Raw genomic sequence first — 72089 nt, forward strand, 5'->3', positions numbered from 1 at the left:
CTGAAAGCAGCCTGGTATTGGCATAAGAACAGACAGGAGGACCAATGGAACTGAATAGAAGACCCAGATATCAATCTACACAGCTTTGAACACCTGATCTTTGACAAAGAACCAAAATATATCAAATGGACAAAAGAAAGCATATTTATCAAGTGGTGCTGGCATAACTGGATATAAAAATGTAGAAGAATGAAAATAGACACATATCTATTACCATGCACAAAACTCAAGTCCAAATGTATCAAAGATCTCCCTCAACATAAAGCCAGCCACACTGAACCTTATAGAAGAGAAAGTGGGAAGTATGCTTTAATGCATTGGCACAAGGGACCACTTCCTAAATAAAACCCCAGAGCACAGACACTGAGAGAAACAATAAATGGGACCTCCTGAAACTGAAAAGCTTCTCTAAAGCAAAGGATATTGTCAACAAGACAAAATGACAGTCTACAGAAAGGAAAAAGATCTTTACTAACCCCACATCAGACAGAGGTCTGATTTCCAAAATATACAAAGAACTCAAGAAATTGGACACCAAAAGATCATATAATCCAGTAAAAAAAAATAGGAGTACAGACGTAAACATGGAACTCTCAACAGAGGAATCTGAAATGGCTGAAAGACACTTAAGAAAATGTTTACCATCCTTAGTCATCAGAGAAATGCAAATCAAAACAACTCTGAGAATCTATCTTACACCTATAAGAATGGCCAAAATCAAAAACACCGATGACAGCTTATGCTGGAGAAATGTGGGAAAAGGGAACACTTCTGCATTGCTGGTGGAAATGCAAGCTGGTACAACCCCTTTGGATGTCAGTGTAGTGATTTCTCAGAAAATTAGGAAACAACCTTACTCAAGACCCAGTAATACCACTTTTGGGTGTATATCCAAAAGATGGTAAATCGTGCCACAAGGACATGTTCTCAACTATGTTCATAGCAGCTTTGTTTGTCATAACCAGAACCTGGAAACAACCTAAATGTCCCTCAGCCAAAGAATGAATAAGGAAAATATGGTACATTTACACAATGGAGTACCACACAGCAGAAAAAAAAATAATGACAGCTTGAATTTTGCTGGAAAATGGATGGAAATAGAAAACATTATTTTGACTAAGGTAACCCAGACACAGAAAGACAATTATATGTACTCACTCATACATGGTTTTTAAACATAAAGCAAGGAAAGCCAGCCTACAAACCACAATCCCAGAGAACTTAGACAACAGTGAGGACATTAAGAAAGACTTACATAGATATAATCTACATGGGAAGTAGAAAGTAGAAAAAGACAAGCTCTCCTGAGTAATTTGGGAGCATGGAGGCATTGGGGGAGGAATGAAGGGTGAGATGAGAGGCAGGGAGGGGAGCAGAGAAAAATGTAGTGCTCAATAAATATTAATAAAAATGTGTAAAAAATTTAAAAACATCTTAGTGTAGTGATGAGGCTGTGGGCCAGGTCTGCTTTTTGTCCTGCCTGGCTCCCACGCGGCTAGCTTAAAACCCGAAATAATTATGCGGAAACTGTATTCATTTAAAACACTGCCTGGCCCATTAGTTTCAGCCTCTTATTAACTAATTCTCACATATCTTGCTTTAACCCATATCTAATAATCTGTGTAGCACCACAAAGTGGTGTCTTACCGGGAAAGATTTAGCATGTCTGACCTGGTGGCTGACTTCATGGCGACTGTCTCAGAGAGGCGAGGCAGGGCGATTGCCTGAGGCATCTGCCTGAGCCATCTACCTCACTTCCTTCTTCCTGTTCTGTCTACTCCACCCACCTAAGGGCTGGCCTATTAAATGGGCCAAGGCAGTTTCTTTATTAACGAATGAAATCAACAGATAGATAGAAGACACACCTACATCACTTAAGTGCCTTATTCTGTAGAAATTCAAAGAGTCTGAAGGTGATCTGTCTATCTAAAATATATCTTTGTTTAACTTTGAAAACATACCTAATGTGACTACATATTTGATTATACTAGGTAATTACTAATCTATATTTCCTTATTATCCTAAATATTTGGTAATAATAATTTTCAAGGATTAGGAATTTACATCACATTATTAAATGGGTTATACAGATACAAAACACTGAACAAGAGTAGAAATATATGTACAGTATGTTCTAACAAAATTAATCTCAAATTTGTATCAACATACAAAATTTGTATATAATATACAAAAGTCCAATCCAATGTAAAACATTAAAAACTAACAGCTGTTTTTAAAAATTGGATTCAATAATCTGTCCTTTTGTCTTTCATATCTATATTCCTCTTTTTTCTTTTTAAAAGAAGATTATATCTCCCTTTTTTATTTTCAGAGTAGATTAAATAGTATACCCTTATCTTATCATATCCATATTCCCTGTTGACAGAGGTTTTCCCACCTGTTCGGTCCCAAAGAGACACACAGAGGTCTACATTATTTATAAACTGTTTGGTCTATTAGCTCAGGCTTCTTACTAACTCTTATAACTTATATTAACTCATAATTCATGTCTGTGTTAACCATGTGAATTGTAGTCTGGTTATCCCTTGCTCTACCACTAGCATCCACTTATGAGTGAGTACTTACAAAGTTTGTCACTTTGAGTCTGGGTTTCTTTGCTGAGGATTTTTTTCTAGTTCCATCCAATTGTCTGTAAATTTATCATGTCATTGATTTTTGCAGCTGAGCAATAATCGATTGTGTAAATGTAGCACATTTTCTTTATCTATTCTTCAGTTGAGTGACATCAAGATTGTTTCCAGGTTCCAAATTACAGATACCGCTATGAACATTGTTGGGCAAGTGCTTTTGTGGCATGACTGATCATCTTTTGTGTATATGCCAAAGAGTAGTATAGTGGATCTTGGGGTACATTGATTCCCAAGTTTCTGAAAAACTGCCATATTGATTTCCAAAGTGGCTATACAAGTTCATGATCCCACCAACTGGGGAGGAGTATTCCCCTTGATCCACATCCTCTCCAATATAAACCATCCTCAGTATTTTTAATCTTAGCCATTCTGACAGGTATAAGCTGGTATTTCAGAATCATTTTTGTTTGCATTTTCCTGATGGTTAAGGATGTTGAGTAATTCCTTAAAGGTTTTTTTGGCTATTTGAGATTCTTCTGTTGAAAATTCTCTGCCTAGACTGTACTCCATATCAAGGACCAAAGTTAAGAGTGTGTATAAATGGCATAGCTTATGGGTTTGATAAACATGGGTGCAGACGTATCATTACTCCAGAATCTTGACATTCAAATTTGACTCTTCAAGAAGCAGAGGTTCAATTACTAGGAATTTAAACCCTATCTCAAGTAAAACAAAGCATGAGATAGCTTAAATTCATAGGCCCAGAAGGACAGTGAGGAAGGCTGAATCCATATGTGACGATTATTGCAGTAAATTTATGGGGTTGTAACATGCTGCAGCAATATAATAGCCAGATTAACACTTCTGCTGTCCCAGAAACTCATAATTCTGAGAAGTATATTATAAAGTACTATACACAAAGGTCATGAGACATTTAGGCTGTACAAGAACACAAAGCATCTAGAAAACTTTAGAGGTACCAACAGCACTACCTTAAAAATAGTTAACTGAGAAACCAATATGGGTTAAACAGTGGCTGTTAACAGAAGACAAACTGCAGGCTTTAGAACATCTAGTATAAGAGCATCTAGATGCTCACCATTTTGAAGAATCAACTATTCCTTGGAATTCTCCTGAATTTGTTGTTAAAAGGAATCTGGTAAATGGAGAATGGTGACAGATCTAAGAGCTGTCAACAAGTTATTTCAACCTATAGGACCTCTACAATCCGGGATTTCTCTGCCTTCTATGTTACCAAAAGGATGGCCTCTTATAATTATTGATTTAAAAGATTGTTTCTTCACTATACCTTTACAAGAAAAGTATAGAGAAAAATTTGCATTCATACTGACTGCTTATAATAATTCTCAACCTACTAAAAGTCATCAATGGAACATTCTTACACAGGGAATGCTCAATATCCCCACCCTATGTGAATAAGTCAGCCATTGGAATAATACATAAAAATTTCTAAATCTCTGATTTAACATTATATGGATGGTGTAGGAGGTTCTTCTTTCTATGTGTTGCTTTCATTGGTTGAATAAATAAGCTGTCTTGACCTTTTGATAGGGCAGCCCTTAGATGGGTGGAGTAGACAGAACAGAATTGTGGAAGAAGGCAGGCAGAGAACTGCCCGCCATGAAGTGCCAGGTCAGACATGCTGAATCTTTCCTGGCAAGCCACAGCCTCATGGTGACATACAGATTATTAGAAATGGGTTGAATCAAGATGTGAGAGTTAACCTATAGGAGGGTAGAGCTAATGGGCCAGGCAGCAAGTTAATTAATACAGATCTCCGTGATTATTTTGGGCAAAAGCTAGCTGGGTAGCTTGGATGACAAGCAGCCTGCCAGCCCGGGCGTAAGCCAGCTGGGTAGCAGGACGCAGCCCATCACTCCATCTGCAACAGAGTGGTGCCCAACGTGGTAACAAACTCCACATGAAACCTGAGAGGGCTTGAAAAGGAATTCTACACACACACACACAGAGAGAGGGGGGGGAGGGAAAGAGTTTAATACAGCTTTTTGCTATTTTCTAGGGTGTGCTGCAGAGAGACTCAGCAGCTGTAAAAAAAAAAAAGGCCACCTGGTTTTAAAACGCAGCTTCCTGGGCCCTGCCGCTGGTGCAAACTCTGGCTATGGTGCATTTGTGGACCTGGGTGTTTGTGTGCTCACTCGGGATCGGTAGAAAAGTAGCTGAGACCATGCCCATGGCTCACCTCTTCCTGCCTGGGCAGATGGCAGAATCAGGATGGGAAGACAGGAGAGCATGGCAGATTCCAACCACCATACACAGAGATGTTTCCAGGCTGTGCACTGGTCTGCCTAGCAGATTAGGCTGTAACTCAGATAAAAGGCTCATTCTCAGAGTTCAACTGCTGAGTGTGGCTCCTACCTGGAGGCGAGGGAAAAAAGCCACACACTTTTAAAATGCCAGCTTTCTGGGCTATGCTCCTACTGCAACCTCTGTCTTTTGCAGGAGACAGAGAATTTGGATGGGGGTTTTGTGAGTAAAGTGATACAGCTTGCTTGATCACAATGGGGACTATTGTGTGCCTGGAATTGTGCGTGGCTCAGGGGCATGAATGGCTCTGAGGCAGGAGTGGCTATCTTCTGCCAAGCTGAACTGTGCTGATCTCAAGCAGTAACTATCATAATTATAATAACAGCACAGTTAAGGTTTAGACTGGGCAGGAAACAGGCAGTACCATATTACCCCTACATGGTGCAACTTAGGTTTTTAAGAAGTGCTTAGCATTTTAAGAAGTGCTCCTGAATAATAAAGAATTACAGACTTACAATAGGACAGATTCAGACACAAAAGACCGCTAAATGGGTCAAGTATTGGATGGGTGTACATAGGCTCGGGAGAGAGAAAAAAAGAATATACAGAATAAAGTTAATGCCTTAAAAAAGGTAAAGTCTTTAAAGAGACAAAGTACAGATAGTTATAGATTAAAAGAAATAAAGAAAAATAAGCCACATAAAAACGGAAAATTCACAGAGAGCCTGGATTCTGTATATTGTGTTTTCTTTGAATTTTTTGACTGTGAAGGAGCTAATTACAGAAAGATATTTCATTGTGTGGTCTGCTAAGCTGAGCCAGCCTATATGTTCTAAAGGTATCATGACTTACAAATTTGGGTCTAAGGATATGGTGCTTTGAAAAAAAAGGTTCTTTTTTTTTCACAGAGGATGAGACCCTTTGGCTTGCATTTCGACCAATATGGTATGATAGACCATGCCCTCCTGAAAGATCACTGTGAACACTTTCAGAAAATTACTTCATTCAACTGCCAACTGAGATGAACCTAGCACACAGGATACACCATAAAAGACCTGATTAACAGTGCCCCCATACAGCAGAAAGCAGTTTGGAGGAAAAAAACTGTGCCCACATTCCCAAATATTGCTTATAAATGTTCTTTTACATTTAAAGAGGGATATGATATAGATATGAATAATTTACATTGGTATAAATTTTACTGATACAAGTTTGAGGTCAATTTTGTTATATGTATATATATATTTCTAATCTTGATTAAGGTATGGTCATTTTGTAGTTCATTTAAAAATGTAGTGTATAATTAGGAAATATAGGTTGTTGCTTTCATTGGTTGAATAAAGAAGCTGCCTTAACCTATTGATAGGGCAGCCTTTAGGTGGGTGGAGTAGACAGAACAGAATTCTGGGAGGAAGAAGGCAGGCAGAGAGCTGCCTGCCATGAAGCTGCTAGGTCAGACATGCTGAATCTTTCCCGGTAAGCCGCAGCCTCTTGGTGACATGCAGATTATTAGAAATGGGTTGAATCAACATGTGAGAGTTAGCCAATAGGAGGGTAGAGCTAATGGGCCAGGCAGCAGCTTAATTAATACAAATCTCCATGTGATTATTTCAGGCATAAGATAGCTAGGTGACCGGGATGACAAGCAGCCTGCCAGCCCGGGTGTAAGCCAGTAGGGCAGCAGGATGCAGCCCACTGCTTCACCTACAACACATGGATGACATTTTGCTATCTGATTCAAACATAGATACTTTAAAAAGAATGTTTGAAGAAGTAAAAAAATGTTTTACCAAATGTGGATTACAAATTGCTCCTGAAAAAATACAGACAGGAGATTCTGTCAATTACCTAGGTTATAAAATATAAAAAAATTTTTCAGAAAATTAGAACACAAAAGGCACAATCGTGGACTCTTAATGACTTTTAAAGATAGTTAGGAGCAATTTCCTGTTTATGACCAGCTGTTGGGATAACACCTGATCTAATAGTTCATTTAAACAAAACCTTAAATGGTGACAAAGACTTAAACAGTCCCAGAGAATTAACAGTTGAAGCAGAGAAGGATATGATTGTCATTGAAGAAAAACTACAGTAGGCACGTGTGGATAGGGTAAATCCAAATCTTAATTGTATTCTAGTCATATTTCCTTCCAGAGGAATTTTAATGCAAGAGGATGATATTATCATAAAATGAATCATTTTACCACATAAACCAAATAAAAAATTTAAAATTTATGTGGAACTATCTCTGAATTAATTATAAAATGAAAACTGAGACTTCATCAACTAGCAGGTATAGACATAGCAGTGATAATAGTCGCTTTTACTACTGATGAAATTTAAAAATTATGGGAAGACAATGAAACTTGGCAAAGAGCTTGTGCTATTTTTTAAGAGAGATTAATAGTGACAGAATTAAATTTTTTTTCTTTTTTTTCCCATTTTTTTATTAAAGAATTCTATCTCCTCCCCTCCTCTTCTCCCTTCCCTCCCCTCCCTTCCATCCATACCCCCACTCCACCCCTCACCAAGAAAAAGAGCCATCAGGGTTCCCTTCACTATGTTAAGTCCAAGGTCCTCCCAGCTCCCCCTAAGTCCAGGAAGGTGAGCAACCAAACTGACAAGGTTCACAGTGAGCCCATCCATGCTGTAGAGTTCCTGCTCATTGCCATTGTCCTTGGTTTCTCAGTCCTCCTCCACCGTCAGCCACATTCAGAGAGTCCGGTTTGGTCCCCTGTTCCATCAGTCCCATTCCAACTGGACTTGGTGGTCTCCCATTAGATCTGTCCCACCGTCTCAATGGGTAAACGCACTCCTCACGGTCCTGACTTCCTTGCTCATGATCTCCCTCCTTTTGCTCCTCATCAGGACCTTGGGAGGTCAGTCCGGTGCTCCTGTGTGGGACTCTGTCATTTTCTCCATCCAATGCCAGGTGAAGGTTCTATGGTGATATGCAAGATATTCATGAGTATGGCAATAGGATCTGGACATTTCTGGGACCCTCTCCTCAGCTGCCCAAGACCTAGCTGGGGGCGTCTTCCTGGACACCTGGGAACCCCTCTAGAGTCAAGTTTCTGCCAACCCTAGAATGGCTCCCTTAAGTAAGATACATAATTCCTTGTTCCCATATCCACCCTTCCTATATCCCAACCTTCCTATTCCCCCAAGCTCTTCCCATCCTCCCCTTCACACTTTTCTCTCCTCATCCCCCCATCTCCCATCCCACCCCACCCCCATGTTCCATTTTTTGTCCGGCAATCTTGTCTACTTCCAGTATCCAGGAGGATAACTATATGTTTTTCTTTGGGTTCACCTTCTTATATAGCTTCTCTAGGATTTTTTTACGAATTATAGGCTCGATGTCCTTTACTTATGGCTAGAAACCAATTATGAGTGAGTACATCCCATGTTCATCTTTTTGGGCCCGGGTTACCTCACTCAGGATGGTGTTTTCTATTTCCCTCCATTTGCATGCAAAATTCAAGATGTCATTGTTTTTTACCGCCGAGTAGTACTCTAATATGTATATATTCCACACTTTCTTCATCCATTCTTCCAATGAAGGGCATCTAGGTTGTTTCCAGGTTCTGGCTATTACAAATAATGCTGCTATAAACATAGTTGAACAAATGCTTTTGTAATATGATTGGGCATCTCTTGGGTAAATTCCCAAGAGTGGGATTGCTGGGTCCTGGGGTAGGTTGATACCAAATTTCCTGAGAAACCTCCACACTGCTTTCCAAAGCGGTTGCACAAGTTTGCATTCCCACCAGCAATGGATGAGTGTACCCCTTACTCCACATCTTCTCCAGTAAAGGCTATCATTGGTGTTTTTGATTTTAGCCATTCTGACAGGTGTAAGATGGTATCTCAACGTTGTTTTGATTTGCATTTCCCTGATTGCTAAGGAGGTTGAGCATGCCCTTAAGTGTCTTTTGGCCATTCGAACTTCTTCTATTGAGAATTCTCTGTTCAGTTCAGTGCCCCATTTTTTAATTGGGTTCATTAGCATTTTAAAGTCTAGTCTCTTGAGTTCCTTATATATTTTGGAGATCAGACCTTTGTCTGTTGCGGGGTTGGTGAAGATCTTTTCCCAGTCAGTAGGCTGCCTTTTTGTCTTAGTGACAGTGTCCTTTGCTTTATAGAAGCTGCTCAGCTTCAGGAGGTCCCATTTATTCAATGTTGCCCTTAATGTCTGTGCTGCTGGGGCTATACGTAGGAAGCAGTCTCCTGTGCCCAAATGTTGTAGAGTACTTCCCACTTTCTACTCTGACGGGTTCAGTGTTTTCAGATTGATATTGAGGTCTTTAATCCATTTGGACTTGAGTTTTGTGCATGGTGATAGACACGGATCTACTTTCATTCTTCTACAGGTTGATATCCAGTTATGCCAGCACCATTTGTTGAAGATGCTTTCTTTCTTCCATTGTGTTATTTTAGCTCCTTTATCAAAAATCAGGTGTTCATAGGTTTATGGGTTAAGATCTGGGTCTTCAATTCGATTCCATTGGTCGACTTTTCTATTTTCATGCCAATACCAAGCTGTTTTCAATATTGTAGCTCTGTAATAGAGTTTGAAGTCAGGGATGGTAATGCCTCCAGAAGTTCCTTTATTGTATAAGATTTTTTTGGCTATCCTGGGTTTCTTGTTTTTCCATATAAAGTTGATTATTGTCCTCTCAAATCTGTGAAGAATTTTGATGGGATCTTTAAGGGGATTGCATTAAATCTATAGATTGCCTTTGGTAGTATTGCCATTTTTACTATGTTGATACTCCCAATCCAGGAGCAAGGGAGATCCTGCCATTTTCTGGTATCCTCTTCAATTTCTTTCTTCAAAGACTTAAAGTTCTTGTCAAATAGTTCTTTCACTTCCTTGGTTAGAGTTACCCCAAGATATTTTATGCTATTTGTGGCTATCGTGAAAGGTGATGCTTCTCTGATTTCTTTCTCTGCTTCCTTATCCTTTGTATATAAGAGGGCGACTGATTTTTTTGGAGTTGATCTTGTATCCTGCCATGATACTAAAGGAGTTTATCAGCTGTAGGAGTTCTTTGGTGGAGTTTTTCGGGTTGCTTATGTACACTATCATATCATCTGTAAATAATGAAAGTTTAACTTCTTCCTTTCCAATTCGAATCCCCTTGATCCCCTTGTTTTGTCTTATTGCTATTGCTAGAACTTCAAGCACTATATTGAAGAGATAAGGAGAGAGTGGACAGCCTTGTCGCGTTGCTGAAGTTAGTGGGATGGCCTTGAGTTTCTCTCCATTTAATTTGATGTTAGCTGTTGGCTTGTTGTAAATAGCCTTTATTATATTTAGGAATGACCCCTGTATCCCTAATCTCTCCAAGCCCTTTATCATAAAGGGGTGCTGAATTTTGTCAAATGCTTTTTCTGCATCTAATGAGATGATCATATGGTTTTTATCCTTCAGTTTATTTATATGATGGATTACATTGATAGATTTTTATATGTTGAACCAGCCCTGCATCTCTGGGATGAAGCCTACTTGATCATAGTGGATAATTTTTCTAATGTGTTCTTGGATTCTGTTTGCCAGTATTTTATTGAGAATTTTTGCATCGATGTTCATGAGTGAGATTGGCCTGTAATTCTCTTTCTTGGTTGAGTCTTTGTATGGTTTAGGTATCAGGGTAATTGTAGCTTCACAAAAGGAATTTGGCAATGACTGCTCTGTTTCTATATTATGAAATATCTTAAGGAGTATAGTTATTAGGTCTTCTTGGAAGTTCTGGTAGAATTCTGCATTGAACCCATCAGGTCCTGGGCTTTTTTTGGTAGAGAGGTTTCTGATAACAGTTTCTAATTCTTCGCGACTAACAGGACGATTTAGAGCATTTACCTGGTCCTGGTTTAACTTTGGTATATGGTACTTATCTAAAAAAATGTCCATTTCTTTTATATTTTCCAATTTTGTGGCATACAGGCTTTTGTAGTAAGATCTAATGATTCTCTGAATTTCCTCTGTGTCTGTGGTTATGTCCCCTTTTTCTTTTCTGATCTTATTAATTTGTGTGTTTTCTCTCTGCCGTTTGATTAGTTTGGCTAGGGGTTTGTCAATCTTGTTGATTTTCTCCAAGAACCAGCTTTTTGTTTCATTGATTCTTTGGATTGTTTTCTGTGTTTCTATTTTGTTGATTTCTGCCCTCAGTTTGATAATTTCCAGTCTTCTACTCCTCCTAGGTGGGTCTGCTTCTTTCTTTTTTAAAGCTTTCAGGTGTGCTGTTAAGTCTCCAATGTGTGCTTTCTCCATTTTTTTAAGTGGGCTATTAGTTTATGAATTTTCCTCTTAGCACTGCTTTCATAGTGTCCCATAAGTTTGAGTATGTTGTGTCTTTATTTTCATTAAATTCAAGAAAGACTTTAATTTCTTTCTTTATTTCTTCCTTGACCCAGGTGTGGTTCAGAGGTTGACTGTTCAGTTTCCATGAGTTTGTAGGCTTTCTGGGGGTAGCATTGTTGTTGAATTCTAATTTTAATCCATGGTGATCCGATAAGATGCAGGTGGTTACTAATATGTTTTTGTAACTGTGGAAGTTTGCTTTGTTACCGAGTATGTGGTCAATTTTCGAAAAGGTTCCATTAGCCGCAGAGAAGAAGGTATATTCTTTCCTGTTTGAGTGGAATGTTCTATAGATGTCTGTTAAGTCTATTTGGTTCATTACCTCTATTAAGTCTCTTAATTCTCTGTTAGGTTTCTGTCTGATTGACCTGTCCATTGGTGAAATAGGAGTGTTGAAGTCTCCCACTATCAGTGTGTTTGGTTTGATGGCTGCCTTGAGTTCTAGTAATGTTTCTTTTATATAAGTGGGTGCTTTTGTATTAAGGGCATAGATATTTAGGATTGAGACTTCATTCTGATAGGTTTTTCCTGTAATGAGTATAAAGTTTCCCTTTCCATCTCTTCTGATTGATTTTAGTTTGAAGTCAACTTTGTTAGATATTAGTATGGCCACACCAGCTTGTTTCTTAGGTCCATTTGCTTGATAAACCTTTTCCCAACCCTTTACTCTGAGTAGATGTCTGTCTTGTGGTTGAGGTGTGTTTCTTGTACGCAGCAGAATGTTGGATCCTGTTTTCGTATCCAATCTCTTAGCCTGTGCCTTTTTATAGGTGAATTGAGTCTATTGATATTAAGTGATATTAATGACCAGTGGATGTTAACTCCGGTTGTCATTTTTTATTTGGCAGTAGAGATTGTGTGTTTCCTTTCTTTGAGATGTGCTGGTGAAGGGTCACTAGATATCTGAGTTATTTTGGGCAACGCTGGACTCCTTTTTTTGTGAATTTCCTCCTATTACTTTCTGTAAGGCTGGATTTGTGGCTATGTATTGTTTAAATTTGTTTTTATCCTGGAATATTTTGTTTTCTCCATTTATAGTGAATGAAAGCTTGGCTGGGTATAGTAATCTGGGCTTGCATCCATGGTCTCTTAGTTTCTGCAAAACATCTATCCAGGACCTTCTTGCTTTCATGGTTTCCATAGAGAAGTCAGGTGTTAGTCTGATAGGTTTACCTTTATATGTTACTTGACCTTTTTCCTTTGCAGCTCTTAATATTCTTTCTTTATTCTGTATGTTTTGTGTTTTGATTATAAAATGGCGAGGGGATTTTTTTTTTGATCCAGTCTATTTGGTGTTCTGTATGCTTCTTGAACCTTAATAGGAATATCTTTCTTTAGGTTTGGGAAGTTTTCTTCTATAATTTTATTAAATATATTTTCTGGACCATTGAGCTGTAATTCTTCTCCTTCTTCTATGCCTATTATTCTTAGGTTTGGTCTTTTTATTGTGTCCCAGATTTCCTGAATGTTTTGTGATGAGAATTTGTTGGATTTGCTGTTTTCTTTGATCAGTGCATTTATTTTCTCTATGGTATCTCCAGAATCTGAGATTCTTTCTTCTATCTCTTGTATTCTGTTGGTTATGCTTGTGTCTGTAGTCTCTGTTCGTTTACATAGATTTTCCATATCCAGCTGGCCCTCGGGTTTTGTTTTCTTCCTTGCCTCCATTTCAGTTTTCAAGTCTTGCACTGTTTCCATTATCTGTTTGATTGTTTTTTCTTGGTTTCCTAGGATATCATTTACGGATTTACTCAGTTCTTCAAACTTTTTGTTATTCTTCTCATCCATTTCCTTAAGGGAGTTTTTCACCTCCTGTTTAAGGGACTCTATTACTTTCATAAAGTCAATTTTTTCTACTTCTTCTTGATTAGTGTGTTGAAGTCCTCCTGTTATAAGTTCGCTGGGTTCTGGAGCTTTCATGTTGTTTTTCAAATTGTTGGAGGAATTCTTGCATTGGCGCCTACCCATTTCTTCCTCTGAATAATCCCCTTTGGGTCTTCTTTTAGAAGTTCAATTCACCCCAATGAATTCAATTCACTCACCCTAATGAATGATGGATCCTCTGGCAGACTGTCAGGTCTCCTTGCAGGCCTAGCAGCTCGCTGACAAAGGGCCTACCTTTCTTCAGGCAGGCTAATGAAGGAGGGGACCTCCCACCGGCCTAAGTGCACTCAATTCCAGGTCCCAGGTGCCCAAACAGGCTGAGCTGTGGGATTTTGTGGCCCCAAAGACGGGAGGATGGGGGGGAGGTTTCTGGGTGCAAGCTGGGAAGGGACAGGAAGAAAGAGGCAGTATCCGGGGAGAATAACCCCTGCCAGAAGAGCAGGAAGTGTCCAGAATTAAATTTTTAAAGAGAACTGCTTGTCGGGAAGTGGTGGCATATGTCTTTAATCCCAGCACTTGGGAGGCAGAGGCAGGTGGATCTTTGCTAGATCAAAGCCAGCCTGGTCTACAATAGCTAGTTCCAGGACAGTCTCCAAAACTATAGAGAAACTCTGTCTCCAAAAACCAAATAAATAAATAAATAAATAAATAAATAAATAAATAAATAAATAAATAAATATGAAGAGAGCGAACTACTTGGATCCTTTCCCACATTGTATGGCACACACCAATAACTGGAGCCTGTACATTTTATACTGGTACAAATAAATCAGGAAAGAAAGCTTACAAGTCAGAAGATTCACTAAGGTGAAACAAAGCCCTTATGATTCTGTCCAAAAGGCTTAATTATATGTTATTCTAATGGTACTAAGAAATTTTAAAGATTCTCTCAATATAGTGATTGATTTACAATATGCAGAAGAGTTGTTTTACATATTGAAACTGTTGAATTTATACCAGATGATACAGAATTGACTTCATTATTCATTAGGTTAAAATATAATCACAAATAGGCTCTGTCCCATATACATAACACACATCCTATCCCATACAGGTCTGCTTTGTCCTCTAGCACAAGTTAATACAAAAATTAATCAATTATTGATTGGAAATGTGTTGAAGGCATCAGAATTTCATAAGAAATATTATTTCAATAGCAAAGGTTTAAGAAAGAGTTTTTCACTACATGACAACAAGCTAAAGAGATTATAACAAGATGTCTTACTTGCTCATTCTATAACCAAACACTGCTACATCCAGGGACTAACCCAAAAGGAATTCAAAGGAATAAAATCTAGCAAATTGATGTGTTCCACTTTACAGAATTGGAAAATTAAAATATGTACACCATACCATTGATACTCAGGTTTTCAATGGGCAACTAACTGCCTTGAGCTCAAAAAAGCCTGTTTAAGAAATCATACATTTATTAGAAGTCATGGCTATCATGTATATAGCTGCACAAATAAAGACAGACAATTATCCAGCATATGTCTCTAAGAAAATGAAACAGTTTTTTGCTTATTATAATATTAAGCATATTACAGGTATATCACACAATCCTACAGGTTAGGCCATTATATAAAGATCAAAGTAAGCTGTAAAGGATATGTTAAACAAACATACTGAGATGGAAAATACCCACAGAAATAGATTACAAAATGCTTTATTGACCTTGAATTTTCTTAATGCTAATGATAAAGGAACAACTGCAGCAGACAGACATTGGATAATAGAAAAGTCTTCTGAATTAAATCCACTAGTGTATTTCATGGATTTGTTGACCTCACAATGGAAACCAGGAGATGTGCTACTTTAGGGAAGGGTTTTTTCTTGTTTCAACAGGAGAAAAGTTGTAGATACCATCAAAATTAATAAAAATTCAGTTTGTAAAAGAGAAATTTCTTGAGAAAGAGAAATAATGGGTTATCCAAAGAGGTGACAACCAATCAGGTGGTAAGGAAACCTCATAAGGGTTGGAGCAAGGTTCTGTGCTTGTCTTTGTAGGACAAAAATCATCTTCAGAAAGTCAAGAGACCATAGACATCTAGATGTCTAAAGAGGAAAAGATAATTATCCAGATAATATCATCAAACAAAGAGAATTATCACTTGTGAGGACTTGTCATCAGAGGATAAGAATCTCTGAATATTAATTAGAATAGTAGTCATGACTCACTTAAAATCAAAGTTGCCTTTGGAGTTGGATACTCGCTCTGTCGTTCTCTAAATCCAAGTTTGTTGTTAAAAGAAAAATTCAGAGTTTCGGTCTCATATCAGGAGCCATCTGGTATGGTACAAAAAGAAGAAAGAATATAGAAAATTCTTTGCTTTTCTTCATACATATTTTTGTCTCTATCATACCTTTCATTGAATATATGTCTGTATAAATAATGTTTACATTTTCCACAATGAACAATGAATTTTCTCGCAGTAATCATTGAAGTTTCTGGGCAGAAGATGGGGCCTTGCAACAACAACACCACATGGATGGCATGGCATCAAAATGTAGATAGCACTACTATAAGACCTGTTTTGGGTACCAGCTGCTCAAGATGCTTCTAACTTGGTTAGCTAAAATGCTGCACTCTTTTACAATGTTCTGGCCAAAACTCCAAGTGGGAACCTCAGAAAAAACATACTAAATACTCAGACACTATTTGCAATTATAACAGACAGTAATCCTGGAACTTAACCATCATTTTACTTTCACAACCCCATAGAAAGAACTTCACCCCTATGACAGCAGGAAGTAATTCTAGAAAATGACATGCCCTCTCACAACAAAGTTTTTCCTCAAAGTTAGAGAAATTATTTAGGGGTTGATTATAACTGTTTTAGGGATTGGAGTTGAGGGAAAATTTTTATGTATACAATATTCTGTCTGTGTATATGCCTGCAGGCCAGAAGAAGGCACCAGACCTCATTACAGATGGTTGTGAGCCACCATGTGGTTGCTGGGAATTGAACTCAGGACCTTTGGAAGGGCAGGCAATGCTCTTAACCTCTGAGCCATCTCTCCAGCCCCTAGGGAAAATTTTTGTAAGCTTGGGGATCTCTTTGGAAAAAAAGGAAATTAGATGGGATAATAGATTAGTGTGAGCTTATTCACATTAATATAGTGAGTAATGGTGAATACTTGTGAGCTATTATTTATAAGCAATTTACATTGGTATAGATTCTTGTATATTGATACAAACTTAAATTATATTGAACATGTTTTTATTTTCACCTACAATATTTGTATACCTAGGCAAAATTATTTTGTCATATTGTATGAATGCATGCTTCTACTTCTGCTTAAGTGCAGTATACATTTCTACCTCCAATCAAGATACTTATACATTGATTACATATTGAGGTCATTGTCCTCTTTTGTTGCACAGTTGTTTAAAGATTATTTAATATTCTAATATGAAGTCTTAGTCTTTAACTTTTATAGGTATTAAGAATTATACATGTTTGTCATACATGTTTGTCATATTTATAGTTGGACTAATCAGGTTCTTTAAAAACAACAATAGAGACTGTATTTTGCATAGATAGGTAATCTTCAACTACTTCAAAGAGCTGTAGAATATGGCATTTAAATAACTTAAGGTTTTCTTGAAGTGAGACATGATTTCTACTGGCAGCACCTATTTATACCTGAGAGAATGTTAAGCATCAAAGATACTCCACTAGGATTTTGTTTTCTTTTTGGCAAAACTGGTATTTGGGCAAGGAATTGCCCATGCATTGTCCAGTGACAAGATGCATGATGTCTGGACAGGACAAGCAGGATAGAAGAAAAAGCCTGTCAGACTTGCCAAGACAGGGTAAGACGGTTTAGAAAAATTTCCTGCCTCTGAAAATGGTCTGTCAGTTACACTAGGCCTTAGCCAAATTTGGTTGCGCCAATGTTGCCAATGAGACTTTGGGTGATTTCCCAGGTAGCTAGTTGTCTCTGTCATCCGTTGCACATTTTGGAAGTTGCTTGATTACACTCCCTGCTTATTCAAGTAATATTATTTCCCTTCTTGAGTATTCAACAGGGTTGAAGACTAGATAGTTGTAGTTACTTTCCTCTCATAACTTAGCCAAGTTATTTATTATACAAGACATAAACCCCATAGGATAAGAAAATTATTGAAACATTTATTACATGTTTCTTGCTTGATATTTTTTATGCTGGTTGTAATTCTTATTTTTATACCTGATATTTTTCTTATTGTTTATAATTTTGTATTAGGCTTAGAACTCTCTTATTTAAACAAAATGGTGAGTTGCTGTAGGAATTCTTACAGCCAGTAGCCTTTAGTATACTCACTCACTTCGGCATGGCCTCTTATACTATATATGCCAATGTAAATCATGGTCACCCTCTTTTTCAGCTTCGGGATTTGGTTTCTGTTCACTGTTCAAGTAGAGGGTTGTGATATGTGAGTCTAGCCCTAAATAAGTAACCCTTTATTTCACTCAATTCTGAACTAGTATGGGATTTCATTTTAGCCCCCATCTTCATATACTCACATTTATAGACAATGAAAGCCCAAGAGATATTCTTAATATCTCCTACTTCTCTTAATAAATTCTGTCACATATATTCACTTTCCTTCCTTACAGATTTCACCTCTGTTCATTAATTTTCTGTCAGTTATGAGGATGGCCAACTGTCAGCAAGTTTTAGTAATCATTTAATTTATTTATTGTCTGTATGAGCTTTATCAAGACACTTTATCATGATTCAGATTTCCAGTTTTATCAATACCCATTGAATCCAATGTTTTGAGAAAATGATGCTATGTATTATAGAAACTTAATATGCATCATAATATAAACTTTTTTCCCTATCCAACTTACATATAACAATAAGTAAATAATTCACTGGAATCTCATAATGTTTAATGAGTTTATTGCTAATCAATTTTTTACTTTAGTGTCCCTAAACTACTCCAACCAAATAATACATCATTTCATTATATTAATCTCAAATGATAAAGTTATGTGAATCATGTTTTTGGTTTTTTGGTCAATGTTAGTGGCTTCTTATCTTGCTGCTTTCTTTGAATCTACCTAAACTCTATTGATACAATAAATGTCTCCAGAATATATTACTTTTCTTTTTAAATACAAATTAAGTAATATTATTCACTTCTCAAAGGATCCATTTTTCATGTCTTTAAAAAATCTTAAATAGTGTTTTCAAATATATTCCTGTACTGAAAAGAAAATATAGATACCAGTGTTAAAAAATAAGGATGAATAACTTTCTGGGTATGTTGAAATATCTTGTGTTTTTATAAAAGCTACATTTGTGTCTGCTCTCACTTGATTGATAAGACATTTGGAATATAAATGGATTTTTTGGGGGATTTTCCCCATACCATTCTGACCTAGTCTGTAAGTGAACTGTTTTGCAATGGTGTCAATGAGTTATTCTTAAGTATTTCAGGGAAATTCTATGAGTTATTATGTGTACCAGTAAATTAAATATTCTTACAAGATGTTCTGTCTCTCAATTTCTTCACCTAGTCAGAGACATAAAATAAAATCAGACAGTGAAGGGCTCCTTAGAAGAATTTTAGTAGTGATCTTGTAGACTGTTACCTACCCAATACTAGAGATGAGATCTATACTTAACTTTTTTAGTTTGTCGATAATATTATAAGAGTTATGTTGTGTTATGAGGGTAAAAGAGATAAAAGTCTTATTTAAGATCAATCTGAAAATTGATCTTATTTTTTCCTGGCCTGACCACAAATTACTTTTCATATAGCTCATATTCAATGTTGTATTCATAACGTACTTCTCAGGGAGCTAAATTATTTACCTCAATAATTTTTATTTATATCTTTAGAATTAATAGCTAAATCACTTTTACTATTTCAACAACTTTGTTTATTGCATTTTAGGATGTTCAAATTTAGAAAACTGTTTTAAAAATCTTTCAGTGTACAACAGCAAGGAAGGTCTAAGATGCTTACAAAATAGGTGAATTTGTGGCTGAAAGCTTAAGGTGATAGATGATAAATAACCACATAATCCCACATGTGAAGGAATGTTCTGTTCCTTCAGGAAAAGCAAAGGCACCAAGGGCAGACAAGATCTGGCTTTCACAAAGTCTTATGTCTTGAAATTGGAGAGCTACCAAATTCTGAAAACTTTTTTAAGGGATTAAGTCTAAAATCAAGCTGAGGAATAACCACAATGAGCTGGAAGATGGATTGTGCTCAATTGGTATCAGATGTCTGAGGCTAAACCCTAATCTTTCCATCTCACTTTTCATAAGAGTGACAGGCAATCCAGAATCTATTTCAGATGCTCATCTAAGGCAGATGCTGGAGACTCTGTCTTGCCTTTGTATGTTTGGTGTTCATGATGGGTTATATTTTTGAAAGTCTTAGGAACTGACTGTACACTAAGCCAGAAAGTGGTGTAAATGGCCCAATAAAGACATTTCCAGTCCCTAAATTGTGTCTAAGATTTGAAAATAGGCCAGATAAAGTATTAAAATGTCCTTCTGAACAACTACATTTTTACTTGAAAGAAAAACAATTTGACTCATTATAAACATCACAAATATTCATTGTTTAATAAACAGTCAAAATGAACAAAATTGAAAGAAGCCAAAAAACAACAGCATTTGACAGTCTTTCTCCCAGAGAGTTATTCTCATATATATATGAGAATATATATATATATATAAGAATATATATATATATATAAGAATATATATATGAATATATAATATATATATATATTACTACCTCAGGGTATTTATGGGCACATGTAAAAGGGCACAGCTATATTTGTCTGTAGAGGACCATTTTAGGTCATTTCATTCCACAATTTACTGTGAATATTGTCAGCAAATAAAAGTTTACATGACTTTCACATAGTATTAAATGTATGTACATATGTTTGCAAATTTCAATTATTGATTATGCTAATGTTTTTTAACTTTTTCTAGCATAAATAAAATTTTCATGAACAACCTGAAGAATATATCATTAATTGGATATAAACTTTCTTGGACAAAAGACTGTTTACTTTAATGTACTAATTTTTTTGTTTAATATAGGTAGGCATTTATGCCCATATATGTAGATAGAGGTAATGAATGCCTTCTACTTCTACTGCGTGGCTTCTGAAGATTAAACCCAGGCAGTTAGGCTTGAAAGCATTTTTTCCACTGAACCATCTTTCAGGTTTTTTACTTGTTTATTTAAATTCTGATACAGACTAATTAACTATCCTTCAGATGATTTTCATTACTTTTGTCCCAACTAATGGATGATTAGCTCAGTTTACTTTCATAAAATTATGGAAATCAAGTCTCATTAACTTCTGTTGCAAATATGTTTGCTGAAATATTTAATTCTGTGTTTTTATTCATTTATTTTATTAATGGTAGAGTTTTAAATATTAATGAGGCTTTAAAATCTTTTCTGAAATATCACTTGTAACATGAGGGGGCCTGCTTGTTGGGATTTCTGTCCCACCTGGTACCCCATAGCCAGCAAGCCCCAAAGAAATAACACAGAGATCTCTATAAGTTATAAAATTGATTAACCCATTAGCTCTAGCCTCTTACTGGCTAACTCTCACATCTTGATTAACCCATTTTACTGATCTATGTTAGCCATATGGCTCAGTACCTTTTTCAGTGGGGCAGATCACATCCTGCTGCTTTGGTGGTCTGGGCAGGAGTGGAAGGAATCAGCTTCCTCCTTCCCAGAATTCACCTGCATAAATTTATGGGGTCGTGACCTGCTACAACAATGGAATACCCAGATTAACATTCCTGCAGTCTCAGGAACTCATAATTCTGGGATGGATGTAATAAAATACCATGCACAAAGGTCACCAGCCATTCAGGCTGTACAAGAACATAAAGCAACTAACAAATCTTTGGAGTTACCAACAGCCCTACCTTTAAAATGGCTAACTGAGAAGCCAATATGGGTTAAACAATGGCCTTTAGCTGAAGATAAATTGCAGATTTTAGAACAATTGGTACAGGAGCAATTAGATGCTCGACATATTGAGGAGTCAACTAACCCTTGGAATTCTCCTGTGTTTGTTGTAAAAAATAAATATGGCAAATGGAGAATGGTGACAGATCTAAGGGCTGTCAGTAAGATAATTCAACCTATGGGCCTTCTACAGTCTGGACTTCCTCTGCCTTCTCTGTTAACCAAAGGATGGTCTCTTACAGTTATTGACTTGAAGGATTGCTTCTTCACCATACCATTACAAGAAAAGAATAGAGAAAAATTTGCCTTCACAGTGCCTACATATAATAACTTCCAGCCTACTAGGAGATACCAATGGACTATCCTCCCACATGGAATGCTCAATAGCCCCAGCTTGTGTCAATACTTTGTAAGTCAGCCATTGGAATAATATGTAAGCAATTCCCTAAATCTATAATATACCATTATATGGATGACATTTTGCTATCTGATTCAAAAATAGATACTTGAGAAAGAATGTTTGAGGAAGTAAAGATAATTTTGCCTACATGGGGATTACAAATTGCTCCTGAAAAGATTCAAAGAGGAGATTCTGTTAATTACCTAGGTTACAGAATAGGTTTACAAAAAATTAGGACACAAAAGACACAAATTAGGAGAGACCAGTTACAGACTCTTAATGATTTTCAGAGATTGTTAGGAGACATTTCCAGTCTATGACCAGCTGTTGGGATATCACCTGATCTAATAATTCATTTAAACAAAACCTTAGATGGTGACAAAGATTTGAATAGTCCCAGAGAGTTAACAGCTGAAGCAGAGAAGAAACTGACAATGGTTGAGGAAATATTACAGGAGGCACATGTAGATAGGGTGGATCCAAATCTTAGTTGTATTCTAGTCATATTGCCTTCCAGAATTTCTCCCATGGGAATTTTAATGCAGAGGGAAGGTATTATTTTAGAATGGATCTTTTTACCACACAAACCAAGTAAAAAAATGAAAACTTATGTAGAAAAGGTCTCTGAATTAATTATAAAAGGTAAACTGAAACTTCATCAATTAGCAGGTATAGACCCAGCATAAATTATAGTGCCTTTCACTACTGATGAAATAAAAAAAGTTATGGGAAGACAATGTACCATGGCAAAGAGCTTGTCCTAATTTTTTGGGAGAAATTAATAGCAACTATCCAAAAAGCAGTAGACTTAACCTTATAAAGAGAACTTCCTGGATTCTTCCTCGAATTGTACATGATGCTCCAATAACTGGAGTCTGTACATTTTATACTGATGCTAATAAATCAGGGAAGGCTGGTTACAAATCAGATGAATTGAGTAAGATGGAACAAAGCCCTTATATTTCTGTTCAGAAGGCAGAATTATATGCCATTCTTATGGTGCTAAGGGATTTTAAAGAACCTCTTAATATAGTTACAGATTCACAATATGCAGAAAGAGTTATCTTGCATATTGAAACCGCTAAATTTATACCAGATGATACAGAGTTGACTTCATTGTTTATCCAGGTACAAGACATAATCAGGAATAGGCTTTGTCCAATGTACATAACAAACATCCGGTCTCATACGGGTCTGCCAGGTCCTCTAGCACAAGGTAATGATCAATTATTGATTGGAAGCATGTTGCAGGCCTCAGAATCTCATTAAAAAATCACATCAATAGCAAAGGTTTAAAGAAAGAGTTTTCTATTACATGGCAACAAGCTAAGGAGATTGTAAAGAGATGCCCTACTTGCTCTTTATATAACCAAACACCACTACCTGCAGGGACTAACCCGAAGGGTACTCAAAGGAATGAAATCTGGCAGATGGATGCGTTCGCTTTGCTGAATTTTGAAAATTAAAATATGTATATGACACCACTGACACTTATTCAGGCTTTCAGTGGGCAACTGTTTTAAGATCAAAAAAAGATGACTCAGTAATTACACATTTATTAGAAGTTACGGCCAGTATGGGTATACCTGCGCAAATAGAAACAGATAATGGTCCAGCTTAGGTCTCTAGGAAAATGAAACGGTTTTTTGCTTATTATAATATTAAGCATGTTACAGGTATACCATATAATCCTACAGGTCAAGCAGTCATAGAAAGATCAAATCAAACTATAAAGGATATGTTAAATAAACAGAAAGGGGTAGAAAATGCCCCCAGAAATAGATTACATAATGCCTTATTAACCTTGAATTTTCTTAACGCTAATGAGAAAGGAACAACAGCAGCAGAAAGACATTGGATAATGGAAAAGTCTGCTGAACTAAATCAACCAGTTTATTTCAAGGATGTGCTGACCTCTCAATGGAAGCCAGGAGATGTGCTACATTGGGGAAGGGGTTTTGCTCTTGTTTCCACAGGAGAAGAAAAATTGTGGATACCAACAAAATTAATAAAGGTTAGATTTGAAGAGGAGAAACTTCTTAGAAAGGAGAAATGACAGCATCAACAATGATGATAATCATACAGGTGTTAAGAAAAATATAGATCACATATATCCTTCATCATCTGTTTCTCATTGATTCTCAAACACATTTTTATAAACATAATGGGTGGATTAACTATATCTGTCATGTTTATTTCATTATCTTCCTAGATTGTTACTTGTTTCTCAGCTTTGTATAGAGGATAGTTTAATTGTGTAAAAATTGCAATTAATATGGTCAAGTTCTTAATATAGTCAATTTTATATATCATGTTTTCATATTATGCTCAGAAAAATACTCAATTCTAATGTACTGGACAGTTTTATATCAACTTGACACAAGCTAACGTCATCTGAAATGAGATAACTCTATTGAGAAAATGCCTACATAAGGTTTTAAGGCATTCTCTTAATTAGTTATTAATGGAGAGGGCCTAGTCTATGTACATTATGATATCCCTGAGCTGGTCATTCTGAGTCCTATAAGAAAACAGGCTGAACAAACCAATAATCAACACTATTCCATGACCTCTTAATCAGCAGCTCCTGCCTCCAGGCTCCTGCTCTGCTTGAGTTACTGTCCTGACTTTCTTTGATGATGAACATTGTTGTGGGGGGTACACCTTTTCCTCTCAACTTGCCTTTTGGTTGTGTTCTTTTAATCACAGCAATAGAAACCCTAAATAAGACACCTAAAATTTTTATTTTTTTTACTTCCTGTATTCAAATTTTGTGAATTAAGAATGGTTGACTTTTATATAAGAATAGAGATGAAGAATTTTAAAGTTTAAATTGCTAAAAGTTGGTTCCAGTTTACTTTATAAAAATGGTTCTTTTGCACACTATTCTTTTTATATACAAAACTGGGGTATTTCCATGGCTATATGCATTTAGTCTGTCTCTGCCTATGAGTGGAGCATTAGCACTTATTATTATGCTTTTTAAATTCCTTAATAACTTGTGAAGAAAAAAACTTTCCTTAACTACAGTGAATACATACATATTATATATAATATGTATATATAATATATATTCATTTTAGATAAAACATTTTGTCAAGTTTGCTTGACTTTTAAGTAACATAGTACTTAAATTTGAATATAAAATTCTGCTTGTTGTCTTTGCAGTGCGTCAACATGGACATAGAATTAACTTTACTTCTCAGAATCCAGTTTTCTTAATGTTTCCAGTTAGAATGGTAACAGAAAGAATTTTAGATGATGGTGATGATTTGTATGCAGACTAAGCAGCAGCTGTTTTTAGCTCAAATTTCTTGACACAAATCTGCTTGCCTCTTTTGTTAATATGAGGTGGCAGCTGAGCTTACAAATGTGTTCTTATGTCTTTGATCTTACTTCTGGGTCTGTGACTCCTGATCACAATGAAGGTATATAATAAGATACAACACATTGAGATGTGAAATAGAGTCAGTACTAGGGTGAGGAAAGCAATGACATCAATGTAAGAGCATTGAGAGCAGCCTCAGATTCATATAACACAATCTTATTTTTTATAAACCTGAATAGTATAAGCTGATGGCATAAATCACAAACAATCCCACACCAGTTTGGAATTATGATTAATAGAATGGTTATTTATTTAAAGGGGAAAAAACTTACAGATCACCGTCCCAGACAACAGCCCTCTGCGCAATCAGGAAGGGAGCCTAGTCGTCAGAAGCAGAGCTGGAAGCCAGAGAGCAAGCGGAGGGAAGTGGCCGCATTTTTAAAAAGAGAGACCACGCCCCAATGGGCTGGTATCTCAGTGGCTATTGGCTGAAGGAGCAGAAGGAGCTCCCACAACACCTCCCCCTTTTGTTTAAGTAAGAGAGTTCTAAACCTACTATAAAATTATATACAATAAGCACAAATATCCTATTCCAACTAGCTTAAGTCTTGTATAATAAATAACTTGGCCAAGTCATGAGAGGAAAGTAACTACATTTATATAGTCTTCAACCCCATCGAAGATCTGAGAAGGAAAATAATGTTACCTGAGTAATTAGGAAGTGCATTCAAACAACTTCTAAAACATGCAACAAATCACAGAGACAACTAGCTACCTGGACAATCACCCAAAGTCACATTTGCAGCGTTGAAGCAACCAACTTTGGCTAAGGCCTAACATAACTGACATACCATTTTCAAAGGCAAGAAACTTTTCAGAATTATCTTACCCTGTCTTGGCAGGATATGACAGTCCTGTTTTATCCATTTATGGATGCTCTGTATCTGTCAGTGCTTGAGGTATGGGCATTTCTTTGCCCAAAGGCCAGTTCTGCCAAGAAGAAAGGCTCCACGTGGAGTGTCTTTGGTGCTCAACATTCTCTCGGGAATAGATTGGTGTTGCCAGGAGCAATTGTGTCTCACTACCAAATTATTTGTCTACCATGGAACTCTGAGTTAAATTAAAGGCCATTTTCTACAGCTCTTTGAAGAGGTTGAAGATTATCTATCTATTCTGAGTATAATCTCTATTTATCTAACGAACCTGATTAGTCTAATTATAAATGACAGACATAGATGACTACTGATCTATATAATTCTCAATACCTATCTAACTTAAAGACTAAGACAATAAACAACTGTGCAATAAATGAGGACAATATGACCTCCAAATATAAACAATGTACAAATATACAATGCAATATGGTAAATACATACAATATATATATCAACACAATATATATCAATACATAAATGTTTTAAACAGAGGTAGAAACATGCATGCATACAATAGTCAATATAATTTAACTTTTTATCAATATACAAGAATTGATATCAAATTATTTGTCTAAAAACAGTAACTCACAATTACAAATCTATTATCTCATCATCCAATTATCCCTCTTTTTTTTTCAAAAAGATCCCTGAGCTTATAAAATTCCTCCCCCAACCCCCAAACCCTCAACCATATACTAATTATAATCAACCCTTAAATAATGTCCCTAAACCCAAGGACAAACTTTACGGGGAGAGGGGACGTCTCTCTACAGCATGTCCAGGCAAACAGAAAAAAAGCTGTGTTAAACTCTCTCTCTCCTTTATTTAAAGCTTTTTCTGGTTTTTAAGTGGATTTAGTCCATCACGTTGGAGCGCCAATCTGTAGAAGGCTGTGTCCCACCACCCGGCCGCTGGCTAGCTTTACACCCGAAATAATTACACTGAAACTGTATTCTTTTAAACACTGCCTGGCCCATTATCTGTAGCCTCTTATTGGTTAATTCTCACATCTTCCTTTAACCCATATTTAGTAATCCAATCCGTGTAGCACCACGAGGTGTGGCTTACCAGAAGAGATCTTAACCTGCATCCATCTCAGAGAGGAGAATCATGGTGACTCACTATGGCGACTGCCTGAAGTGTCTCCCCAACTCTGCTTCCTTTTTCCCACAATTCTGTTCTGTCTATTCCGCCTACCTAATTTTCTGTCTCTTAAAGGGCCAAGGCAGTTTTCTTTATTAATAATGAAAGTAACACATAGACACTCCTCCATCAATAAGCCTTCAAGGGTTTTCACTAGAGGTACTTAGTTTTGGCACCCTATTATAATGAGAATATAACCAGTCATTTGTCAGAGTTCCAGCTGACTAAATTTTTCTTAAAAGTTTTAGCTTGGTTTTGCTTAATGCCACTTTCTAGTCATCCTTCTGTCCTAACTGTCTGCTCTCAGAACTTCAAGCTCCACTATGAAATACAAGGAAAACATGTTTACAGAAACTGCTTAACTTCACAATTTTCTATAACACATGTCTAAACACAAACATATATACACACAAACACACATACAGTATATAGGAAGTTCATATGGCAGAAAAACATGTACATCCTTATACACAAAATATTCTCTTAAGAATGAGGAAAAGGATCTGCCTCCTGGCTGACATGACATGTCCTTCTATATAAGTGGTGTTTTTATTAGTTGATGAATAAAGCTGTTTTGGCCAATGGCTTTGCAGTGTATAGACATGCTGGAAATTTAGGCAGAGATAGAGAGTGGGCCGAGTCAAGGAGAAGCAATGTAGCTGCTAAAGGAGAAAGAAGCCAGAATATTACCAGTAAGTCGCAGTCTTATGGTGATACATAGATTAATAGAAATATGTTAATTTAAGATATAAGAGCTTACTAGAAATACACCTAAATCATTGACCAAATGGTGCTGTAACTAATTAGTTTCTGTGTGATTATTCAGGTCTGGGCAGCTAAGAAAAGAAAGTACAACTTCCATCTGCAGATGGTATCCAACATGGTGCAAGAATTTCCACATAAAACCTTAGAGAGTTTTAAAAAAAGATTCTAGACAAAGACGAACAGAGTCAAGCTCAGCTTCTTGGTAACTGTCTTGACTCCAATATGCTTTGTTTGCTGGCAGTGAGCAGAGAACACTAACCATTTTGTCTCCAGTAAGCTTTGTTTACTGGTGTTGAGCAGAGGTGCAGCTCCATTAACAGAAGCTCCCTGATTCAGCCTTAGCAGCAAAAACCTTGTAGCTCTTCTGAGAGGCTCTGCACCAAACACTTAAATGGTGTTTATGAGCAGTCAGCATCAGGCTTCTTGGTAGTGGACTGGTATGAGAATACCTTCTGTATATGTGTTACTTTTATTGGCTAAACAATATAGAAACTTATTTGAGCCTATAACTGGACAGAACAGAACTAGGTGGGAAAAGCTAAACTGAATGCTGGGAAAAAGAAGGTGGAGTCATGGAGATGCCATGGGAAGACACAAGCCATGAGCTTGAACCTTGCCAGTAAGCCATTAGCTTCATAGTAAAATATAAAACAATTGAAATAGGTTAATTTAAGAGATAATAGTAAGCTAGAAATATACATAAGCTAATAGGCCAAGCAGTGTTGTAATTAATACAGCTTCTGTCTGATAATTTCAGTTCTGGGCATCCAGGAACAAACAAGTGGTCTTCAAACAACAGTGGGTCTACAAAACTATCCAGAGTTATGGTAATGAACATGTCTCCTGCCAATACCACCACCATGAAGCTAGACTCAGAAAACTAAGGAATGGAGCAGAGCCAACTCCCAAAAAATGCAGTTTTCAGTTTAGGCATGCTGTTTAACAGATTAAAGATATGTGTAGTCAGAAAGAGAGAGAGAGAGAGAAAGAGAGAGAGAGAAAGAGAGAGAGAGAGAGAGAGAGAGAGAGAGAGAGAGAGATCGCAAAGACAGATTCAGACAGAAAAAAATTTCTAAATAGCTTAGTGTGTTTAAAAAGATGCATAGGCTTGAGATAGAAAATAAAAAGGATAGGGAAAAATTTTTTTAAAAAAAACATACCTTTAATTGAAGCACTTGGGAGGCAGAAGCTGGTAGATCTCTGTGAGCTTGAGGCCAGCCTGGTCTACAGAGTGAGATTCAGGACAGCAAAAGATACATGAGAAACCCTGTCTCAAAAAATTATAATTAAAATAAAAGAAATAGAGTAAAAAAAAGCAACATAAAAATGGAATATACACAGAGAATCTTGATACTGTATGTTATTGTGTTGTTTTTGAATTGATTGCTGATGAAGTAGCAACAGCTGCTAAAAGACATTTGATTATAAATGCTATTGAATTAATATAAAATATATATTTTGAAAATACCTTGACTTCAAAGTTAAAGTAAAAAGATAGATTACTTTGGAGAAGAGGTTTGCTTTTGTTTCCATAGGAAATGAAAGTCTGTGAATTTGTTATTGGTTAATAAAAATAAAGTTTGATAAAGGAAGATCTCTTGAAAAATCTCTAGTGGGAACAGATGGCCTAGATGATCCAATGTTTCAGAGCAACTCTGTTGCAGTTTCCTCTGAATTCTACATCCAGAACAGCTTCAAGGCAGCTGACTGAAATGATCAAAGCTCACAGAATACTCCAGTAAGGACTTGACCATAATCATAAATTTTGGGGGGTTTGCATAAGAGTACCAGCACCTCTAGTTAGCAGGAAGTAGCCTAGAAAAGTGAATATGGACATTTTAACATAATTTAACACCAGCTTAGTATTGAATATAATAAAGGGATATTTATTTAGGGGTAATTTCATCAATCACAAACCTCTGCAAGAATGGAAAATAGAAACTGAATCTAGCACCTGGGGGGAGAGAGAGCATATGCAAGCTTTATGGCTACATTTATAATATAAGAGATTATGCCAAGGGGGCTGGTATCTTAATGGCTATTGACTGAATGAGTTCTCACAGCATCTCCCCTTTTTGTCTAAATAAGAGAATTCTAAGCCTAATATAAAACTACATATAATAAGAACAAATATCAAGTACAAATATTAGAATTACAACCAGCATAATATCAGGCTAGAAACATATGCTAAATGTTTCCATTATTATTCTATCCTAAGGAGTCTAAGTCTTATATTAGCAATAGTTTGGTCAAGTAATGAGAGAAAAGTAACTACAGCTATTTAGTCTTAAATACCATCAAAGACTCATGAAGGGAAATAATATTATTTGAATAAACAAGAAGTGCAATCAATCAACTTCCAAAATGTACTATAAGTGGCAGAGACATCTGGCTATGTGGGCAACCACCAAAAGCCTCATTTGCAACACTGAAACAAAGAAATTTGGCTAAGGCCTAGAGTAACTGAGATAATTCTCAAAGGCAGGAAAAATTTCAGAACCATCATACGACTTTCTTGGCAAGGTTTGAAAATCTTTTTTCTTATATCCTCATGATGTCTGAACACCATTCATTTTGTCACTGGTCAATGCATGGGCAGTTCCTTGCCAAAAGACGTTTTGCCAAAAAGAAAACAAGCTCCAAATGGAGTGTCTTTCATGCTCAACATTCTTTCAGGAATAGATAGGTGCTTCCAGGAACAATTGTGTCTCGTATCAACAGAATCCTAAGTTATTTAAATGCCATATTCTACAGCTCTTTAAAGTGGTTGATGATTACCTATCTATGCAAAATACAATCACTATGTATATGTATCTAAAGAACCCTATTAGTCTAGCTATGACAAACCTGTATACTGACCTATAATTCTTAATATCTATGTAGCTTAAAGCTTAAGACTTCATATGTCCAAGGTCTCTCAGATTTTTGAAGATAAGTATTTGTCTGTAAAGATGAGAAGAGAAACCTAGCCCAATACTTATGAGTTTTCCTTACCAGCTGTATGGTTTTTACTTCTGTGAATGAGTTGTCATTTCTCTTTCTCAAGAGATTTTCCCTATCAAATCAAATTTTATTAATTTTGATAGCATCCATAGCTTTTCTTCTCTTGTGGAAGCAAGAGCTAAATTCCTTTCCCACTGAAGCATATCTCCCAGTTTCCATTCTGAGGTAAACACATCATTTATAGAAGTCTTCCAAAACGTACACTTCTTATTTCCTATTTGAATTTTTGATTCATCCTCCATGTTTATTCCATCATCCAGAACAGAATGATTTTTTTTTTACAAAAGGCAATGGATTTTTGAGTTTTGCTTGTGAGACATATCCTCCACAGTGACTGAGAATGACTGGACCACAATTGACTAGAGGGTCTGTGAGAGCCCCCCCCCAGGAGCTTCCCAATGATATCGGGTTGCCTTGTCTGTCTTTTGTTAATCTACATTCATTGGTCCAATGTAGGCCTTTGCCATATTTTCTACATAATTCAGAAGGTTGAGATTTTCTATTTTTGCCATTCCCAGAAGAGACATTATTTCTGGGAATTCCTTTTCTATAATCACTTCTCAGATGTCCTATTCTAACACAATTAAAATATTCCATTTTGATGTCTCCTCATACCTTTGGAAATTGCTTCTCCTACTCAAACCTCAGTATTATAGTCAAATGTCTCAATGTTCATTGTTTGAAGGATCTGTTCATCTATTGGTGCTGATCTAACCTTTAAAGGCCCAAGTATCTTTTTGCATTCTAAGTTGGCATTTTAAAAATCCAGATATTCAATAACTCATATAACTTCTGGGTCTGTTACTCCTATTTGCACAGTCTTAGTTAATCTTTACAAAAAGTCACAAAAGGTTTCTCTTTGGCCTTGTTTAATCCTCAAATATGATTCAATTATTTATTCTGGTTCTTGAATCCTGTGCAAGCATTTAACGTGGCTGTGTGGCATGGGGGCAAGAGGTGTTCATTGTAAGGACTTGATCCTGTGGGTAAGCATATTTGCTTTTGCCAAGAATTTGACCTTAAAAAGTCTCAATTTTTTTCCTCTGTTGATCTAAAATTTTTGCCTCTTCTCACTAATAGCATAACCACAGTAGTTGTGGCCCATTTCCCAGAACTGCTGAAACAGACTGAAGCCAATTATGTGAGGTAGTCTTATTGCTGGAAGCCCATGTCTTTACCTTCTCCCTAACAAATGTTAAATGCAAGCCATAAGATACCATTGCTTGCTTAATTTCTTTGAGATTATTCATACCTATAGGTTTCCATCTACATTCTTTGGAACCTTTTGAGCATTTAGAATTTGATGCTTTTTCAGAGGTGGTTACAGGGTAGGAAGTTAAAACCCTAGGTAAGTCATCTTTGACTCTGACATGTACTGGTGATGTTAAATCCTGTCCTTGTACCTTCTCTCCCTGCTAATCCAATAATTTCCTAAATCATTTCAAATATTTTTACTACTACTTTTATAAAGACTGAATCTCTTGACCTATATGTATTTATAGTAATCTCATTGATGCACCTAGCCTCTGGTCCTCATTCTGCACATGTGATTCCAAGGTATGAAATTTTTCCTTTAAAGATAATATCTCATACTTGGACATTATTTGGATAATGTACAGATTGCCTTCCTGGAGAGAAACTCTATCTGCTAACCTATCATAATTTTTTAATAGATTTTAATTGTCAAATTCAACAGTATGAATTCTTTCAGGTAATTTCCCAGTACCCTTTGACCTGGATTAAATTTTATCTGTCAATTAATGTTATATTTTTCAATGATATTAATTTTCTGCTAACTTTTGATCTTTGATGGTAATATTTCTGCCAGCAATTCATTTTTATTCTGAAAAAACTCTATAATTTCTTAAAAGTTCCTGATTCTTGGCTGTTATCAAACTATTTTCTTAAAGACATAAAATGAAAAAACAAAGCTAACTCCCAATATCCAATAAATTGATGTATCAGAAAAATCATACAAGCCTTGCAGAATACCATCCATAGTATAAGCAAAAAAAGTTATTAAATTCCTGTATGGTAATATTGTCTTCAATTAATTTTTAGGTGTAATAATCTTTATTGGCCAGCAGGTGTTATGCACCATGTAGTGGGGAGAAGTAACCAGCAGCACAACAGTCCTGTGCTGCTTTGGTTCCTTGCATTGGTGCCTGGTTAAGTACTAACAAATATACTTTTCTTGACAAGTTAAGAGCAATGAAGTCAATTCTGTACACAGAGCAAGGAGCCCAGCACTCATAAGCAAGCAACAGAAGCCACAAGTTGCACAAGTCACCATGAACAGTCAGGAAAGAGGCAGCGGGTGAAGAGTGTATGAGCCTGGGAAATTGCCAAGTCATCACATGGTAGCTGTGCTGTGGTGGGTTTTGGAAAAAAAAAACACTTAGTGGGTAAAATTAAGCCAGGTGGGTGGGTGTGAGAGACCTTCTGGGACATGGACCTTTTGGGCCTTTTAGACCAATCCACCGAGTAGGCATGGAGTTGGGATTCACATGGATGCCAGATAAAAAAGAACACTATAAAGTAATCCAACATTAGCTCAGAATTGAGTATCATAAAGGGTTAATTATTTAGGAGTAGACTCTCAAATCACAGTCATCTGCAGGAACAGGAAATAAGAATGGTACCCAGCAACCAGAAGAGAAAGAGTGCATGTGAAAGTTTATGGCTGCATTTATAATATAAGAGACCACACCCAAGTGGGCTGGTTTTTTAAAGACTGTTGACTGAAGGAGTTCCCACAGCAGAAACTACACCTACATTCCCCAAAAAAAGATTATGGATGTTTGTCTTTGTTTAGCATATTGGTTACAAGTTGTCATGGAGAATGGTCAGGGAAAAAACTAAACAAAGCAGATGAGATTCAGGGTCTTGTTTTGAAAAGAAAAAAAATGGGGAAATGCTGTGGAATAATTCTTTTCTACACTGTAGAGATTTGTCACTCATATTGGTTTAATGAAATGCTGACAGCCCAGTATCCAGACAGGAAATATAGGTGGGGAAACCAGACTACGATAATTCTAGGGATAGGAAAGGCCAGATGCAGTCACCAGTCAGATGCAGAAGAAGTAAAATGAAAAGGTCTCACTGATAAAGGTGCTGATCCACATGGCTAAACATAGATAATTATTATGGGCTATTTTAAGTTGTAAGAGCTAGTTTTCAAGAGCAAGTTCACTTTTCAAGTCTTGGACTATTTCTTTCACCTGTTGATGATGTGAAAGTCTCCCCTGTGTGCTGTGATTATCATTAATGAATAAAGAAACTGCTTTGGATTTATTGGATTTATAGCAAGGCAGAACTTAGGTAGGCAGAGAAAGCTGGGCTGAATTCTGGGAGAAAGAAGGGCTGAGTCAGAGAGAAAAGCCATGGATACACTGGATACAGATGTGCTGAAACTTTGCTGGTAGGCCATGACCTTGTGGTGATGCACAAATTACTTGAAATGGGTTAAATTAAGATGTAAGTTAGCCAATAAGAAGTTAGAGCTAATGGGCCAAGCAGTGTTTTATTTAATACAGTTTTTGTGTGATTATTTTGAGGCTAAGTGGCTAGGAACCAACAAGCAGCTCCATCCTCCTACATGTTGATTTTTTTTCTTGGCTTTCTTTGTTTTTTCTAAGGCATTTGTTGATTTCTTCCTTTTTTTGTCTTTTCCTCAATTTCATTTAGGGAGGTATAAGATGAAATCACAAAGTAGATTTGATTTGCAATTTCTTGATGGCTATGAATGTTTAACATTTTTAATATTTTTAAACATTTTAAAGTGTTTCTCAGCCATTTGAGTTTCTGCCTTTGAGGATTCTGCTTAGATCTGTAGCCAGTTTTTAATTGGATTATTTGATATTTTTTGAGTTTTATGTATTTAATATTTGTTCTTTCTTGGATGTGCTGTTGACAATTATTTTTCTCTTCTTTGGCTGCTGCTTTGTCCAAATGACATTTTCCTTTGCTACGCAGATTTTTTTTAATTTTATGAGGTACCATTTATTAATTGTTGGCATTAGCACCCTTGTTAACAGTGTTTTGTTCAGGAAAGCTTTCTGTTCTGTGTCAATGAGTTTGAGGCTATTCTTTACTTTACTATTTTTTTTAGGTTCAGTGTATCTGGCTTTCTTTTGAGGTCTTTGATCTATTTGGAGTTGAGTTTGTGCAGCATGATGAATGTGGATCTATGATTCTTCTACAAGTGACTGCCCAGTTTGACAAAGTTTGGTGTTTCCATGTATCATTAATGCTGTGTCTAAGCACTTCCTTTAGGGGGGGCTTTTTAATTTTGTTTTTCATTGCATTTCATTTTCATTCTATTTTATGTATATTTTTTCCTTTTTTGCCCTACAAATCCTTTACACACACACATGGACATACACACACATTGCAGTATATATATTATATATATATATATGTGTGTGTGTGTGTGTATGTATATATATATATGTATGTATATATGTATGTATAATCCTCATGTCTTGCTGTTCATTGGAAATTACTCTCCTCAAATGCATTGATTTTTACAAATTCTTTTTTTTTTTTTTTTTTTTTTTTTTTTTTTTTTTTTTTTTTTTTTTTTTTTTTAGTTTTCATCATGCTGTTTAATCTAGCACGTTGCCTAGAAAGGCTTGTTAGCAAGAGTAGAAATACGTCTCCAGCATGTCTCTTAGAGACCGTTTCACCCACTGCTCTGTTTGGCCGCTAGCCTCTTGTCTCTCTCTTCAGCAATTGTGAGGCGGATTCCTTTTCCTCGGGGAAGAGAAATCCATGGTTTGTTGCCCTTGCCAATAACAAAAATGTTGGAAAGCCGGGTGGCAAAGCTGTTGCCATTGGCATCTTTCACATGGACCACATCAAAAGAGCCGGGATGTCTCTCTCTGTTGGTGATCACACCAATTCTTCCCAAGTTAGCACCCCCAGTCACCATACACAGGTTACCAGTGTCAAACTTGATGAAGTCAGTTATTTTGCCCGTATCCAAATCAATCTGAATGGTGTCATTCACCTTGATGAGGGGATCAGGGTAGCGAATAGTGCGAGCATCGTGGGTCACCAGATGTGGGATTCCTTTTGTGCCCACAAAGATCTTTCTCACTTTGCACAACTTGTACTTGGCCTCCTCAGGTGTAATACGATGAACGGCAAAGCGACCCTTGGTGTCATAAATCAGACGGAAGTTCTCTCCAGTCTTGTCAATGCTGATGACATCCATAAACCCAGCAGGGTAGGTTATATCGGTCCTGACTTTGCCATCAATCTTAATGAAGCGCTGCATGCAGATCTTTTTCACTTCATCGCCAGTCAGGGCATACTTAAGCCTGTTCCTCAGGAAAATGATCAGAGGCAGACATTCCCTCAGCTTGTGAGGGCCAGTGGACGGACGAGGCGCAAACACGCCGGTTAGTTTATCCAGCATCCAATGTTTTGGAGCTGCTACACGCTTCAGATGTTTCTTGGGACCACGAGCCATGGCTGCGCTGGGAACGGAAAGAGCTTTTACAAATTCTTTACATCTTCCTCCTTCCCCTCCTTCTCCTCCTTCCCTTCCTTCCCCTCCTCCCCCTCCTTCCCCTCCTTCTTTATATGATGGCTTTCCATTTGGTTGTTTTGTTTGCTTGTTTGTCTTGTTTTAAAAACATGGTTTCTCTGCTGAACAGTCACAAATGTCTTGAAACCCACTTTGTAGATCAAGCTACCCTCAAATTTATGGATATCTGCTTGCATCTGCCTCTCAAGTGCTGGGATTAAAGGCATTTGTTACCACACATAAGAACACAACTAGTGTTTTTATGACATTGCTAAGTGTATTAAGGAATGAGTCTCTGTGTCTGTATCTGTTTCTTTTAGCTTCTCTTTCTCTCTTTTCCTTTGGTTTATTTTGTCCTATTTATTTTATTTTATTATTGCTCCTTAGAAGCCAGTTTTGGTTTCTGAAGAGAGACAAGAAGGACATATATCTGTGTGGGAGGAGAAGAGGGGAGGAGCTAAAAGGAGAACTAAATAGGGAGATAAGAAACAATCATCAGGATTGTTAGATGAGAAAAACATCTATTTTCAATAGAAGAAAAAGAGCTTTGATGGTCTCTAATGAATATCATATGGTAAAAGTTAAAGTCAATACTGGAAAATTTGTTGAAGGTGGGAAGAACAGGACATGATTACTTTTCAAATTTAATTTTTAGTAAATGTGAGGTTATCTCTATATTTAGAAAGTTTGTTGTTAAAACATAAATTTGACAGTATTTGACTAACTTGATGTACAAAATGGCAAAATCATAGGTTATAATCAATAAATATATTTGTCAATATGTAAGAAACAAATATTTAATTGAGTGACTATTGAAACTACAAATACTAGATACTATAAAAAAGAACTCTGAGGTTGCTGAAAAATACCTCAAATAGCCAGTGAAAAAGCAGATGAAGAATCAGAAGCTAATTAATGGTTTAACCCCATGTTATCAGAGGAAATCTCATCACACTTGACCGCCTTATTTTTGGACACAGCTCCACAACATATAATGAAAGTGAGACTGACCAATGTGAAAAGAGTGAATGAAGATAAACATCAATAAGGAACAGCTGATGTAAGTGAACAGAGGTGTATCATCAAATGTGAAGAAAATACCTATCTTATCATCTCCTTCACATAGTAAATGACAGTAAGTAATAACCTGTCCTTAAACAAATGACGTCATCGGAACACCTTGGAGACCTCACATTTCTCCACATAAATCACATAGATAAGGCTTGTCTGAAGTCATGCTTATCTTGGGTAAATATTCTGAATCTCTACTCTTTACAGATAAAAGGTGAATAAACCTGGTAAGGAACTGCCTGGGTGGTTTTTTTTATTCTATCATGTATGAGACAGCACAAAGGGTATTTCTCATCTGGTACCTTACTTCAAGTTGTGAATAAGACTTTGATTTTACCCTCCCAGAAGACACAGTTGCAGTTTCTGTTTAAATCTAAAGAATTACTTGACTAAAGTTTAGAATTGAGTCCTAACAGTGACTATTCCTCACAACATATGTCACACATCCTCTTTGGTTTAGTGTCACTTTGTGGTATAAGGAATACAGGGAGCTTACACCATGAAGCTTGATTTTGGTGTATAAAACCATTTGGGTTTATTGTTTTTGTTTATTTGTTTTTGATTTTGCTGTTTGAAACTATGGAGGCATGAGTCAATCAATACAGCTAACAAATGTTTAGTCACCCAGTATGTAGCCATTTTGGAAATGCTGATCAGTCCTCTAATCCAACTTATGATCAAGTGAGGGCAAGCAGACAAAAAGCACTTTTCTTCTTTAGGGGCATTTTATTCAGGCTGCCAGTATATATGTATATAAGCTGCTTCTTCCTGTTTCAAATAAAGAATCCATCACAAGAGTGACTATTATCTTGCATTGCAATTGGTTCTAGATCCAGTTGATTTGACAATACATTTCCAGTCTTTTTTTCTGGCAAGCTAACCTACAATAGAGCCCATGTGATTGATGCTCAATTATATCATATATTCTTGACTGTGGCAAGATTATGAGTACAGTTCCAATTTCTGGTAGTCTAGTGAGTCTGTGATTGTAAGAGTAAATCTTCCACATTTAGGTACTAACATTTGGAAAGATCAGTATCCCATAATATACATAATCTACCCCAATGACAGTTGTGTCACTTATAAAGGTAGCTGTAGTTTGTGCTGAGATTTCCTGGCCTTGATCTGTCTTTTGAATTAAAACAATTTCAAAATCATATGGAAAAAAAGGTTACCATATGCTGGGCTGGCTTAAACTAGTTATAAGTACAAAGGCCATGTCTTAAGTACATTCATGTCTAAATATACTTGGAAGCATGACATTTCTATTTTCATTACCTTTACATTTGTCCTGAAAGTTTACATATATTTAGCCTTTTGGAAACTACTATGAAATATTTAATATTCATCCAGCAATAGTAGGCTACAAACAAGACAAAATTACCAAAGGTTGTAGAATCAAAGGTATTCTTACTTATTTTCATAATTCCTAATAAACATCAGTCTGTTTCATTATACACATTTGAAATTTTCTTATCATTACTAGTTTTCTATTTACCCGGAAGAGCATACAATCTAATTAGGATTACAATCTAAGCAAGGTTGGAATTTTTTAATATTCTAAGGCAAAAATGAGGTAAAATTAGTGATTTCTGTCATCTCAGACAAGCCAACAAAAATGAAAGAGCTGCCCAATGATTGTTTTCTAATATTTTTTCAATAATTAATGCCAAATGGTACCCAGAACAGAAAATTCTGTTTTCACTAAGTGGATATCTCATACCAAACAATGTCAATGGAAGGGTCATGAAGAAAACTTCTTTGCATCATTCCTTCTAGTAGAAATAATTAAATAATGACAGTTATGAAAAATATGCATAAGCAGAACTACTTATAAATGCTTTCAAAATATGACTTACTGAAAAAATCTATAACTAAGAAATAATAATATTGATTTATTATCATCTAATACTTGTCACAAAATACAAAATGGAAGCTTCACACAGCATTATTATGTTGTTTCAATAGCTTTTCTTTGTTCATGAATCTTACAAATTTCCTATGGAATATTTCATGAGACACAGAAATTTTCATTATGTTTTAAATATAAGCCATAAATTTAAGTATATCAGTTAGCTGTCATATCAAGAAATAGTAAACCAATTGTCTTAATTTGCTTTATTTTATCATGTAATAAACAGCATGACAGAAAGTAATGTATAAAAGTAAAGAAGCCTTATTTGGCTTACAGAATGAGGGAAGCTTACATCATTAAAAGAGACCAAGCACAAACTCAAGCAGTAGTGGACCAGAATTATGGAAAAACACTGCTTACTGACTTGCTTCAAGGTTCACATTCCTTCCTTCCTTCCTTCCTTCCTTCCTTCCTTCCTTCCTTCCTTCCTTCCTTCCTTCCTTCCTTCTTTCCTTCCTTTATTATGATTTGGTTTTTCAAGAAAGTGTTTCCCTTTGTAGATTTAGAGCCTGTCCTGGATCTTGCTTTTTAGATGAGGCTCTTCCCAAAGTCACAGAGATATGTTTGCCTTTGTCAACTTAGTGCTGGGATTAAAGCAATGCACCACCAACTCCTGGCTCAGATATCTTTCTTATACAGCTTAGATCCACCTATTCTAAGATGAGCTGGTCCTTCCTACATCAATTAGCAATCAAATAAATGCTCTAAAGATATGCCCAAATGCTAATCTGAGGAAACCACTCTTCAAATGAGGTTCCCTCTTCCCTGATGTGTCAAGATGACAACAATGACACACCTTTACACTTTTTAAAAAAAGACAAATTGTATCTTTCCATGCTACTTATATCAATCATTAATGTGAATGAATTTGACATTAAATAGACATTCATTAATTTCATCACATATCTAATGTGGGAATGGAAGTTTACTCTATTGAAAACTCTAGATAAATGAACAAAATAGTCAACCTATCAAAAATATCATCCAATTTTCAGCTGAGAATAACTGCCTTTAATTTCAAAGTAACACCGATATTCATTTATTTGAACTGAAAATGAAACAACATAGTTTTTTGCTTTTTTTTTTTTTAGAGAGCGTTTCTTTGTGTATCTTTGTGGCCTATCCTGAAACTAGCTCTTGTAGATCAAACTAATAGAGATCTGCCTGACTCTGCCTCATTAGTGCTGGGATTAAAGGCTTATGGCACCACCGACTGGTCAATATAATTGTTTTTTAAGTAACTACCATATATTGTAATTTTTATAAGTGAAGACATAAAAAGATACACTCAATTTTGTGTAATTTGATCTGTATAAGATTGGTGTCATTAGCATTGTCCCAGTTTTACAGATGTGAAATCTGAGGCTAAGTGAAGATAAGAATCTTAATATAATCCATATACAACTTCTAGAATTAGAGCTGAAATTTACATTTAGGGACAAATGTTTTATACCTATCTACTGAAATATGTTTCAGATATGGATCCCTTTAAGCTAAACATCATTTGTGAATTATAGTAAGTGTGGCAAGTCTTTGGAGGTGTTTAGAGCATGGCCAACCACTCAATATCAGGAGGACTTTAAGTTCATGTCCTTCATTAATATCGCAAGCTTAGAAGTTGGATTAAGTTGCAAAGATATTCCTAATGTCAAAGTGAATTTGCCATGCACTCATAAACTCAAATTTTATTTCTACAAGTATCTTGAACTTCTAAAGCATTTGTGGCCATTTATCAATACATTCAGCTGTCTATTCAAACTTCACAGTTTGATAATTTTATATAAATATTGTTTTATATATCCAGAGAAAAATTAAGTTATAAGAAGAGAATTAGTCCATAATTTCTAAGTCAAAAGTCCCTTCAAATAGAATTTCAAGTTAATAAAAATTACTTTATTTCCTATTTCCTCATATAACTAAACTTTTGAACATTTGTAGTTGTTAATTAAGTCATAGATATAATTTAAGGCTTCTAATAAATGTTGATTTATTCAATTAAAAACAAATGTGTTTGAAATAGAATTGTTTTATTAAAAATAAAAGAAAAAGTACTGATGATTATTATAAACCAGAGTACTTTAGGAAAATAGAATATTTAAACGTGACCAGATTTTAACACCAAGAAAAGTGGGGGATTTCAGTGAGAAGCAAATTTGAGACTGTGCACATACTGTTTTAATGCAATTTTATCATTACTCTTTCATCTGGTTGTCCACCTATCCTAGGAGCTGAGTGGTAGTGGATTTGGTTTACAAATTTCTGGGTTTGACAGATACTAAGTATGGTGAATTTTCATCTCGGACTTGTGCAATCCATCTCCATTAGGAGAGTCATAGACACTAACAGGAACAACAAATGCCATTAATCTGCCCACGAACTGAGTCCAGAGTACTCAATGAAGCTAATTGTGCCAAATCCTTCAACATTGAGAGCATGCACCTTCTGTGCCTTGGTGGCTCCACTTCTAGGAAATTACCTCATGTACTATTTATACTTGATTTTATATACAAGAATATTGATTGTAATGTCACCTGCAAAAGTGACATATACTAAGATTTTTTTTTTTTTTTACTATTCTATCCTGCTGTCCCAGATCTCTCAGCATTACATGCCTGTATTTTTATTGCTGGGTTTTAATCTTTTCTCCATGGTCACTCACCTCAAAGGCAATTATGTGGTTTTTGCTTTTGTTCTTCTTTTCTCTCCCAAGAGGGACATGAAGTATAGACATCTCTGAAAGGCCATTTGAGAATCTTAGAACTAAGTTATTGGTATTCTTGAGAGCTTTTAAAAAAATTTTTCACAATTTGATTTTTTTCCTTTTATTGAAAATAGATTATTTTCTCATATAATATATCCTGATTATAGTTTCCCCTCCATTTAGCACTCCCATCTCCTTCTTACCTCATTGCCCTTCTGAATCCCTTCCCTTTTTGTCTCTCCTTAGTAAAGAACAGGCTCCTAAGAGATAGCAACCAAACTGATGTGGGAGGGTTTTCTGTTTGAGTTGATTTCACTGGTTAATAAAGAAACTGCCTGGCCCATTTGATTGGCCAGCCCTTAGGTAAGCGGAGTAGACAGAACAGAATGCTGGGAAGGGAAGTTAATAAATCACCATGCCTCTGCTCTCTGGGTCAGACTTGATGAAGCTCCGGCTCAAGATGGACTTACGCCAGAATCTTCCTAGAAAGGCACCACTTCATGGTGCTACACAGATTATTAGATATGGGTTAATGAAGATGTGAGTAAGAGGCTGGAACTAATGGGCCAGGCAGTGTTTAAATGAATACAGTTTGTGTGTTGTTATTTCGTGTGTAAAGCTAACCATGCAGGAGCTGGGCAGGACGAAAAGCAGGCCTGCCCGCATGCTACACCAAACATGACAAAATAAAATATAATAAAATAAAGCAAAATATCATGATAAAGTTGGACACAGCAATTCAACATGAAGAAAAGAGTCCCAAAACCAAGCACAAGAAGATAATCTCACAATAATAAAACATAAATAAGGAATATACAAATATCACCACCACCACCACCAAAAAAGTAACAAGAAAATAACAAGAATCAGAAATCATTCATCACTGATATCTCTCAATTTCCCAATAAAAAAAATAAAACACAGAATGGATGTGAAAACAAGATCCATCCTTCTTCTGTATCCAAGAAACACACCGAAACATCAAGGATAGACATTACCTCATGGTAAAGGGTTAGGAAAAGATACTCCAAGCAAATGGACCTAAGAAACAAGCTGGTGTAACCATTTTAATATCTATCAAAATAGACGTCAAACAAAAAGTAATTAAAAGAGGTAAGAGAAGACATTAAATACTCATGAAAGGAAAAATCCACCAAGGTCACAATTAGACTTTTATTTTAAACAATAGAGTTTACAGTTTCATCAATTATGCATTTTAATAAAGAAAAGCTTATCTGTCATAATCAAAACTGTTAGATAAGGGAACCTTATGGTCTTTTCATGTTCAAAGATTAAACATTAAAATTTCTTTCTAAATAGTGGCTTGCTGTCCTTCTAAGCCATGCCACTGCACATTATTTGTGTACAATATGACACTTTAACTTAGCATTTCAATATTTGTGGTATAGAAGAGTAGATAGATAAGAGTTTTCCCCCTTATTTTCTTGTGTTAAAATACTCAACTCAACAAGGATGTATTCTGATAGTGAAAAAAAAATGCAACAATAGAACTATTGTGCAGCAACATAAGAAATTAATTAACATTTAATATTGTAATTCTTAACATTCATGGTTTTTAAATATAGATAAAAGTATAATAAAAACATTTAGGTATAGAAGTTTGGTAAGGTTACATCTTCAGAAGTACCTTGGACCTTTTAGCCTCTTCACATTTGTGAGGTCCAGCATTGTCTAAATCCTTTGCTGTCCATTTGCTAATAATTATTGTTCTTAATTACAAAATCTTTTATATATTAATTCCATTTTAATTATATCTTTTGTAAATAAGAAGAGTAGCTCAATTTTCCTCTCATGAATGCCTTCACATATATTACTAAGGTATGAATGAGCCTTTTCTGGCCTCATGACAATTGAGTTCTACTAAAGTGACTCTGACAATTTCTGTGGATGATAACAACAGGACCTACCTTTGCGCTTATAAAACATTCATCATTTGCATGAAGCCCACTTGTGTGAAATTTTTCTATTCTTATCTTTCATGTAAAGTTTAAGTGTACCATTTCTTTCAGTTTTGGAGGATAAAGATAAAAAGGAGTAAATACCCTAGGTATCTACGATAAACTAGGCTTTGTGTTGAGTGAATTCATTGTTTATCTACTTAATTCTTTTAAAATTATTATGGTTGTTATTTTCTTCATTCATTTTACAAATTAAGAAACAAAGAATTGGGTGGTTATATAAGCTACTGGACCTGGGGGGAGTTGGGAGGACCTTGGTCTTAACATAGAGTAGGGAACCCCGATGGCTCCTTGGCCTGGAGAGGGAGGGAGGGGGGGTATGGGTGGAGGGGAGGGGAGGGAAGGGGAGGAGGAGGGGAGGAGATGGAAATTTTTAAATATAAAAAAATAAACAAAAAAAGAATAAGACTACCAAGAAAAAAAAAAGTAAAATTTCAGGCCTAGGGAGTATGAGTGCCTAATAGGCCATGAGTACATAACACCAGTGAAACCAAACAGCTCTGTTAGAACTTTGTGACTTTGCACACCTCAACTTTAAGATCTTCCTAAATTATTTCTAAATTAAATGATATTTTATCACCTAAGCAGGAGCATTGGGAAAAAGACCATCCACAGTAACATTGGTACAGACAAAGAAAATAATAATGAAGCATCATCTTAAAACCACTCATTGTTTCTGACTAGACAGTCTGACCACCAGCTCTATGCTCTGCAATTTTATGCTCACCCACAGTGAAAGGTCACTGGGAACCATTGCTGACTCAAAGCCTTGTGTGGGATCAACCAATGATCAGTGTGAATGACTATGCAGGTTATCATCAAACCATTTGTCATTAAACAAGATGGTGACTTAAGGAACCATAAATAAAACCTGGTTTCTGTTGAATGTTGTTCCTGTGAAAGGTAGTTCTTCTCTCCTAATATTCTATCTGTAATGTGATACAGACAATCACTGGTATAATTACCAGGTAAAGTACATTTACCTTAAGAAACAAAAATAGGTTATTAGCAACAGACATAATCTGATAACCCACTCTTTGATCAATACCTGGATCTCCCTCTCAACTTTAGGTGGTATATTCTTATACTATACCCGTATCCGGTCTGGTAAACAAATAACAGTTGGAGGCAGGTCCCAGGGCATTCACAAAAGGCATCCTAACTCTCATCACACTCATCTCACACTATCTAATGTGTCCACTATACAACCTGAAAATACAGAGGGTAAAAAATGTAAAAGTTGTCTGTGAATCTCTACTACCAAGAAATGATGGTGCCATATCAATTTAGCTGAATAAATCTTTCTTCCTTTTCAATGTAGAATTCATTCAAATGTTGTTTTTCCAGTGAATCCCTAAGACATAATCATTTTACACCATAACATGCATTGTTTGTGAATATACATTGGAGTATTAATTTATTATAATCATATGAATTTACATCTCTTATTACTGTGAATTTTTAGAATATGCAAACCATATTCAACATTATTTACCTAGAGCACACAGCAGAAAATCAATTAAAATTTGAAAATAACCTTTGTGTATTATTTGCTTTCAGAAGGTATTGTTAATTATAGTATTTTTCTAATTAAAAGGAAAATGTTCATAGTACTATGTAAATGGCCAATGTTAACAAAAATAGGACATAATATAACACACTCAACACCCAGTTTGCATACACAAGATTTTAGTTTTTTTTTGATAATTCAAAATTCATTTACTGTGCCTCAATGTCATTGTAAATGCCAAACACTGCTGTGTAGAATATACTTAGACATGCATTAATTCAAACTCTATCTAATAGGATGTCAGATAAACTACTCTTCTCTTTATTTGCTCTTCCTTCTACAAGACATTACTTAAATATCTACTTTGATGTCACTATGATGACTCATAATATATCTGAGTTTCTTCTATTCTTGCATCCCAGGATTAGATGTCTTCAGGATTTTCCTTTCTCTTTTATTCAAGATGCACTATCTCTCACAGTCCTGTCCATACAAGTCCCCATATAATTTTACCACACATGGATCACTGTCTAGATATGAGAGTAAAATGAATCAGGTAATGCTTTTTCAATTGCATCAAACTTATGCAGTTTTTAAACAACAACAACAAAATCCCAAATGCTTCATTTAGTCACTGGATGTATATTAATTCTATATAGATGTTATGTCTATTTACGAAGACCACCTATACAGTGGAGTAATAATCTCATTTTGGATTCAGTAAAGCAGAGCAATCAAAAGGGACATAAGAATTCAGATATTTGTTATTCATGGCTTCCCCAAAATGGAGGGGGTCCTAGGAATTTTGTTATAAAATTCTAACATAAAATCTCAGTCATTTTTTAATTCTTTTATTCTTTCCTTTATTTTTTAAAGATCAAATGCAGGGTAGTTCACTTGCTAAGAATGACTGACCTCAACCCTAAACACCCTGAAATTTATGTCTCCTGAATTAAAAATACAACAACAAAAACAGCAAAACAATGTCTACTCTAACTTGCCAGATATTTTGTAATGACTTATCATAATATTGTCTAGGATAAAATAAACAGGTGTCAGAAAACAGTGAATGATCTGATTTTAACATGTGAGTATCTTTAAAATAGTTGAGCCCTTAATAATACATTCATTCATTATTGGAGAATTTTATATATTGTATTTTGATCATATTCATTTCTTCTTCCAACTCCTCTAAGATCCACCCCAACTCCTACCCAACCAACTTTATTTTCTCTCCTTCCTCCCTTGATCTTCTCCCTTTCCCTCCCCTTCCTCCCCCTCCTCTCCCTCTCCACCCCACTTTAAGTCCAGTTTATGATGGTCACCTACTTTTAGGCATTGTGCCTGTCCTGAAATATGGTTACTACACCATGTGTTAACTACTAAAGAAAACCAACTTTTTACTTCCAATACTAATCAAATGTCAATAGCTTCTCAGCTAGGGGTGGGCCTTCATGCCCACTTTCTTTCCTTCATACTACAGTTTTGTATGTCTTGAGATTATATCAGCCTTGTGCATATTACCATAATCTCTATGAAATCATAGGCCACCTGGCATGCTGTATTTAGAAAACACTGTTTTCTTGAAGGTTTACTGCCTCTGTTTCTGAAATTAAAACATTTTAAAACAAACAAAATGGACTAGCTACATTAATTTCAGACTGATAAGCTTAGAACAAAAATGATCAAGCATACAAAGAATGATATCTCATCATAAAAGGGTCTAATTTACTGAGAGCATCCCAATTTTTAACTACACATTGCTTGCAACATTGCCAAAACACATGAAACAAGAGCTGACTGAACCTCAAAGAGAAAAAGATGAGTTTACTGTTCCTGCTGAACCGATCCAGCAGTGAGAAAATCAGTGAGGACTGAAATGAATTGAACATCACCATCAATCAACAGGATCTAATTGACATTTATAGAATAATTCATTCAGCAACAGCAGCATGAACAATCTTCCAATTTTACATACTTACCTTCATAAAAACAGATCATATTCTGGAGCCATAAAACATATTTAATGCATTTAAAATAATAAAACCAAAATTGCAATGCGTCTATATTGGTTTTTTGTAACATTCAATCAAGTAATGGATCCAGGCCATTGGGTATCATTAGTGAATTTAGAAAAAGAAAATCATCTAGCTACAATCACCATGAGAGACCAAAGCGCAACTTGTCAGATAGTTCTGTCTCTAGATCCAGCTGCTCTTTTGCAGAATGTAGACAAGGCAGGGGATTGTATTGGGATGCACAGTGCCTTTGTGACATAAACAGGAGGAAACTTTACAAGCAGAGGAGCTCAGATTCTTTAATAGGTCGGTTCAGAGAAAGAGATGGAGGAGCTATCCTAAGAGCAAAAGCTAAAAACAGGTTGGAAAACTAAACAGACTTATAGTATAGTCTTGAGTGTTTATACTTGGATGGCAAAGCTGGAAAGTAAGGCAAAGGAACACCTATTACAAAAATCAACATGCTTTATAAAGAAATTAGCATTCCTTTAGAGGTGAGGGCTGCCTGTGCCTTGGGAGCAGCTTTAAGGGGTTGTTTCAAAGTATTGTTTCCCAGATGACTGCTGTGACAACTGCATTTGACTGGCAATCATAGTAAACTTACCTGAACATTTAAAAAAAAAATAGTTGAGCCCTGATGCAACTAAGTCCACCCTTTAAATAAATACATTCTTGACATTATCAACTTCTAATATTATTGACTGTTGATTTAGTATCAACAAGGAAGTCCAGAATTTCTGTTCTTTTAGTTAAATAAATATTATTTATTTAGCTATTTTGTGTGTGTGCTGAAGTAGAAATTCCTACAGCCAGTAGACTTTAAGTTACCTGCCCATGTGGGCGTGGCCATTTATACAATAAATACCCATGTAAACTCGCATCCTGCCTCTCTTCTGGCTACAGAATTCAGTTGCTGTTCCCTGTTTGAGCAGAGAACTGTAATCTGTGAGTCTACCTCTAAATAAATAAGTCTCTCTTATACTCATTTCTGAGCTAGTGTGGGGTTTCTTTTAAGTGTCCCTCTTCATCTGGCACCCACGTAGATCCAAACTCCATACCTACTAGGTGGACAGGCTTAAAGGCTTAACTGGTCCACAGCCCAGAATGTCTCCCACCCCTGCCTGCCTGGCTTGCTTTTACCTAAGCAGTTTTTTTGTAAAACTCCCACCACTTTCTGTGGCTTGGAAATTTCCCAAGTTCCCTCACACACACACCCCTTGCCACATTTCTTGCCATATTCCCTGACTCCTGGTGACTTGCACAGCTTCTGGTTTGTAGTCCCAGGCTCCTGAGTTCTGGGCTTCTTTCTCACTTTATGGAATTGATTTAATTGCTTTTAATTTGTAAGCCAAGCATATTTCTCGGTACCAAGGCAAAAAAAAAAAAAAAAAACCATAGCAGCTCAGGACTGTTTGTAACACCAGGTTGTGTGGCTAGTTGCAACTCTGCAACCACGACACCTGCTGGACAATAAAGATTATTACATCTAAAACAATTCACCGGAACTCAGCTAATTAATAAATCAAAAAACTTGAAAGTTATATAATGGCAGACAACATTACCATGGAAAATTTTAGTAAATTTTTTGCTAATACTATGGATTGTATTCTGCAAGGCTTATATGGTTATTGTGATACATCCATTTATTTGGATTTTGGGATTCATTTTGTTTCTTCATATTAGATCTTTAAGAAAATTATTTGATAATAGAGCCAAGAATGAGGAACTTTTAGAAATAATACAGTCTTTACGGACTAATAATGAACAAATAGCTGATAGAATTAATACCATCAAAAATCAAAAGTTACCTTAAAAAAATAATACTATTGAAAAGGGTAACATTAATTTGACAGACAAAATTGAATCCATGTGAAAGTGTACAAAGAAATTATCTGAAGAATTCATACTGTTGAATTTGACAATCAAAATTTGTTTAAGAGTTATAATAGGTTAGACAGACTATCTCTTCAGAATAGCAGTCTGCATGCTATTCAAATAATGTTCAAGGATGAGGTGTTACCTTTAAAGGAAAAACTTCAGACCTTGGAATTACATGTGCAGAATGAGGACCAGGGGCTAGGTGTGTCAATGAAATCACTAGAAATATATGCAGGCCAGGAGATTCAGGCTTTACAAAAGATAGTAGTAAAAAGATTTGAAATGATTGAGGAAATTATTGGAGCTGATGAGCAGGGAAAGAAGGTACAAGGATAGGATTTAATGTTTCCAGTAGCTGTGAGAGATGACTTACTCAGAGTTTTAGCTTCCTACTCTATAATCTACTCTGACCAAGCATCAAATTCTAAAGGCCCAAAAGGAATCAAAGAAAATAGATGGATACATATAGGAATGAATGATCTAAAGGAAACTAAGCAAGCAATAAATAGTAACCTACAGCTTGCATTCCACATTTGTTAGGGAGATAGTAAAGACATGGGCTTCTAGCATTAAAGCTATGCCACATGACTGCCTAGTTTCAGCAGTCCTGGATGAAAGGCCTCAACTGATGTATAAATGTCATTTTAGGGAAGAGGCAAAAATTTTAGAACAACAGGGAAAAGCAAAAGGACCTGAAATGTCCCAAGATCAAATTCTTTGTGAGGGCACTTATGCTGACCCAGAGGCTCAAGCTCTTTACAATGAACAAATCTTGTCCCTGTGTCACTAAGCAGCCTTAAATACTTGGGACAGGATTCAAGAACTAAGAAAATAAAATGAATCATATATCAGGGTTAAACATGGCCAAAGATAAACCTTTAATGACTTTTTACAAAGATTAACTAACGCTGTACAAATAGGAGTAAGGCACAGATGCTAGACAAGTACCTATTGAATCTATGACTTTTGAAAATGCCAACATAGAATACAGAAAGATTCTTGGGCTCTTAAGGTTAGATCAGCATCAATGGATGACTGAATCCTGCATATAATAAACATTGGGGCATTTAACTATAATACTGAATCTTGGGTAGGAGAAACAATTTCCAAAGGTATGAAGAGACATCAAAATTGTAAACTACAAGTCCCAGTCTGCCCCAAACCTACCTATCCACTGAAATCTCAGATGATCTCTGACAGATAGACTATGACTGCATAGAGTGGACCAAGAGGTAGGCTGTTCCAACCTTACCCTATTGATCAGATGCAGTGACCTACAAGTTACACTCCACCCCCAAATCCACTCACTGCATCCCCACCCACATGACTGGAAAATTTTCAAAACTGTCTTGCCCTGTCTTGGCAAGGTTTGGCAGTCTTTTTCCTTGTATCCTGCTTGTCTAGACATTGTGCACTTTGTCAGTGGTTGAGTCATGGGGAGTTTCTTGCCCAAAGGCCAGTTGTGCCAAGAACTTACTTAATTCTTCTGATTTGTAACCTGCCTTTCCTGATTTATTTGCATTAGAATAAAATAAAATGTACGGGCTCCAGTTATTGGTACAACACATACAATTTGTGGAAGAATCCAAGTAATTCTCTTTATAAAGTTAATTCTACCACTTTTGGGAAAATTGCTGTTAATTTCGCCTAAAAATTAGCATGAGCCCTTTGCCATGGTTCATTATCTTTCCATATTTTTTTTATTTTATCAGTAGTAAAAGGCACTATAATCTTTGCTGGTTCTACACCTGCTAATTGAGGAATTTGCAATTTACCTTTTATAGTTAATTCAGAGACTTTTTCCACATAAGTTTTTAATTTCTAACTTGATTTGTGTAGTAAAAAAATGCATTCTATAATAATATCTTACTTCTGCATTAAAATTCCTGTAGAGGAAATTCTAGAAGGCAATATGACTAGAATGCAATTACGATACGGATTCACTCTATCTACATGTGTCTCCTGTAATTTCTTTTCAATGACCATCAATCCTTTTTCTGCTTAAGCTCTTAATTTCCTAAAACTATTTAAGTCTTTGTCACCATCTAAGGTCATAGACTGGAAAAAATCTCCTAAAAATCTTTGAAAGTCACACAATCGGTCTCTCTTAATTTTTAATTTTTGTGTTCTAATTTTCTGTATACCTAGTTTGTAAGCTAGGTAATTGACAGAATCTCCTCTGCATTTTTTTCAGGAACAATTTGTAGTCTACATTTTGGCAAGATTTTTTTACTTCTTCAAATATTCTTTCTAAGGTATCTGCATTTGAGTCAGATAACAATATATCGTCCATGTAATGGTAATTATAGACTTAGGAATTTGCTTGCATATTATTTCCAGTGGTTGATTTACAAAGTATTGGCACAGGGTCAGACTATTGAACATTCCCTGTGGGAACATAGTCCACTGATATCTCCTAGTTTCCTAGTAGGCTGAGAATTATTTTACAGTCCATCCTTTGGTAATAGAGAAGGCAGAGGAATTCCAGATTGTAGAGGGCCCATAGGTTGTATAACCTTGTTGACAACTCTTAGATCTGTCGTCATTCTACATTTTTCAGATTTTTTTCTTTTCTGTTTTTTGTTTTTCAAGACAGGGTTTCTCTGTAGCTTTTGAGCTTGTCCTGGAACTAGTTTTTGTAGGCCAAGCTGGTCGCAAACTCACAGAAACCCACTTGCCTCTGCCTCCCAAGGGATGGGATGAAAGGTGTGCACCACCACTGCCTGACTCCAGATTTCTTTTTAACAACAAATACAGGAAAATTCCAAGGGCTGGTTGATTCTTTAATATAGTGAGCATCTATTTGCTCCAGTACCAGTTGTTCTAAAGTCTGCAGTTTTTCTTCTGTTAAAGGCCATTTTTAACCCATATGGGTTTCATAGTTAATCATTTTAGAGGCAAGGTTGTTAGTACCTCTGAATTCTTGCTAGTTGCTTTGAGTTCTTATATTGCCTGAATGGCTGGTGGCCTTTATTTATAATATCTTATAATACTCTTCCCAGAAGCCGGGCGGTGGTGGCGCATGCCTTTAATCCCAGCACTCGGGAGGCAGAGGCAGGCGGATCTCTGTGAGTTCGAGGCCAGCCTTGTCTACAAGAGCTAGTTCCAGGACAGGCTCTAAAAAAGCTGCAGAGAAAAACTGTCTCGAAAAACAAGAAAAAGAAAAAAAAAAAAAAACAATACTCTTCCCAGAAAAATGACTTTTTGGGACTGCAGCAATGTTAACCTGGGTAGTTCATTACTGCAATAGGTTATGTCCCATAAATCAACTGTAATATTAGCTAGATATGGCCTCAGCCTTCTTTGCTGTCTTTCTGGTCCTATGCATTCAATACATCTCCTTCTTTGTTTTACTTGAAATAGGATTCCAATTCCTAAGAACTGAATATCTACCTTTTGAAGATACCAATCTGGATGCCAAAATTCTGGAGTAATGATAGTCATGTCTGCACCTGCATTTGTCTAGTAATCCTAGACAAAGTACAAATGTCTAGTAATCTAGTAATCTTAATTACATTGTCATTTATATGCACTCTTAGATTTGATCTTTGATCATTCATAGAAGTCTGCCAAAATATGTGTTTTCTATTTCCTACTGGAGTTTTTGACTCATCCTCCAGGTATATTCCATCATCCAGAACAGTATGGTTTTTTACAATAGGCACGGGATTGTTTAATTATCCTGGTGAGACATATTCTCCACAGTGACTGAGAATAACTGGGCCTGTTTGACATCAGGGCTTGTGAGAGGCACTCCAAGGAATTTCCTGGTGCTATCAGGTTGCCTTGTCTGTCTCTTGTCGATTTACTTTCATTAGTCCAATATTGGCCTTTGCCACACCTCCTACATATACCAGAAGGCTGAGTCCTCCTATTCTTGCCATTTCTAGAAGAGACATTATTCCTAGAAATTCATTGTCTACAGTTCCTTCTTAGATGTCCTATTTTTCCACAATTAAAGCATTTGGCATTTTGGTGTCTTCTCATACAATTGGAAATCACTTTTCCCACCCAAGCTTTAGTACTATAGTCAAATGTTTCAGCATTCATTGTATGCAAGATCCATTCATCTATGGGTGCTGATCTAACCTTTAAAGGTCCAAGGATCTTCTTACATTCTAAGATGGCATTTTCAAATGCCAAGGATTCATTTAGTACATGTCTAGCTTCAGGGTCTGCCACTTTTATTTGTACAGCCTTAGTTAATCTTTGTAAGAAGTCAGTGAAGGGTTCTCTTTGGCCCTGTTTAACCCTAATATATGATTCAATTATTTTTCCTGATTCATAAATCCTGTCCCAAGCATTAAAAGCTGCTGTGCTACATAGGGACAAGGTGTGTTTTTCATAGCGAGCCTGTTCCTGAGGATCAAAGTAATGACCCTTGCCAAGAATTTGATCTTGAGAAGTCTCAGATCCTTTTGTTTTCCCCTGTGGCTCTAAAATTTTTGCCTCTTGTCTCTAATAACACTTCCAAAGCAGCTTAGTTCCATTTTCTAGGACTACTGAGATCAAGTGAAGCCAATTGTGTCTGGTAGCCTTAGTGCTTGAAACTCATTTTTTTTTCACAATTTTCCTGACAAATGGTGAATGTAGCCCATAAGAAACTATTGCTTGTTTTTTTTTTCTTTTAGATCACTCATACTGGTTTCCATGCATATACTTTGACTACCTTAGGGTACTTTGTGCTAGATGGTCATTCTGAGGAAATTACCAGATATGCAGCTGAAACTCTCTGTAAGTCATCTTGGAGGTCTGGCACATACTGATGAGGCTAAATCCTGTCCTTGTATCTTCTGTCCCTGCCCATTAATTGCAATATAGTCTTCAATATTTTCAAATCCTTTTACTACTGCCTTTTTAAAGTTTAAATCTCCTGTCCTAATGTCCTCACTGTCTGTTCTAATGTCCTCACTGAGGATTCCAAGGTATGAAACTTGTCCAATAAAGGTAATGTCTCACCTTGGACATATAATAACTTTTAAACAGATTCCTGTAGTTAGATTCAACAACATAAATTCTTTCAGATAATTTTGTGAAATTAATGCTATCCTTCTCTGTAGTACTGAACCATTTTTAATGAGATATTTAAAACAAAGCTAATTCATAGAATCAAATAAAGGGATGTAAAAGGAAAATTATGTAAGCCTTGCAGAATACCTTCCATGCTATAAGCAAAATAATCATTGAATCCCTGGATATTATCAGTCATTTTTTGTAGTTTTTCAGATCTTGCCTGTCATAAACCAATTACAATGAATTGGAGTAGGTGTAAATATTGTTATCAACTAGCAGGTGTTGCAGTTGCAGCCATGAGGCTGAGAGATGCTAGCAACAGTGAACAGCACATGTTGCTTTCCTAGGTACTGAAAAATATAATTTGTTTAATAAATTAAGAGCAGTTATTAAGGAGATCAAATAATTCCAAGAGTTGGGGACCAAGAAAAAGAGAAAATCCAAAGTTTTCTGTCAGTGTGAGTTGCAGACTATGTGCACCGTGGGGATCACAGGCAGCAGTGTATATCCTGGCATATAAGGCAGAGAGGTAACATGTGGGTCACGAGCTAAGGAGCACTGAGCAGCAACCTGCTGCATCTGAGTTTTGGCTAGAGGTGCAGGCAGGACAGTAAGTGCCCAATGTGCTTCATGGCTGGCAGACCAATTCCAGAAAGTGTGGATTAGTACCCACATTCAGGTGCTAGATGATGGTGAAAGTTACAAAATAATCCCACAGTAGTTCAGAAATACATATAATGAATGGTTATTTATTTAAGGGAAAATCACAGATCATTGTCCTAGATCACAATCCTCTGCACGAACTGGAAACAGGAACAGAGTGTAGCAGCCAGAAGCAAGAGTGTGAGTGCAAGCTTTACAGCTGCATTTATAGTATAAGAGACCATGCCCAGGGCTGGAGAGATGGCTCAGAGATTAAGAGCACTGACTGCTCTTCCAGAGGTCCTGAGTTCAATTCCCAGAAACCACATGGTGGCTCAAAACCACTTACAATGAGATCTGGTGCCCTCTTCTACCTGCAGGCATACGTGGAAGCAGGACACTGTGTAAATAATAAATAAAATATTTTAAAAAAAATTAAAAAAGAGAGACCATGCCCAGTTGGACTGGTATCTTAAAGACTATTGGACTGAAGTCTATATATATAAAGACTATTGGCTGAAGGAGGGGAGGGAACTCCCACAGCATGCCTTTCTAACCAAATGAGCAGACAAACATGACAGACAAATACAAAAGAAGGAAAGGATAAGGGTCCCAATACTTACCTGACAAAGAAACTGAGGGGACTTCTCAAAAAATATACCATTTTGGGGGCACTGTTTAGGACTGCAAGTGTAGAGAGGGAGATGACTAGAACCTGTTCTAGGCAAAACCCAAAAGTTACAGCCACAATGAACATAAAGAACTCTGACAAGGTGAGCTCAAAACCTATGTTAGAAGTCCCTAGTTGGGCACCAGAGGTGACTGGGCCCTAATGTCTTCCTTGGGGAAAGGGGTAATAAGGTACAATGTCAACAAACACAGACACTGGGTATAGGGATAGGGCAGACTCATTTATAACACTGGGAAATACTTATGTACCCTCCCAGCACCAAGGCATTCCAACCCATTGACATTGTGTGGTCATTCTTCACTGGCTAGGCACAATCAGGACCTCTAATAGCACCTGTTGCTGGGTCCTCAGGCAGCATCACATGGTCACCCCTCATTAGTTAGGCATGATCAAGACCTCTGACAGCACCATTCAGACTCCAGGTAGACTTCTCTTGGCCTGATAAGCTTCACCTTTCTACAATAAACAACTACTTTCTCATATTAGATTTGAGATCTTTTCCACAGAAAAGATTTCATGTCTGGCACTCCAAACCTTGTCAAAATCTCATGACCGAAGAGATCATGGGGCCTGTGGGAGAACATAATGGTATTGTCACAAGAAGCATGACTTGTGTCCTAGCTCTGCCTCCATGCCAAAATGGAGATCAGGAAAGCACTATGAATATCAGTCTCAACCCTAACCAGTTTCTATAAGATAATAGTCTTCTGTATGTTTCAGTACAAATTCCTTCTGAGCATAAATGTCAAGTGAGGTACAGAAACAGCATTGATTTGCATTTAAAGTTGTTCAACATAATTTAACCCCCTCATAGAGATCTTGTGACCTGAGACTCTCTTTGGTAAAGACCCCTCTCATCTTCCTCCCAAGACCTTTCTCAAACCTGAAAACTCAGTTAATGAACTGCATTCCATGTGTCAAATTCCATGCTTGAGTTTACGTGGATATGGATCAATAGATCGCATATCTATTGATCAGTACTATTCCCATTCCAAACTTGAAGGCAATCAAGTGTGTGGGATGGAGACTTACAATGCAAGAAATTACAGTTTTGGAATGTGTAACATGTGGAGCATCTCACACATGCCTAACACAACAGTATGAAGATAGCTACACAAGACAAGCAAGACTTGTACCAACACTGGGTACAAGGGAACATATTCTATTAGAGATAGTCAGGATCTTTGCCCTAATTTGTTTCATTTTCTCCCAGATTCAAAGTCTTTTCATCAACACCATCATGTCTATCTCAGTGTTAAGTACCCACCAAAGGTCCAGATGAAACAAGTCTTGGGTAGATGTAGAGAGATTAAGGAAACCTATCTAGGAAATTAACAGAACAAATTTTCTTCCTCTCTTTGAGGAACTCTGCATCTTTCTTGAGAGAATTTCTGGCCACATTCTTCATTCCTGAAACCTGAATGTTTTGCTTATTCTAAGTCTCCATAGTTGCCTTTGTTTCAATGTAGACACTTGAGGAGCACACATTAAGCAACATACACAAAAATGGGTGGAAAGGAGAGGTCACTGTGATAAAAATGCATTTGCAGATTTTTTTTATATATTCATTTTTCCACTTTTTATTTTTACAAGCCTTAAAGATAAACATAGTAGGTATTTTTATTCCCATTCTATTTCTGGGGAAAGTAAATCTCAAAAAGTTGAAGGGACTCATCTAATACTGTTTGGTGATCAGAGAAATGCATTTAATCTAAATATATGCAAATATATGCTACAGGGTGAGACTTCTATGCAAACAAAGAAAATGGGTAATTTGAATTTTTTCACCCTCTAAAAACAGTATAATGAAGTAGGTAGTCTCTTCATGAGTAGCATTTTGGGGAAGAATAAATATATAAGAGATATTATAATTACCATAATAACCATCTAAAGATCCCCAGATTTCTTTCTTGTCAATAGAATTGGGGGAGGCAGCATTTTGCTGTGAATGGTGCTGAATGCTAATAAGGTTATTGTTTTCTACTCCTATATACATCCTGAGACCCACTGCTCTGTGCCCTGCGGAGGTGCTAAGGAGGCTGAGTGAGTCACACTTTGCTTCTGTTTTGCAAAGGCTGCCTTAAGGTAGCATTATGTTCTACCAGGCTGGCACTGCATCTCTTCTCATCCTGCAGAGTCCCACAATGTCATCTGTCAAGAGCTTACTCTAAATTTCAATGCAGAAATAACTCACCCACACCATGTGTGGCAATAATTTGAAAATAGAAATATGCATGGAACAAATTCAAGTTCATTTTCACAAAAGACATTTATTGAGTACCCACCATTTTCTGTACAAAATGCTGAAATATGGTTGATTAAATCCATGGATAATAGAACATTTAACATAAATGCAAATATCTCCCAGAGCACGATACATGTATCTTCACCAACGGATAAATTGATATCAAAAGGTAAAAAATGACAAGACAGTATATTTTTCTTATTTACAGTATTATAAAATATCTTGTAAAGCATGAATTCTACCTGTTATATTTTCTTTATATTTTCTTGTACCACATGTCATAAAACCAGGTAAATGCTTATCCTTGTTTGCCTAAAACAAATAAGTCTTTAAATGACGAGAGGATTCATTTGGATTGATGCTTTAATCACTCCCAAAATAATGCAGTTAATTTCCTATCAAGTGATAAAAAAGAAAGATGTCATTTTATAACAAAGTTGAATAAAATGTTAAAAATATCATCCCTTGGCTATAAGTAAATATCATAATAAGTGATAGCTGGACATTTTATCTCAAATACACACACTTATACTATTTGTTGCAAACCTAAATAAAATCTTGCTTTACTTGCACAAAACATTTCTTTTCAAATATAGTTACCGTGCTTCAAAAATCACCTGATGGAAATAGCATCTAATGTGTTTGGAATGGAGAAATTATTAACAAACCTAGAATGAATACTTCTTCATTGAAATAGTCATTTTGTCCATTTTTTAATGTGTAAAGGCTCTTCATTGTCCCGTATGTTAAATGAAATTTCTCCTTTCTTTTCATGAATGACATTTTTGACAAAATCCCAGTTCCCTAAAACATCCTTGTCTAATAAAGGAGACCTTAGACACATAATTTTAATTCATTTTATAACATTCTGAAAATGGAAGAGTAGACAGTTCCAGAATGCACACCATTCAGGAAAGAGTGGTAAACAGTAAATAATGCAGATGATAAAATGAAGTAGACTGTTTTATATTAAAAGAAATTTTTAAATGACAGAGAAATGTAATGTATGAAATTTCATTAGCTTCAGGATTTTTTTAACAGTTCGGAGAACAAAGTCATGGGACCATTGGAAAATTCTAAGTTCATATTTGCCAATATGGAATTGTCAATTTTCATAAATAAAGAAAATTCAAGTGTTACACTGCTCTTTCAATTGTTGTTGATTCAAACTCTTTCATTACATTTATTTATTTATTCATTCATTAATTTATTTTTGGCGTTGTGGTATATATGGAAGTCGGAGGACAACTTGCAGAAGCCCATGCTTTCCTTCAAGTCCATTTGTCAATTATCAAACTTTTTCTTACCCCATGTAATTAGCAACAATAGACTTTGCAGTCTATAAAACTTTAATGAGTACTAATTCTGACCTATTCCCTTTCTGAACTGGAGGATAGTACACCAGTCTTAAAGCACTTGCCACCAAGCTTGGCAACCTCATATAGAGCTTCTAGGTGTTATGCCCTCTGTCCAAAGTGGCCTTAGTAAAGACTGTATCCCGTTCTGTAAGTTGCCATTTTGTCTTGTTGACCATGTCCTTTGCCTTACAGAAGTTACTCAGTTTCAGGAGGTCTCATTTATTAATATCAGTGTCTGTGCTACTGGTATTAAATTTAGGAAGTGGTGTCCTGTGCCAATGCATTCAAGGTTAATTCCCATTTTCTCTTCTATGAGGTTCAGTATGGTTACATTTATGTTGAGTTCTATGATCCTTTTAGTCTTGAGTTTTATGCATGGGGATCTATTTGCATTCTTCTGCATGTGGGTATCCAGTTATGTCAGCACGATTTGTTGAAGATGCTCTTTTTTTTTTCATTGTATAATTTTAGCTTATTTGTAGAAAATCAGGTGTTCATAGGTGTGTGGATTTTATTCTATTGGCCCACCTATCTGTTTTTGTGTGAATATCGAGCTGTTTTCATTACTATAGCTCTATAGTTGATCTTGAAGTCTTGAATGGTTATTTCTTGATGCCTCCAGAAATACCTTTCTTGTACAGGGTACAGTCCTAGGACTTTTGCTCTTCCATATGAAGCTGAATATTGTTCATTCAAGGCCTTTGAAGAATTGTGCTGGGATTTTGGTGGGTATTGCACTGAATCTGAAGATTGCTTTTGGTAAGGTTGCCATTTTTACTATGTAGATCCTACCTGCTATAGTAATTCCTACCGCAGTAGCTTTTAAGTTACCCACCCACTTGGGCATGGCCTCCTATACTGTTTATGGCCATGTAAAGTTCATGTCTGGTGTCTTTTCTGGCTGCGGGTTTTGATTGCTGTTCTCCAGCAGAGGACTGTGATTTGTGAGACTACCCCTAAATAAATAACCCTCTATTATTCTCAAAAAAAAAAAAAAAAAAAAAAAAGTGAACTTGGACCATTGGACCATCTCTGTTGGCCACTTAGGTGTCACTGCCACCATGTGGTCAGTACTGAGAACTGCACTTGGAATTGAATGAGGCATTTGCCTTCTGTGATCCAACACTAGAGTTGTACTAACTCTCCAACAGAATACTTGTTCCACAGCATTCCAGGCAAAAGTGCATCTGTTCATCCTCTAGATGAGAAATTTTCTATAATATGTGCCTTATTAGATGGGCTACTCTGATATATTTGCAATTCACACTCTGACAATATAGGTCAAAGTTGTTTTCATAAGAACAGTTATGAGAAGAAAAGATACTGAAGACATAAAAAGCAAGAATGTTTATTGATGCCGTCACCACAGGCACATCTGAGCCCTAGGATATTTGCTAGCTGCCCGTTTTCTTTCTCTGTCTTGAATCATTTTTACTTAGTGTGCAAAAATATTGAATATCATTTTTAAATCCTGCAGGAAAAAGAACTAAAATGGGTTAGAATTGAGAAGTAAATAAGCCAGGGTTCCCTCCTCAATATTACCCTAGCTTAATTGTAGTATTTTTCTAAAACACAGAGTAAAAATAAGAATGGAAAATTATAGCAAAATTTCAGCAATTATTTATTAATCACTTACTATTGGTCTTTGGACTACTTAGTTTGCAAGGTAAAGTCTTGCATTGAAAGATAGAAATACAGACATATACAAAAGGACAACGTCCTGTGCTACAAAGCTTATGTCTAATTAGGCTGAAATAAATACTATCACTCCTATGTTACAGGTACAGAAGCTAAGCTCAGAAATGAAGGGAGTACCAGTGCTGGTTGGGTTTTGTAACCTGACACAAACTGAGACATACCTGAGAAGAGTGAATCTTAACTAACAAATGCCTCCCTTGGGTTGGCTTATAGGCAAGTCTGGGGGCGGGCAGCTTCTTGATTAATAACTGGTGTGGAAAAGCCTACTCATGAAGAAGAGCAACCCAAGGAGATCAGGCCAGTAACCTTCATTTCTCTACCCCTTCTGTTTCAATTCCTGCCTCCAGGGTTCTGCCTTGACTTTCTTCAGTGATAAATTGTATATTTTTATAACAACAAGCCCTAATAAGACAGTACAATATATGTAACCTTAATGTTTTATTTAGAAGCTAAAATATTAAGATAGGATGTTTTCCATTTGAAAAATTACAAATTAAAATAATCATGAGAGTTTAATTACATTTTAGTCAATAAACAGTACTTTACCAAGTCCAAGCATCTAGAATGGTATCCACTTTTATCTATAAAAGGCAAGTTGAGTTTTCTCTTCATTTTATAACATTTGAGACTATAAGGATTTGCAGATACTGGGACAGTTTGTGAAATAATTTTATAGTCAACAACTTGGAAAGGAAGTAGGTATAATATAGACATTATTGTCAGTCCTAGATTTTAAGCATTAACATCTGGAAATGAAATGTGAAATATGTCAAGGACCTTAGAGAATATAAATGTATATCAGCAATGATTCATAGCTCACAAATTAATATTTCAAAAGGTTTTCCCAAGGACTTGGAAGACAACTCTGTGGAAGCATACTTGTCTAGCACATATAAAACCCTGGGTTCCATCCCCAACACCAAGATGAAAAACTTTCTTTCTAAGTGTTTCTTGAAATTCTTGTGTTATGGAAAATAGATCCAAGCCTTGGCATGATGATTGCATTTGAAAAAGGCATTCCATGTGGTGCGAGAGAATTGTCTGTAATCTGTCAATCATGTTTTAAATAAAACGGTGATTGGCCAGGCAGAAAGTATAGGTGGGAAAACCAGACCAAAAGTAGAAATGATGTAATGAGAACAGGAGAATTCTGGGAAGGAGGAAGTTGATTCCTCCCACTCCTGCCCAGATCACCGAAGCAGCAGGATGTGATCTGCAACCACTGAAAAAGCTACTGAGCCACATGGCTAACATACATCAGAAAAATGGGTTAATCAAATGTGAGAGTTAGCCAGTAAGAGGCTAGAGCTAATGGGCCAATCAGCTTTATAACTTTAGAGACCTATGTGTGATTTTCTTTGGGGCTAAACAGTTGTGGGATACCAGGCAGGACAGAAACCCAAACAAGCAGGCCTGGCCCCCTCATTGTTACACCATGAATGCACCTTCCATTTCTCAAAATTGAAAAGAATACCATATTAAGTAGCATTTTAAGTTATTCGTTCTTATTTTTACAACATCATATGTTCCTAAAATTTTTTAAAGCAAATACTAAGTGATTTTATCAAAACTAAAAGCAAATACTAAATTATTTTATCAAAACTAATGCATTTAATTAAAATTTTTCTCAACTCATTTTTTCAATGAAAATGGTTTTTCCGACAAAATATATCCAAATTGATTTTTGCCTCCTCCTACTCCTCCATTTCCTCCCCAACACTGCCCCTATTTGGATCTACTCCCCTTTTGTCTCTCATAAAAAAAAAAACAGTCTTCTACAAGATGATAATAAAGTAAAACAAAATAAGATATAAGACAAAACAAATAGAAATAGAGAGGTGTTTAGTCTTATTGAAACTCGATATAATCTCATGGGAGACGTGCCTTTTTCTTTTTTTCTTTTTCTTTTTTCCCATTTTTATTGATTATTATTGAGCTCTATACATTTTTCTCTGCTCTCCTCCATGCCTCTCCCCTCCCTTCCAACCCTCTGCCAAGGTCCCCACACTCCCAATTTATTCAGGAGATCTTGGCTTTTTCTACACCCCATGTAGATTATATATATATATAATATAAATATACATATATATCTTAGGGTCCTCATTGTTGTCTAGGGTCCTCATTGTTGTCTAGGGTCCTCATTGTTGTCTAGGTTCTCTGGGATTGTGATTGTGGGCTGGTTTTCTTTGCTTTATGTTTAAAAACCTCTTATGAGTGAGTACATGTGATAATTGTCTTTCTGAGTCTGGGTTACCTCACTCAAAATGATGTCTTCTAGCTCCATCCATTTGCCTGCAAAATTCAAGATGTCATTTTTTTCTGCTGTGTAGTAGTCCATTGTGTAAATGTACCATATCTTCTTTATCTATTCTTTGGTCAAGGGGCATTGAGATTGTTTACGGGTTCTAGCTATGACAAATAATGCTCCATGAACACAGTTGAGTACATGCCCTTGAAGTATGACTGAGCATCCTTTAGGTATATATCCAAATGTGATATTGCTAGGTCTTAAGGTAGATTGTTTCCAAATTTTCTGAGAAATCGCCGCACTGATTTCTAAAGCAGTTGTACCAATTTGCACTCCCACCAGCAATGGAGGAGTGTTCCCTTTACCCCACATCCTCTCCATCATAAGCTGTTGACAGTGTTTTTGATCTTGGCCATTCTGACAAGGGTAAGATGGAATCTCAGAGTTGTTTTTATTTACATTTCTCTGATGAGTTAGGTTATTGAGCATTTCCTTAAGTGTCTTTCAGCCATTTTAGATTAATCTGTTGATAGTTCTCTATTTAGGTCTTCACTCTATTTTTTATTTGATTATTTGTTTTTTTTATTTGTGAGAGAATATTTTTATTAAAATAGATTATTCTCTTATACAATATATCTGGACCACTGTTTCCCCTCTCTCAACTCCTCCCATCTCCCTCCATTTCCCTTTTCCTCCAGATCCACTCCCTCTCCATTTTCCTTCAGAATGGAGCAGGCCTCTAAGACACAACAACCAAACATGACAAATCAAGATACAAATAAGACAAGGCAATAAACCTCCTATCGAGACTGGACAAGGCAACCCAATAGAAGGAAAGGAGTCCCAAGAGCAGGTAAAGAGTCAGAGACAAGCTGCTCCCATTGCTAGGAGTTCCACAAAAACACCAACCTAATGGCCAAAACACATATGCAGAGAACCTGGTGCAGACCCATGCAGGCCCCGTGCTTGCCACTTCAGTCTCTATGAGTCCATATGAACCCTACTTAGTTGATTCAGTGATCTATGTTCTCCTAGCATCTTTCATCCTCTCTAGCTCCTATAGTCTTTCCTCTCCATTTTCTTCATTGTTCTTTGATCTCCAAAGGGAGGGACCCAGTGGAGACTTTCAACTTAGACTTTCTACATAATATCTGGCTATGGGTCTCTGCACTTGCTCCAATCTACTGCCAGAGGAAACCTCTCTGATAATGACTGGACAAGGTATGGATCTATGAGTATAGCAGAATATCATTAGGAATCATATCATTGATTTGTAGGGGAGGCAGGTAGGGAGCAGTTGTGTTAGGTTCTATGCTAGGTCTCTGGGCTATCAAGTCTGGTTTCTGGCAGTCCAGGTAGTACAGGGCACGAGCTCCCTCTCATGGGGTGGGCCTCAAGTTAAAGCAGACATTGGTTGGGGACTCCAACAGGTTCTGCAGCACCATTGCCCCAGCACATCTTATAGGCCTCAAAGATTGTATGTCGAAGCCTTTGTGACTGGGTTAGTGTACAGGTTTTTCTTTCAGTGGGCTGCATAGTGCCTTTCTGTACCAAAAAGATGAGAACATGGGGGTGCATGCTCCATGCAGGCACATGCTCTGTTTTTCTACATTCAATGAGCTAAGTAAAGTTGTCTTTGGTAAGACCCTCTCCCCACATCCTATCATGAGCCTGGGTATCACCATGAGACCTCCTCAGCAAACAACCCTATCTAATGCAATATCCTACATTACTTGGAGCCCTCATTAGGACTCTCTTAAATTCCAGGCAGATTCCATACCACCCTACAAATGCTACCTAATTCCAACTGTCTCTCCCTGCACTCTCTCCCTCCAACTCTTCTCCCCTCCACACATGATCCATCCCTCCTGCCTCACTTTCCCCCACTCCACCCGAAAGATCTATTTTAGTTCCCCTTCCCAAGGAGATCTATGTGTGCTCTCCCCCGCAAAGCCTGAGACATTCCTTTATAGAAAGGAAGTGGAGAGGGTGGCTAGACCTTCTCTGGAGATTCTAGCTACTCCCCACGTGTAATTGCCAGTCTATGTATGTGAATTCCCTCCGTAAATGGCTCCATAAGGCACTAAAGTTTATGGGATGTAGAAGGTTAACTGAAGAAGAAGCTCTATCTGTAAAGCTACAGAACGGTCTTCATCCATGCCTTTATGAGATTTTGGGGTCATGCTTCAGCTTTTGCGGTTATCCAAACTCTAGAGCTTTGTGGAATCTTACTTGGTCTGCTGTTGGTACTCTTTACACAGGGGAAGGAACGAGAGGGGTGCGTTCACTCATGGAAACGGTGGGACAGAACTAATGGGAGATCACCAACTCCAGTTGGAATGGGACTGATGGATCATGCGACCAAACCCGTCTCTCTGAGTGTGGCCAACAGCGGGGGCTGACTGAGAAGCAAAGGACAATGGCTCTGGGCTCTGATTGTTCTTCATGGACGGGCTCTGTGGGAGCCTTCTCAGCTTGGTTGATCACCTTCCTGGACCTGGGGGGAGTTGGGAGGACCTTGGTCTTAGCATAGAGTGGGGAACCCTGATGGCTCCTTGGCCTTGAGAGGGAGGGAGGGGAGGTATGGGTGGAGGGGAGGGGAGGGAAGGGGGAGAAGGAGGGGAGGGAAGGGGGAGGAGGAGGGGAGGGAGGGGGGAGGAGGAGGGAAGGAGATGGAAATTTTTAAATATAAAAAAATAAACCATGAGAAAAAAAATTAGAGAAAAAGATCCCTTTTAGAAGTAGCATGCTGATTCTGTGATTTCAGACATCCAATGCCTAGAAAGGTATAGAAACAAATGTCTGTAAAACAGAAGAACTGGCGTATGAGCATTTTCCTGGGCTGATTATTTGTTTTTTAATGACCAATTTCTTGAGTTTTTGTATATTTTGGAGATCAGCCTTCTATTCAATGTGGGGTTGGCAAATATCTTTTCTCATTCTGTTGGCTGCCATTTTGTCTTGTTGATTGTGTCTTTTGCTTTACAAAAGCTTCTCAGTTTTATAAATTTATTTTTAAAAAAGATAAAACAAAAACTATTGCATCAGGATTGGAGATAATATACCAACAGAAGGAAAAGAGCCCAGAAAAAGGCAAAAGGATGAAAGACTCACTCATTTGCATCCCCAGTAACTGAATAAGAAACACTAAAATTGAATCCACAATGCATACAGAAATGATCTGTTGCAGACCTGTGCAAGCCCTGCACATGCTGCTTCAGTCTTTGTGAGTTATATCAGTTTTGCTAGTGGGCCTTAGAAACAGAAGGAACAGGATATGAGCATCTGGACATTCCAACCTGATTTCACATCCTCAAAGAAGATTATGTTCAAGATTATGCAGCTCAAAGTCAAAGGTGATTTGGGGGCATGTTAATTAAAATTTGCATATTGCTTGAGCTGAATAAATTTAATTTTTATTCATTCTGAGAGTGATTCATGAACAAGTGGGATGACATGTCAGACAATGGCTCAGAACCTAACTTATCAAAAGTTAAGCATTTACTTGTGTCAGACCGAAGTTGCTAAAATACAGCTTCACTCTAAAAGTGAAATCAAACCTTAAAAAAAAAAAAACAAGTCAGGAAAATATTTTTATTACGACCTCTCTGTAGGTTCAAGATTGCTTTGACATTATGGAACATGTAAATTACTGACAAAGCAAGCTTGTGGCAAAGGACCAACAAGTGCCTAAGGCAGCAATCTTAGCTGAGTGAGCCACTCTCTTATTAAGGGCAAAATTAGATTTTAAAAAGCAGCCCATATATCCTAACTGGTAACTCTTATTACAAGGCCTAGACAGTTTAAATGCAGAGACTGGATGGGGCTTTATAAATGAAGCTGCAGGAATGTGTTCTAACATGAGGCATAGAGTTCAGAGACAATTAAAAGCTCAGGTAGGTGAACTGACAAACATGAGGTATCCAGGAAGTACTGTCACAAAGCTACAGAAGAGGCTCCATGATGTGGGAGAGTCTTCTGTTTGTGTTGATTTCATTTGTTAATAAAGAAACTGCCTTGGTCCATTTAATAGGCCAGCCCTTAGGTGGGTGGAGTAGACAGAACAGGAAGAAGGAAGTGAGGTAAATGGCTCAGACAATTGCCCTGCCTCTCCTCTCTGGGTGAGATGCCATGAAGCCAGCCACCAGGTCAGACATGCAGAATCTTTCCCGGTAAGACACCACTTCGTGGTGCTACACAGATTATTAGAAATGGGTTAAAGCAAGATGTGAGAATTAGACAATAAGAGGCTGGAACTAATGGGCCAGGCAGTGTTTAAATGAATACAATTTGTGTGTTGTTATTTTGGGGCCTAAGCTAGCCAGGCGGCAGGGATCTGGGCAGGAATGCAGCCCGCCGCTCTCCTCACTACAGCTCCATAAAATTGGCAGACTTGGGTGCTTTACAGTAGCCATTCTTCTGATGACAATTTCAACAGGAATTGAGGAAGCAGTGCTTTGTGGGATTGAGCTATGGGAGCAATTGTGGCTATGCAGGGAACCTCTAGCTGCCTTGTTTGTTGACTTATCACTCACCACCTGAGTCCTCACTTCCTCAGGTAGTCAGGCTATCTGGGAATACCTCAGAATGGTGCAGAATTCTAATTGATAGATAGATTTCAATGGAGAGGGGAAAATTCAGGATACTCCACAAAATCATAGTTATCATAGCAATGTGAGATTTTGATACTGGTGTGATTTATGAGATAGGATATAGAAACTATATAGTCATTGTCATTTGAACAGATTAAAAATATATTTATTAGGTGATTGTCAAAACATTACATTATTTTTCTCTTGACTTTTTATCTTCTAAAAAATGTGTACTGTATTGTAATAGATCTTTTTTCTTTTCTAAAACATTCACCATGGAATTTTTGGTGGTAACTATATTTTTCTTAAAGAATCATTTATTGGGTAAACTTCAAGTTCAACAAAGCCTGCATCTCTCCACTCCTGTCTCATGTTTATATCCAATTGTAAGATCCAATTTGTACATCATCATAGTGATGTAGAAAAATTGAAATAATATGTACAACTAATTCACACATACACACTCATATGATAGAGTTTAACTGGAGTCATTTTGAAGAAGTCACAGGTTGCCAAATAAATATCCAGTGTTGGTGTGGGATATCCTTCTCCAGCTTCTGGTCAAGGAGTCTAAGAGATCACTCTCCTCCCCAAATTAAAGGCTATTGTTATTTTTCTTAATTGCACACCAGAACCAGATGCAAAGACCTTAATGTTAAAGACACACACAAAGTGGTCACAAGACATGAGAAGTCAAGTTGATAATGGCGAGGATGCTTTCTGTTGGTTAGATTTTATAGTAGTAAAGGAGCTGCTGGGGGGGGGGGGAATCAACAGTCTTACCCAGCTGTGAACTACAGTACTGACTGGTGTTTGAGATACAATCAGGAGTACAATGGTGCCATGTGTGTTATGTAAGTAAGCAACTGCTTTCTTACTGGATTTAAAGCACAGGAAGAAGCACATGCATGGTACTGTAAAACTGACCAAGAAACCACAGCTGGATAGTTCACTGGCCCCAGGGGTGAAGCTACTACATTATTTTTGCTAAAATGACATAGTTTCAAACTGGTAACTAAATTTGTACCTCTACACTCATAGATTAGTGCAGCTGTCATACCTCACTAGAAAAGTTTATGTTGATGATGAAAGGCCCCAACCCTGGTCTCCATCATAAGATGTTTTTGTGATCAACTAGGGAAAAACAGGATACCTATGAGTAGCAAAAGCAGCCTTGAGACCAGCTGCACCTGCCAAGGGGGCAAAACAGGATATCTGTGGGTGGCAGGAGCAGTCTTGAGAAAAACACCCAGTCCTTTGTGTATCAAAGCTCAAGAGGCAGAAACTGGCTGAAAACTGGCTTAATTTAGACTTCTTTTGTTTTTAAGATTCTGACAACTTGGTAACAGCTTTAAGTGCACAATCTATACAGTTAATATAGGTTATAAGATATGCTGAACCAGAGAATACTGACAGTTTACTGTACAATAGCCTTACCAGTTAGTGCTGTGGACCATTTCTACCAAAAGGAAATGCACTTGTTTTTGTCCTGTTAAACTTGTTTTCATCCTGATGATGATCCCCCATATATTAATTTGAGTTGACCAATGATACTGCTGTTGCTATGGTTCCCTGTTATGTAACACTGAGACCCTATACATGCTTGCTGAATAAATACCAAGAGGCTCATTCTCACTGGAGTAGTGAGTTCCCCGTGGCGCCTTCAACATTAAAGAATCCTCTTGTTGTTTGCATCTATTGGCGTGGCTTACTGAGTCTGGGGATCCTTCCCTGACCCGAGAAATTAGGGTCTTTCATCTTGGAGGTTCCACCGAGATTCCCCTACTCAGTAACCCACAGTGCCAATTGGGAGGTAAGCCAGCTGGTCTTTATGTGTTTCATTGTGTGTTCCATTGTGTGATTTATTATGTGTTTCTGTAAGTCATTTGTACATACAAATGCTCCATAGGCTAAGCAGGAGGGAGCTGACGGTTTCCATACTTCTTGCTAGCCACCCTGGAAGGCGTTCTGGGGATTCTGGGGGCCCGATTTTTCGGAGTCCAATTTGTTTCTGAGAGTGAACAGGCCAATCTGTTGGAGGATGCAGGAGACGCAGTCCCTGCTTCTTCGTCTGAATTTTTGCTTTCGGTTTTGTGCCAATTCTGTGCAGCGCGACTTCTGGCCTGCTGTCTGTCTGTCTGTTTTGTCTGAATAGATTTTGTCTTGATCTATTTGGAAGAAAAGCCCAATATGGGAAAGCTAACCACCCCCTTAAGTTTGACTCTAGGACACTGGAAAGACGTCCAGCTCTGGGCCAATGGCCAGGAGGTGGATGTCAAGAAGAAGAAATGGCGGCTCCTTTGTACCTCTGAATGGCCGACTCTTAATTCTGCCTGGCCAAAGGATGGTACCTTTAACTTGAATGTTATCTTGCAGATTAAGGAGCAGTCTTCAGCTCAGGACCCCAAGGACACCCGGACCAGATTCCCTATATCATCACCTGGGAATCTCTGGCCTGGGACCCACCCGCTTGGGTCTCCCCGTGTGTCTCCCTGCAGCCCTCTGCTTCTCAACCTCCTCCCCGCTCCACCCCTTTGCAACCTACCCCCGGTCCCTATGCCTCCCTCAAACCCCAACCTGTCCACCTTTGTCCTGTCCTGGAGAAACCTAAGCCCAAGCCCACAACCCCAAGCCGGTCCTCCCTCCCTTGGGGGGACCACTCATAGACCTCCTAACAGAGGACCCCCACCATATCAGCCTCCACCAGCCCTGGTGGGGTACGAAGAAGGACATCATGAATATGAAGTTGAGTAACCGGGAGATGAGACTACCCCAGAGAGCACCACTCCAGCTGGGGCAACAGGAGGGTAACTCCCTCCTAGCTGCTGCCTCAGAGGACACCGCGACCCTTGTCTCCCAGGCATTTCCTCTCTGGCAAGGGGGACATGGCCAGGTTCAATACTGGCCATTCTCTGCTTCTGATTTGTATAATTTGAAGACCCATAACCTGTCCTTTTTGAAGGACTCCGCTGCCCTCACGGCCCTGATAGAGTCTATTTTCATAACCCATCAACCCACTTGGGATGATTACCAACAACTCCTGCAGGCCCTACTGACCTCGGAGGAAAATCAGCATGCAAGAGTGTTCCAGGGGCCAACGGGGCCCCAAGCCAACTCCCCAATGAGATTGATGCTGCCTTCCCTCTCAATCGCCTGGACTGGGACTTTAACACCAATGCAGGTAGGGAGCATCTTTGCCTCTACCGCCAATTTCTCATTGTGGGCCTCCACGGCGCAGGGCGCTGACCTACCAATTTGGCCCAGGTAAGAGCAGTCACACAGGGTTCAGAGGAGATGCCAAGCTGCCTTCCTAGAGCGGCTAATGGAAGCCTACCATGTGTACACCCCTATGATCCAATGAGTCCGGATCAACGGGGCAATATTTCCATGGCTTTCATCTGGCAATCTGCTCCAGATATTAGAAATAAGTTACAGAGACTGGAGGGCTTATGTAGGTTGTGGGAAGAGAGAGATGATAAGCTGAGAAAGAAAATGGATCTTAGCCACAGTAGACTAAGCCAGAAGCAGGAAGATCAGATAGGATGGGAGACAGAAGGAGGCCACGGGTAGACAAGGACCAATGTGCCTACTGTAAAGAAAAAGAACATTGGGTCAAAGACTGTCCTAAGAAACCCAGAAATCCCAGAAAGCAGCCAGCTCAATTGCTGGCCTTAGATGAAGACTAGCCCAGTGAGGGCCAGTAGCCCCCCCTGAGACCTGGATAACCCTGCAAGTAGGGGGCAACCAGTCACCTTCCTAGTAGACACCAGAGCCCAACATTCAGTCCTAACTAGGGCAGATGGCCCATTGAGCAGCCGAACAACTTGGGTCCAAGGGGCCACCGAAAGGAAAGTGCTCTTGGCGACGGGTAAGGTGACCCATTCCTTCCTTAATAATATCCTGCCATTTCTCAGTGGACCGCTTTCCACTATAAGATATTTTCTTGATGGCCACGACTTCATTAGTATGTACATCTCGAGCAGAATGTACTGCTCCAAAGCTCCCATGACCAGTTTCTCTTAGATCTGTGAGGAGCTTTTCCAAATCTTCTTTGAAGAAGAGCTCTGCAATTTCAGGGTCCTTTAGACTACCTGCTCTGTTAGTTGATGGCATCCTGCTGAACAGCCAGCTGTCTGATTCTAATGTTTTACTGCTATCCCAATGCTTGGTTCATCTATATGAATAAAGCCACACTGACATAAACCCTTCACCGGCAGATCTGGCCATGTACCTGATTGTCCCTATCCCCTGCTGGGGAGGGACCTGCTTACAAAGATGAGGGCTCAAATTCATTTTGAAAAAGAAGGGGCCACGCGCCGAGTGCTTGTCACTCCCTGG

At 37.2% G+C, this 72089-nt stretch overlaps 1 protein-coding gene across 1 annotated transcript; it reads right to left on the reverse strand.

Moving 5' to 3' along the window:
* Positions 1–35236: 35236 nt before the first annotated feature.
* Positions 35237–36152, reverse strand: LOC119820967 (40S ribosomal protein S4, X isoform). The gene has a single exon (XM_038339714.1). The coding sequence runs from the start codon at positions 36133–36135 to the stop codon at positions 35344–35346; it is 792 nt and encodes a 263-aa protein (XP_038195642.1). The 5' UTR covers positions 36136–36152; the 3' UTR covers positions 35237–35343.
* Positions 36153–72089: the final 35937 nt, after the last annotated feature.

Source organism: Arvicola amphibius, chromosome 8 (assembly GCF_903992535.2).
Source record: "Arvicola amphibius chromosome 8, mArvAmp1.2, whole genome shotgun sequence".
Taxonomy (NCBI): domain Eukaryota; kingdom Metazoa; phylum Chordata; class Mammalia; order Rodentia; family Cricetidae; genus Arvicola; species Arvicola amphibius.

Excerpts from the sequence above, each read along its gene's own strand:
- LOC119820967 (XM_038339714.1), bottom strand. The coding sequence starts at position 36,135 with ATGGCTCGTGGTCCCAAGAAACATCTGAAGCGTGTAGCAGCTCCAAAA.